At 43.4% G+C, this 66902-nt stretch overlaps 1 protein-coding gene across 2 annotated transcripts; it reads right to left on the reverse strand.

Moving 5' to 3' along the window:
* Positions 1 to 6229: 6229 nt before the first annotated feature.
* LOC121536726 (aryl hydrocarbon receptor-like) lies at positions 6230 to 50874 on the reverse strand. 2 transcript variants are annotated; one of them, XM_041844185.2, is made up of 11 exons: positions 50158 to 50874; positions 48483 to 48670; positions 24748 to 24860; positions 17050 to 17139; positions 15775 to 15910; positions 14706 to 14842; positions 14201 to 14403; positions 13743 to 13852; positions 11571 to 11712; positions 9536 to 11228; positions 6230 to 8147 (listed from the first exon to the last, which is right to left on the reverse strand). In XM_041844185.2, exons 1-11 carry the CDS (start codon positions 50196 to 50198, stop codon positions 7998 to 8000), a joined length of 3003 nt encoding a protein of 1000 aa, XP_041700119.2. In that variant the 5' UTR covers positions 50199 to 50874; the 3' UTR covers positions 6230 to 7997. The 2 variants fall into 2 exon arrangements, with proteins under 2 accessions (XP_041700119.2, XP_041700118.2); XM_041844184.2 differs by having other exon boundaries at positions 24748 to 24863.
* Between the last annotated feature and the right edge of the window lie 16028 nt (positions 50875 to 66902).

Genomic DNA, 66902 nt, shown 5'->3' on the forward strand with positions numbered 1-66902 from the left:
AGAAAGTTCAACTCAGCTTATGTTGCATAATTTTAGGACCACAAGGAGCAGCTATGAAGATAAACATAGACGATTATCTGGATAAAGAATTGGAGATTGAGAAGAGTGTGCCACATGTGACCTTGTTGGTTTCTGAAGGCTATGAGCAGAAGCAAATAGGAGAAATGATGACAAAAGCAGAGAAAGTTGTTTTTGTACTGATGAAAGAGAATTTGGGGATTTAGAGGAGTGAAGATCAGCGATTTCTTAAAAATAATGATTTTGGCTCAAGGACAAGGAGAGTCATAAACTGTACGGATGACACATCTATTTGCAGTGTGAAGATGGATTAAGACCCTATGAAAGAGGAGATGTTGCAACAAGTTCAAGAATGTTTGTTGTCTTTGGAGAAACCATGAGGGGTTGATAGTAGCGCCTCTAGACCTAATAGGTCTGATGATTTAGGAAGCTATGGGTTAGCTAATGTTGCAAGGGGGGAGGTTAGGAGAAAGATCATAAAGGAGTATGGTTTTTGGGAACCATATTTGCTTGAACAGGTTGACTATGTCATAGGCAGGTGCACAATCTGTCTGAAAAATAATGTTCGCAGGGGTGTAACTGTTATTCTTGGTTACATTCCTACACCAAGAGGTGCATAATATGTCCAACTAAGCTAAAATATGCTCAATCGTTTGCCAAGTTCTTGTGTAAAGAAGTCATAAGCAGGTGGGGACTTCCCGATCAAATATCCTCAAATTAGTGGGAAAGGAATTTGTGGATAAATCAGTGAAATGGTTTTTGAAAAAATTAGGAGAAAAGTCAGACAAAAAAAAGTTAAGAAAACTAGAGTTGAAGGAACTCTAGGAAAGTCAGCTCAGCTTCTATGTCAGTGCACAAGAGAGAGAACAGTGGTGAAGGGAAATTTAGAGTTCAGTGGAAATATAATAAAGAAGAAGTGTTGTTATCAGGACCAGAAGTAGAAGCTGTTTCATCTAGTCAAAGGAAGTATATTTTGTACAACGATATGAAGTGGAAGAGGTTTATGAGTGATTGCTCACTTATTTTGCGTAATGTTACATGGGGTTCAATCTTAGAGACGGTGGCTCAACCTCTATCAAGTATGTGTCAATCTTATGCTTTATCAGCAACAATCATTAACAGATATAATAATGTCGTTGTCGAAGCATTTGTTTAGGCCTAGGTTTAAGTGTTCTTGGTTAAATGAATTACCCTATGTGAATTTGTTAGATAGGAAGGAAAATCAGTTAACAGCGCTTCCTGAAGCATTGGAGGTGAAACCCGTGAGGGCTAAAAGCTGTTTTTGTTCAAATAAAACATATGATGGAAAGGGGATGTTTAGGGGAATATCAGATTGTGATGATTATATGATGACTTTGGGTAAGCATGAACATAAGGTTAGTAATGAGAAATATAATGTAACTTTTTATGTTTCAGTTAGTAAGAAGAGCATGACTTTGATGGTGAAAGATCAGCTTTTGCATGGCAATGTGACTATTGGGAATTTTAGAGATATTTAGGGGGTTTGTGGTGAGAAAGAATATATATATTCTTACCCTATGGATGGAAAGGATGTTGTTACATGTTGAAGTTGAAGCTTCCATATGAGGTTTTTACAATTAAAAGAGGGGAAGCACCGGACATAGATGAATCTGATTCTAGGTTTGGAAATAGGGTGAAAAGGGTAATGAAGAAATGTCATCGTCTGGAAGCCTACCATTGGAGGATAAGTCTAGGAGAGAAGTGGGGACTTAGACTTTTTCCATGGTATGGTGTAAAATTTTTGGCAGATCACATTGATAATATTACCTATACTTTGCAGGGTTTTGCAAATGAAACGATAAGAGGGTTTAACCTTCTGTCAATATTCAAAGGAGTATTGATGGATAGATGTCAATTTTGAATATCCGATTATTTTTAACATGTTTTTACATATTATTGTGATATTTAGTATTTTGTTATGAATCAAAGGGGGGAAATGGAATGTGATTCATTTTATATATCATTTTTATAGTATTGTTTATATTGATGTTTTAATTTGCATGTGTTGTTTTGCAAAAGATACTGTTTGGTCTTTTCTTTTCTTCCAGAAGCATATGGGGGAATGTGTAGAGGGGATTCAAATACTCAAACATGGACAATATGAATGGACAATATGAATGGACAATATGAATGGACTGGAGGAAGTGGAACAGGGATGGTGTGGAAATGTTCAGATTCCATCATCGACGATGCATTGAAAGTCGAAACTGCTGAGGAGATGAAGTGTAGTGGACTACATTCCAGTGTCTGCAATGATATATAGACATATTTGCATGTGTAATACATAATTTGTGTCATATTCTTTCTGTATTAATTTTTGAAGAATGATATTTGCTGTAGTTGGGTACATGTGGGGATCTCAGATGTTTTTGTTTATTTCGTGGATGCTTAGGGATATTGGGTCTAGGCAGGGACAGAGAGAATCCACAGGAGGGTCCGATGGGTCGACCAGCCTGAATGTGGACAAGTTTGATTGTATTTTGTTTGCTGAGGCTTTCATGTGTATTCAATTGTATCATAGTTTAAAATGCATTGATAAAGATTTATGAATTGATCTGGAGTACTTAAGTGGTTGCCTGGGGCAGAGGGGCCGTGAGAGAATTTTACTGTCTTGATTGATTGATGGATATTTGGGAAGAAAGCTGCCAGACAGGTTTTTCGCTCTCACACTCCATAAAGATGTGTTCATATTTCATAGAAATGTATTTACACTCCATAGAAAAATGTGTTTACTCTCCATAAATGTTGGTTTATTGCTAAAGTTACTCAATAAGAGAAATTGTTATTTGTCATAATCCTATTATTTTTGTTTTCGAGACTTAATTAGTCTCGAAGGGGGGAAATATGTAGTATCTAGACAATTTATGACTTCGCTGACATTTACAAATGGTGTCTTAGAGGATGTTGACTCAGCTTGAGGAAGCATCTGGAGAGCATTTCTATAGGGGCACTCTAAAACTGAGGAAGTCTGTTATGTGGCGTCCTGGGATTGGTCTGTGGGGGAAAACACCCATATCAGGTTACATAGGATATATATACCTTGGTTGGGACAAAGGACTGAGAGAACAACATATTAAGAGATTGGGACGGTTGTTCTCCAGATGTCTGCAGAAGTCTGTAAATTGGCGCTGAAATCTTCAATGTAATAAATAATTATAATCGAGGACAGTGTCAGCGGATTTCTTGTCATCACAGCATCTCAGCATCGTTCTCGACACTACACATGCACCTGTGGAATGGTCGTTAAGACACTAACAGCTTACAGATGGTAGGCAATTAAGGTCACAGTTATGAAAACTTAGGACACTAAAGAGGCCTTTCTACTGACTCTGAAAAACACCAAAAGAAAGATGCCCAGGGTCCCTGCTCATCTGCGTGAATGTGCCTTAGGCATGCTGCAAGGAGGCATGAGGACTGCAGATGTGGCCATGGCAATAAATTGCAATGTTCGTACTGTGAGACGCCTAAGACAGCGTTACAGGGAGACAGGATGGACAGCTGATCGTCCTCGCAGTTGTAGACCCCTTGTAACAACACCTGCACAGGATCGGTACATCTGAACATCACACCTGCGGGACAGGGACAGGATGGCAACAACAACTGCCCGAGTTATACCAGGAACGCACAATCCCTCCATCAGTGCTCAGACTGTCCGCAATAGGCTGAGAGAGGCTGGACTGAGGGCTTGTAGGCCTGTTGTAAGGCAGGTCCTCACCAGACATCACCGGCAACAACGTCGCCTATTGGCACAAACCCACCATTGCTGGACCAGACAGGACTGGCAAAAAGTGCTCTTCACTGACGAGTCGCGGTTTTGTCTCACCAGGGGTGATGGTCGGATTCGCGTTTAACGTCGAAGGAATGAGCATTACACCGAGGCCTGTACGCTGGAGCGGGATCGATTTGGAGGTGGAGGGTCTGTCATGGTCTGGGGCGGTGTGTCACAGCATCATCGGACTGAGCTTGTTGTCATTGCAGGCAATCTCAACGCTGTGCGTTACAGGGAAGACATCCTCCTTCCTCATGTGGTACCCTTCCTGCAGGCTCATCCTGACATGACCCTCCAGCATGACAATGCCACCAGCCATACTGCTAGTTCTGTGCGTGATTTCCTGCAAGACAGGAATGTCAGTGTTCTGCCATGGCCAGCGAAGAGTCCGGATCTCAATCCCATTGAGCACGTCTGGGATCTGTTGGATCGGAGGGTGAGGGCTAGGGCCATTCCCCCCAGAAATGTCTGGGAACTTGCAGGTGCCTTGGTGGAAGAGTGGGGTAACATCTCACAGCAAGAACTGGCAAATCTGGTGCAGTCCATGACGAGGAGATGCACTGCAGTACTTAATGCAGCTGGTAGCCACACCAGATACTGACCGTTACTTTTGATTTTGACCCCCCCCTTTGTTCAGGGACACATTATTCAATTTATGTTAGTAACATGTCTGTGGAACTTGTTCAGTTTATGTCTCAGTTGTTGAATCTTGTTATGTTCATACAAATATTTACACATGTTAAGTTTGCTGAAAATAAACGCAGTTGACAGTGAGAGGACGTTTCTTTTTTTGCTGAGTTTATTTCCCACTCTCCTCAACCACCCTCACCTGAAGAGCAATCAACTCTGACTATTTGGCAACTCTGTGTGGTCTGTGTCAACTGGTGAATTGGAGAGATTGAATCTGGGTGCCTTTAGTCTTCCATTACATTGGTCTTAGTCTTCCTTCATACAGAGGTCCTAGCCCTCTTTTAAACACTAGGTAGCGTAGTACGGCTACAGACTATACTGTGACATATGCTCCAGCTACATAGGGCCCAGTTTTTTTCCTGCCGGGAATCAATGGCCAATAAACATCCCACAATGACACTCTCCAGCCCAGTTGTGAGTGGGAACAGAACAGAACAGGATGTATTTGGGTGATGATTCACTCATCCCAGGCCCTCTGTCTGCAGGACAGCCAGCTAATTGGGTGGTCATTATCTCAATATATCTGGCTTCCCTTTAGCCAGCCGAGCCTGACAAAGATCACATCTCTAAATGGAGCATTATATCCATAACAATGTCCCTTGGGCACTCTTGGTCATGTTGGTTGCTTTTTGCCTTGTTATTTCAAAATAGGATGAGATGGGCCATGTCTAAATGTTTCATATCTTATAGGTCGAGAGCAGAAAGACCCTGCTCCCCTCCGCTAGTCATCATCAGATTCAAAGTGACGTCCACTCCGCCTCTCGTTGACATATGCCTAAAAGACCAGAAACATATCCCCTTTCAAATGAAAAATAAGACAAATTGAGGAAGTTTCCCTTGGCCATATGTCAGAAAGCCACAGGATGCATGGAATATAGTTATGCATAGCCAACACTGCACCCCTCTGCTCTTACTATGGGACAGTTCCTTGTCACTTTCCCTTGCATTATCTGTAGGCTATGCACTATGCAGTTGCAATAGCACAGTGGTGATGTCAGCATTTTGCTATGGGGAACACCATCCAATACTATTAAACATTTTTGGAAGAGTTCCTTAAGTTTGCTGTTCGATGATTAGCTTAAGCCTAAGAGCGAGTGAGAGTGAAATATTAATATTTTACGTGGTGAAAGTGACAGAGAGGTGGCTTCCGCCCATAGCTGTATATTGGTAATGTACACATTGTATATTTTGTGTAGAAAAGCTGTTTCTTATGAATTATGAAAGGTTAGGACATAAGTCCTATGTGGTCTCTGTTGCTTAGCCACTAACCTGGGGGAAGGAGTATGATGGAGACACAGCCTGCTGAAGTGTAACCATGGTGTAAGAACCATCACAATATTGTGACGGCTCCTCCTCCCCCTCTTCTCCTCCTCTCCCTCTACCCCTTTTCCTCTCTCAACCCACACGGCCTGTGTTCCCCTCTGGCAGCCCGCTGGTCACAAGGCATTACGGTTATCTCTGTGGGCTGAGACGAGGCTGCTCAGTCTGGGTCACTCCGCTATTAAGGCTGAAACAGCAATGACAGGAGCCTCCTCAGCTAACCCAAATGTATCTCTTCTCTTTTCAAAATCCCTGGCCAAGCCACGGGCTATAGAGGCTACTGTGCACAGAAAGATAAAACAAACATACAACAGAAAGCATCAAGCTCAAATACCGTAGTCTGCTTTTTTCACTCTGTCGGTGATGTCTAAAGCAAAACTTTGAGAAATATTAATATTATCAAAGTTTCAATGTGATTGCAGAAATCCTTTATTTCAAAGGACCAAAATAATACATTTCAAACAAGCAGTCAAAGGACATGGGTAAAAACGTATCCATTTTCTATCGTTGTAACATGCTCCTGTTAGCATGTTAATAAAGTAAATTCAATGTGACTACGTAAAAGACTGAAATTAAAGTTCTCAAAACGTTAAATTATTTGAGTTTCAGTAGTATGGCACCATTTTGTGACATGAAAGAAAGTGCAGTATATGTACAATCAAAATTGAATCAACACAAGAGTTCAAGCAGCAGTGTGTTTTAAAAATAGTGCTTAAAACAAGTGAAATGACACAGAACCTAATTACATACCTGTATTTCTCAAAACCATTGTTTGTTTTATGTACAATTATTTTCATCACATTGTTAATAGGTCACATCAATCATATTAAATATATCAAACATTTTTATATTAAAAAAAGAAAGGGGAAAGAAACCAAGTTGATTCTGAAAACATGTAACCGCTTGTATCACATTTCAACTTAAAACTCATAATAATAACAATAATAGTAATAATAACAATAATAATGACAATAATTATTGTAACAACTACAAGGAAATCTCTTTTCAGCATCTCCATGATGACATAATTCCATTTAGCATTATTTCCGTATCATTTACTATTTACATAAAACATTCAAAATAGTATCCTTCCAGAAGAGACCTTTATAATACTCACATTTGGTTTTCAGTGTTTGCAAATCTGTCAGTGAACTGTCATTAGATCATCATCTTAAGACCGGAATAGTTGCTGGCAACCTCTAGATTCTGACAAAATACTTCCACTCTCACCAAGATGTTATCCTTTAATGTACTGTATGTTAGAGGACATGAATGACAAATGATGAAGAAAACGGAATTGTTGTAAAATAAATAAATACTTCTGCTAGTTCAGTCACAGTTTACCTTAGTATTGGACAAACACTCACCCAGAGGTACAAGATGTCAATGACAACATCAAAAGGATAATTCAAGTGAAATAAATATTATTATGACAATTGTATAGAAGTGTATGTGCCTGTGAGGACATCAACCCATCACCTGAAATATAAGACCGCTTTTTTTTTAAACAAAAAGACAATTATTGTTACAGATTTTCCAACTTACATCAGTAACATCCACCTTAAATATTAAAACGTTAAATATCAGATATTCTAAACCTTTTTTTTTCTTTTTTACTTGACATCACTTATCTAATTTTCTAAGACAATTCATTACATTACCCAATAGAGTAAACTCATGAGCATTGACCTTTGCATTTGAAGGTTACATTCCTATTGTATGACAACTCGTAACACTGATGATGATGTCATGTGTCACAAATCATAAAGATGATGGTGCCATTAGCGTCTATACATGCTAGGGTAGGTAGTGTCTCCATGACTACCAATGACCATGCTGTACTTCAAACGGGATGAAAAAGATAATCATTTTTTACATGAAAAACACAGAAACAACAGTTAAAAGACTCTTATTTACTTATCTGTGTTATTTAAAAAAATTCATAAAACTCAACTTTAGCGCTCTGACAGCATATTGTAAACAAAGAACTCAAATGATAATTACGTTATTATAAAACATCAAACCCAACAAAACAAAAGTACCGAAAACATTTAGGCCTGAGTCTTGCTTTTGATCCATGTTATCAACTAGTTGTACAGTACAAGGCTGGTCCAGTGGTAGGATGGGTGCTTGTGACCCTCCTTCAGTCAGTCAGTCAGTGTCTCCTAATGGTCCCCAGTCAGAGGTAAAAGCCTGAGGCCTGGGCATCAGGGAGGCTGGATAGAGTGTCTGGGCAGGGGAGCAGGCCGTTAGAGGACACCACACCATTCCCATTGGGCAGAACACAGCCTCCTGAGTAGGTCCCGTTAAGAATGCAGCCATTTTCCATCTAAGAAAAGAGGAAGAAGACAGGGAAACAACGACGGGAAACTGCATTTCAGCTTGTGAATGGTATATGACCGTCGATGGTTGATTACCATCAGCAGATTAACACATTACATATCTAGGACTGCATTGTCAAAAGTATTGGCAATTTAATCAAGAGTTGTTGAAAGATACATTCTCAATATCAAACCATCAAAAATCATCAATCTAAAAAATAATTTTAACCTAAGCTTACCCAGTTTGTGATTCGCAGTATTCATTCTTTAAGTTATTCTTGAATGAATCATGATCATAATGATTTATCTAAACACGTTGCGGCCATGAATTGCACCTGCTGTCCTGGTGTGAACTATGGATAATCACTGTCCCTTCCGACTCCTTTGCCTCAAATCTGGGATCAAGTACTTGTCAGTTCCCTTTAAAAAGTCTCCATTAATTCAATGTCTGGTCTGAATTGCAGTTCCAGGGGGTCAGAAGGGCATTAGAGAGTGCAGCTTAGGATAACCTACAGTATGTATGTCTCTTTCATGTTGTTGCACTGGCGGATGTACTATGCCAACTAGAGTCAATAGGCCCTGTTATGACTGCTCCCAATGTATCCACTCTCTTTCCATCAGAGGGAAACAATGGGACAATCCCCTTTTAATTGAAAATGCTGACTGGATTTTTCTACAGGCGTCACTGAAAGCCTGCCACTGCCCTCTATCCCCACCCCACCCCCTCCCTCCTCTCTTCCTCCCCCTCTTTGCCTGAGCCTCTGTGTGTCTTTATTAGGTAATGGTACAGTAGCAGAGCAAATTCGTAGGTCAGGAGAAAAAAGGAAAACAAATCAGACTGGCCAGAAGGCCTTTTATCTTAGATTCATACTGTTTACCCTGAACATACACACATAACACGTGCCACAAAATGGGTGGTGGTAACTGTTCCTTGACACATTCCTACTTTCACTCCTCCTCACTCCTGTCAACAATAAGATCATGATTATTCAACAATAAACTATCCATTATATTCACTGAAGACAAAACAAACAAAGCAAAGCAACTAGGGGGATAATTCAGAACTTTGGCTCCCACTCTCCAGCTTTCATGGCCTCTGAGGCCCTCTGTTAGGGACCATTGTCCCAGCTAAAGCCTCTGTTGGATCATGCACTGGTCTTCAAATCAATATGAAAGTTGGGGAAGAGGTGTAAAAACTGATGAACCCTTATGCAAATCATCTAGTTCTTAGGCAGTGCATATTCAACTAGCAGACCCATAACCCTAACCTTAACCCTTACCTTAACCTCAGTCCTAACCTTAACCCTAAACTTAACTAATTTATATCCCTAACATCAACTCTCACCCAAAGGAATATAATTAGAAGACTATATGAACATATAATCACTGGTCTCACCTTACTGTGGTTGGGGTCGTGAGGGATGTCAGAGGTCATCATGCCGTAGGCCTCCAGTGAGGGCAGCTGTCTGTAGGACTGTCCAACCCCCAGGATCTGCTCCAGGGTAGCATTTGGCGGAGGGCACTGCGAGAGGCTGGACAGCACCTGGGTCAAGGGAGGGGGCAGCTGCTCCTGCTGCTGCTGTTGCTTGTGGTTCATCCTCTGGAAGGATGAAACGGCAGCCTCTGTCCTCTGGTCCTGCCCGTTCCCCCCATACGAGCATTCGTTGATGGTATAATCCACGCCAGGATTATCAGCCATAGTGAAATCCATACAAGCGTCTACGGTGGTGTGTGTGAGGGGGGGTATGTGGCCATTGCTGAGGCAGGGGTTGCTGTTCAGGGTGGTTTCCCCAGGGTGGCTGTAGCTGTAGTCCTGCCACTGCTGTTTACCAGCTGGGTGATGCTCTGTGTGTGTGTTTGGAATGCCATACACTCCATTGAGATTGGCGTCTGGCTGTTTGGCATGGCACAGAGGGAGCTGGCTCTGGACCATGGCCTGCTGTTGATGCTGCTGCCGGAGGTAGTGTTGGTTGGCTTGCCGCCGGTGAAGATCCCCATCCGGCTCTGACGTCTTTCCATTTAACAGAGACTGGGGGGTGTGACAGTGGTCAACTGGGACCCCTGCACTGGCTAGAATGTGCTGGGATGTCCATTGTCCATTGTTTATGGGCTGACTCTGCCCCTGTAGTCCATGCACCACGGGGTGGGGCATGTGGTTGTTATGCTGGGCCCAGTCTTGGACCACCATCCCTGGCCGCATGCTGAGGTGCTGCTGCATCTGCTGGGAGAGCTGAACTATGGGTGCCTGCCCCACCAGGGGAGACTTATGGTGAAGGTATTGAGAGAGCACATTGGTGGCAGAAGTGGGATTACTTTCAACAGGTGCCTTTGTTGTTGTCGTCATCGTTATTGGGGCAGTTGTAGCTGGGATAGTGGAGGGCACCTGGCCCCTGTCCTCTGCCGTGTCTGTCTTTGCCTCCAGGGAGTCGTGGATATAGGAGAGGATTTCGTCGTTGGTCAGCAGGTCATCCAGGGTAGGAACCCGCTCAGGGTCCATCTCCACCTGGATCATCCTCTCGTCCAGCAGCAGCAGCTCCAGGTCCTCGGCACTCAGCCCCAGGCTCTCCAGAGCCCCAAAAAGCTCCCCGTTGGAACAGGCCTCCCCGTTGCCTCCGTCCCCTTCCCCGTCCACTACACCCCCCTGACTCCCCAGGGACAGGGAGTCTAGGGTCGCCAGCAGTGGGTCGAAGCTCGACGCCGGCTCTGGAAGACCCGGACCCACTACTCCATTGGATGACTCATCCCAGCCCTGGAGCAGGGCAGTGGGGTCGGAGTCAGAGAAGCCGACTCGGTCCCCAAACAGACTGCTGTGGAAGGACAGCTTGGACTCCAGGGCCGGCTGGCAGATGTACACAGACTGATCCTGACTCATCAGCGCCCCCAAGAGGGAGCCTGGGTCCAGGCCATCCCTGGAGACCCTGTCAGTCCGTCCCTTCTTGGACTTGCTGCCGTTATTCTCAGAGCCCTGGGCACCGTTGTTGAAGCGTACAATTGGATGGTTGGACTGGTAGAGCAGGGCCTCTCCCGTCGCGAAGGTGAAGGGGAGGTGCATGGAACGTTTACGTAGGTGCTCGCCTCCTTCCTCCTCCCTAGATGGACAGAAAACAAACAACACCTGAGAGATTGTCATGGTCGGAATTCACCACTGTTACAACTGCGTGTTACTGTATTGCCACATGATTGTGTCATGCATGGAAACTGATGTGAAAATAGTCTCACTGAGATCATAAGCACACGATAATCCCTTCCTCCATCTGTGTTGTCTGGTGTTGTAGTCACATCAGAAAAACATAACTATGTCATAAATGTGGCGCTATAGCTTTTAGGACCGTGAGTATTTCCTGGCCATAAGACCTTAGGAAAAACGACTGTTCCCAGACAGTGTGTGTATTTGGGGCTGGATGTGACAGGGCCCAGGGGAGTTCACGTACACCAGAGGCCTCTGCGTGGCGATGATGTAGTCTGGTTTGCCGTTCTTGTAGACCAGCCTGGCATTGGCCTGGACCCACTTCCAGCAGTTGTCCTTGGTGAGGAGCCTGAACACGGTCAGACCGCTCTCTCCTGTCTTCATCACTGGATCCACAGGACACAGTCATTTAGAGTGAGAGGGAGGCTTACACATGGTAAGTATTACATTTTGTTAAAGCTACAGTACTCCGCAGGAGTGACAATGGGTAGAGTTCTACTTCTGTTCAACTTAATGATTCTAAATACATATCTAGCTAGCTATTGTTGCCTCATCATTGCCTTGAGATTGTGCTCTAGCAAGGAGCAGTGGTTGGTAGATTCTCTTTTTAAGAAGCGAATCTAGGAAAAATTCCAATGTGAAGCCAGAGTAGGTAGCTAGATAAGCTATATAGTCCCTGTAATAGTTCTGCCTAATTGTGGGGCTGTGTTGGTATAGCTACAGTGCCTTCAGAAAGTATTCACACCCCTTTACTTTTTCCACATTTTGTTGTGTTACAGCCTGATTTTAAAATGGATTAAATTGAGATGTTGTGTCACTGGCCTACACACAATACCCCATATTGTCAAAGTGGACGTTTTTTGAAATGTTTACAAATTACCTAAAAATGAAAAGTTGAAATGTCTTGAGTCAATAAATATTCAACAACTTTGTTATGGCAAGCCTAAATAAGTTCAGGAGTAAAGATTTGCTTAACAAGTCACCTAATAAGTTGCATGGACTCACTCTGTGTGCAATAATAATGTTTAAAATAATTGTAATGACTACCTCATCTCTGTACCCCACACATACAATTGTCTGTAAGGTCCCTCAGTCGAGCAGTGATTTTCAAACTATGATTCAACCACAAGACCAGGGAGGTTTTCCAATGCCTCGCAAGGAAGGGCACCTATTGGAAGATGGGTAAAAAAAAAAGCAGACACTGAATATCCGTTTGAGCATGGTGAAGTTATTAATTACACGTTGGATGGTGTATCAATACACCCAGTCACTACAAAGATACAGGCGCCCTTCCTAACTTAGTTGCCAGAGAGGAAGGAAACTGCTTAGGGATTTCACGATGAGGCCAATGGTGACTTTCAAACAGTTACAGAGTTTAATGGCTGTGATAGGAGAAAACTGAGAATGGATCAACAACATTGTAGTTACTCCACAATAGTAACCTAATTGACAGAGTGAAAAGAAGGAAGACTGTACAGAATAAAAATATTCCAAAACATACATCCTGTTTGCAATAAAGCACTAAAGTAAAACTGCAGAAAATTGGCAAAGGAATTAACTTTATGTTCTGAAAACAAAACGTTATGTTTGGGGCAAATCCTACACAACACATCACTGTACTACTACTCTTCATATTTTCAAGCATGGTGGTGGCTGTGTCGTGTTATGGGTATGCTTCATCAACAAGGACTAGGGAGTATTTTAGGATAAAAAGAAACAGAATAAAGCACAGGCAAAATCCTACAGGAAAACCTGGTTCAGTCTGCTTTCCAACAGACACAGGGAGACAAATTCACCTTTCAGCAGGACAATAACCCAAAACACAAGGCCAAATATACACTGGAGTTGCTTACCAAGACGACATTGAATGTTCCTGAGTGGCCAAGTTATAGTTTGACATATGTCGGCTTGGAAATCTATGGCAAGACTTACAATTTGGCTGTCTAGCAATGATAAACAACCAACTTGACAGAGCTTGAAGAATTTTAAAAAGAATAATGTGCAAATATTGTACTATCTAGGTGTGCAAAGCTCTTAGAGACCTACCCAATTAAATACATTTTATCCCACCTTGTAACACAACAAAATGTGGAAAAGGTCAAGGGGTGTGAATACTTATTGAAGGCACTGTATATGGATCATTGCTGGTACTCTGCTCATGTAGTGGATTTGTGGGCGTATCCTATCGGCTCAGCGGTTTTGCGCAATCTGCTCCGTAATCTACTGGGATTACTTGGGAAAGCTGTCCGAACTCTGTGACCACCATCTTTGACCTGGTCAGACCCAGCCTCAACGATGTTTGAGGACAGAACCAATTCAACCCAATCCAAATAAATACTCCCATGTTTGTATATTTTGAAAGCTTGAACCCCTAAGTAACCTGATGTTAGGTAGACATAATAGACGTGAGGCTTACTTCGGACATGGTTCTCAGCGCAGTACAACATATCCGCTGCATGGATAAACTGATAGCCGGAGCCTCGCACCCGAAGTTCAGCTTCAGTATACCCAAGCACAATTTTCCCCCTGCAAAACGACAAGGGATAATGTCAATAAACATTATTTCACTTCATATCATAACCAGTACTACATAACAATAGCATTATGAATATGACAAATTACAGTCTATTCAGTACTATTGTACACTAGCCAATTATTTTGGTCCCATGTGGCTCAGTTGGTAGAGCATGACACTTCCAACACCAGGGTTGTGGGTTCGATTCCCACAGGGGACCAGTACGAAAATGTATGCACTCATTACTGTAAATCGCTCTGGATAAAAGAGTCTGCTAAATGACTAAAATGTAAATGTATTTCAATGATTGCAACTGCCACAAAATCAGCATGAAAATGAGTAAGACAACGTGAGCGTACTTTGCGTCACATGCCATGGGGGTGAAGTCCAGCTTGTGTTTGGTTCTGAAGATCATGTTCTTGGTCCTGATCTCCAGGATGGAGGGGGGCTGGAGGGGCGTAGCAATGGCAAACAGGGCCAGCTGGGGGGGCACCTTGTCCCCGTTATCCTGCCGCTGGTTCTGACCGTGCAGGAACTTCAGCCTGCCCTGCAGACTCAGGGCCTGGCAGGGTGGGAGAATGCAAACATTTGTTTTAGACATGATGCATCTTTTCGTCTTCCATTGACCATGTGTTTGATTCTCTGTCCAAAGCCCATCCGACAAGATGTTTAATTGAATCTGATGTCCATGTTAATCCATCAAAATCGTATTGCAACATATTAACATTACACTATCTTAATGTGAGGTTGCCTCTGGGTGAGCCTAAAATACTGTTAAACACACACTATTTGGGGATTGAAGGCATTCGGTTGGGATGAGGGGTGTTCGGTCGGGGTGAGGGCTGGGGTGTCAATACCACCTACCAAGAAGCCAGAGGAGTTGTCCAGGAGGCAGCGGAAGCGACACACAAAGTTTCTTTCCAGAAAGGAGGAGTTCTCTGGGGGGAGCTGCTCAGGGTTGTAGGTCACAGTGGCACTGGTGCTGCTGTCCGGCTCCGCATCTGTGGGTCAGAAGAGATGACATGTTCAGATCAGGCTTTACCATCAAAATAATCTAACCACCTATTTCACTATATTTGGAAATGATCCTCAAGATTACAGTATACAGTTCAGTCATACTGTAGAAACAGAACAAATCTGTGCCACTTCTCTAAAATGGTAATACAAACAGTTGAGGTAATCACTGATTAAACTGCTTTTAATCTCATTAAATAATTCTTATTTGTATGTTCGTACAGGAATTCATCAACACAAAAAGCTAAAAATGAGTAACAACATTGTTGACTGAGTGTTGACATTAATGGTTGGGATTGGAAGAAAAGCTGATGTGAGGTGTCTGGCTAGGGTGTCTGCTGAGGGATGTGTGTCATGATGACATTTTAAACAAAGCCTTATTCAATATCTCTCAGCACATTCTAACTGCTAACTGTGCTGCTTCTGTTCTGTTCTGTGTATGGCCTCTCTTTGGAGTAATTATTGACCCGACTGTGTGTCCTGTCCTCAGTGGTCCTCTTCTCCTAGCTCTGTTGAAAATACACTTATGTAATTAGCCCCAGAGGCTAATGTAGTCTTAGCATGCCATGTGACAGCTTCCTCTCTACCAGGGGAAGGAAAACCTTGCAACACTACCCCTAGTGGAGAGGTAGTTCAGTGCAGAGGCCTGAGCCTTTCTCTAAGGTTTTAGATGTTTATGAGCATTTATTAGTTATAGATGTTTATATAATGCATAATAATAATGAATTATTATATACTTATTTAATGCATTACACATAGCTCACAAGGTGTTATAACGGCATTTGTAATGCATTATGAAGAGGGTATTCATAGGAAATTATACCAAAAGTTCTGCATTAATTTCTGTTTGAATATCCTTAAACATTGTTTCATAGATGGAGGTGGTGTTTCAGGGTCTAACATTGAGGCACGAGGTCACCTGAGGGGGTCTCTCCCAGTGGGGCCTCGGGGGCCACGATGTCAGGTGGGTTGAGGGCCCAGTGGAGGTTCCTCCTCAGCTCCTGCTGGTCCTCAGTATGAACCAACTCATACACACTCTGGTGCATAACATCAGTCTGTGGAAGGAGAGAGAGGGAGGTGGGAGTGAGAAAGGGAAGGAAGGAGGGGGGAGGTAAAGATTATGTTAGATTATATAGAGACAAACAAAATAAAGGTTTTTGGAAATATACATAATATAAAGACAGTTAAAATAAAGATTATGGAAAGCATGCACAATACAGACACAAACAAAATCTAAATTATTGAGGGCATCCTTATGCAAATTACATTATGGGAACTTCGGACACTATACTGCTAAACTGAAGGAGTGACGTTATGGGAACCTCGCTATAGTGAAAGAGTCTGGGATATACTGTATCTCCAAGAGTCTGTTGAATTCTCAGTGTCTCAGTGTGTACTGGACTTCTCCAGGGTCTGAATTTCGTACAGTAGACTGCATAATGTGTGAGAAGCTTTTAGATCCTTCTTTACTATCCCTCCATCCCCCTCCATACTCCCATCCATCTCTTCAGCTGTCGTGCTGGCTAGTGCTGCTGCCCACTGCCCACTACCACGGCTGGTGGTTTCTTTCCACTAAAGGCCATGCTATTAATAGACTGGTCTCTACCAGTTTCTCTCTGTGGACCCGCTGAGCAGAATCAGACTACACACTGAGCAGGCAGGGGCCACAGCCCAGACAACGGCCCCGACAAATCGCAGCAGACACCGCACGAAACCCCCAACCCCTAAACCCCAAACCGCAACCACAACGCCAATGAATATTATGTTCATTTAACGAGGTTTATACAGGTTAGTCTCGTTGAGATAAAATCTATTTTGCAAGACCAATTATTTCATGCCAAAGCATCTATGGGCAACTGTCTCTACAGGGAAAACCTCTACAGTTCTACAGGATAACATTGGATGTTCGTATTGCATGTAATTAATTATCAAAACTTAGATCAGATATGACCAGGTGTCGATGGAGGATTATGCGTTATCGTTTGCAAACATGCATGCCAATGCTGCACTGGGGTGACCCAGCTGTAAAATGAATGATATTATTCAGCCAAGACCACAAAGACGATAAAGCTGCCTCACCAGATGCCTGCTTGTCCATTATGAATGAGCTGAGGCACAGAACAACCTGGTCATGTTTAAGGGATATAACCTTCACTGGGCTACGGAAAGGGAGGAGGGACAATCTGTACGGTACCTGGTGGAAGCCCAGGTAATCCTGGATGGTGTGAGAGGAGTAAAAAATGGTCCCATCATTAGTGACCACCAGGATGAAGCCGTTCAGCGCCTGTAGGTCAAACATACATGAGATAAGGAAAGATTGTTAGACAACATAATGCTCACTTATTAAATTTCTGTTAGGCTTAGTCCTCCTTTCTTAGTCCTCTCATATCTCCGGGTTCTGTTTGAACATGCATCTCATACAGAATTAAGTATTTTTATATCTACTGAATTTTGCTGTGTGTTATGATTACTTAAGCAAAAATGTGACTGTAGTGGTTGTCATACAGATGTAGGATATTAATTTGATCACTCTTGTGTTGCAGAGAATATTCTAGCACTGCAGGAAATGCAGATGAGCTTTGTGATTTACATAAATTCACTGAAAATTCGCACACAAGAACATTTAGTAAACAAACTCACATACAGGCATACAATCATATCTACCTTATTAAAACAAAACAGACATTCATCCATCACCTGATTTGTTAATACACACACAAAAACCTGGGTCACACACACACACTAAAACTCGCTCACATTAACAAACTGACACACGGACAGTGCAATGGGTGCATACACAGAAAGTACACTCAGTCTTCCCAGGGGCTGAGCCATGACTAAGGTATGGTGATGTCATGTTGCTCTTTCACTAATAATCAAGTGTTTCACCCCAATTATCTGAACCAGATCCTCTGTGTGTGTAAGCACTCCAGTCCAGCGAAACATAAATATTATCATGTCAGCTTGGATGGTTTGTACACCATCTTGCAAGTACAGTAAATAGCCAGATTCCAGGGTCTAATGTCCCAGGCATTCAGCAACTACAAATTAGTGAAGTGAAATAAATGTTGCAAGCCCCAAGTGGCAGACACCATATGAAGACTGTTCCAAATACATTGAAGCAGTGATGTAGTCAAGTCACTAAACCTCCAGTCAGAGTCGGGTCCCAAGTCTCTAGTGTTCGAGTCTGAGTTCAAGTTTGAGTTCTTTGTATTGCTCTCCAATAACTTTTTAAGCAACACTTCATTACAGTGTTGCACATTTGTAAGGCTAACTAGATGGTAATTTTCAATGAAGAAAAATTGTGTGACTTGCTTCAGCTCTTTAAAATTATTTTTGTGGTAGTTGAAGAAGTTTAAAACGTTTTACTTAAGTGAAGCAATGAAATATAGTCAAAGTTAAATCTATTAAAATATCTGGTCTGATTACTTTGATAGACTACTATATCAACCTTATTACTTTGGATACACTCAGACTCCTACACTTTTACTCATAGGGAATTAGAAAAGTTGTAGGCTATCATTTGGTGAGAGAAATATGATGGTGCATCTAGTGGAAGAAGATTAGAATTGTGTTAGTGTTGAACAATTGAGGCTGGTGTAGTAGATGGAGTGACTGTTTTATAAATAGTTGATAGTTGCCTTCAGTGGGAGACTAAGTAGAAGTAAGTAGCCCAGAACTACTAGTAGCTGTACATTGCAGTAGTGATACTGAATGTTTTAGATAGATAGGTCAAGGGTTAGCTATAAGTAGTGGGGTCACTATTGTAGTTTGGTTAGTGAGTGTGGGGGTTGTTATAGTGGGTTAGTTTAGTGGGTTGGGGTGAGCTGCATGGCACAATCAGTCTTATGTGCTCCCCCACTGCTATAATTTGATTGGTAGAATATATTTTTTACATTCTTTACATTTTTTAGTCATTTAGCAGCTCTTATCCTCTGTTCACTTGTTGTTTGTAAAAGTTGAGATAACATTTTGTTGATGTGCTTACTAAAACAGCTGTATTGTTTTATTGCTAGAATATATTTCAGATTTGAATAGCAGAGAAGTAGACTAAGATTTCATTCCCTTTAAGTTTTTGTCTAGCTTGTTGTGAAAGGGGTCAAAACGGCAGTTGTTTAAAAGAAATGACAGAAAAAAATTTAGTTGATGCGTTTACTAAAACAGCTGTATCATTTGATCAGTAGAATATATTTCTGTTCTGATTTCAGATTTGAATAGCAGAGAAGTAGTCCAAGATGTCATACACTCAACTCTACGTTTTTGTTTAGCTTGTTGGGAAAGTGGTCAAAGTAGCTGGTTTGTGTCAAGTCACAATTTAGGCCATGACAACCCTTAGCGCTGACCAGATTCGAATAGCAGAGAAGTAGACAATATGTCAAACAAGTGTTGGGAAAGTGGTCCAAATTTCAGTTGTTTATAAAAAATTACAGAAAATCTAGTTGATGTGGAAGTTTTGTCTAAGTTGTTGGGAAAGTAATCAAAGTAGCTGATTTGTGTAAAAAGTTGCATTGTTTACAGTGAATATAATGTTGGAAGTCATGAGAATTTGGATAGGGCTTTAGAAAGTATAAATGTAATCAAAAAGTTGTATGGAAACACACTGGTGCGGACCAGTCTGCACGTTTTAAAGTTTGAATGGCGTTTCTCACTTAAACGGTGTAAGAGGAGTAGCGTTGTAAAGAATAACTACAATAAAAAGTCTGAAATAAGTGGTACATTATTTTCGCAAGCCACACTAAATAGATAGTACAGCTATCTAACGTTTGCTGTTGTAGCTGATATGTTCAATTATGCAAAAGAGAGTGATTTTCTGAAAAGAAAGTTACAACTGGTTGAGTCCAAGTCCGATTCGCCACTGGTCAAGTCCGAGTTGGGTAACGAGTCATAAATATTGTGACTTAAGTCTGAGTCAAGTCCGAGTCCTGGACTCGAGTACTAAAACACTGCATTGAAGTGAGTATTTAATGTCTTTGAACTCTTGCAATCAAATCAAATCAAATCAAATCAAATCAAATTGTATTGGCCACATGAACCGAATACAACAGGTGCAGACATTACAGAGAAATGCTTACTTACAGCCCTTAACCAACAGTGCATTTATTTTTAATACAAAAAGTAAAATAAAACAACAACAAAAAAGTGTTGAGAAAAAAAGAGCAGAAGTAAAATAAAATAACAGTAGGGAGGCTATATATACAGGGGGGTACCGGTGCAGAGTCAATGTGCGGGGGCACCGGCTAGTTGAGGTAGTTGAAGTAATATGTACATGTGGGTAGAGTTAAAGTGACTATGCATAAATAATTAACAGAGTAGCAGCAGTGTAAAAAGATGGGGTGGGGGTGGGGGTGGGGGGCAGTGCAAATAGTCTGGGTAGCCATGATTAGCTGTTCAGGAGTCTGATGGCTTGAGGGTAGAAGCTGTTGAGAAGTATTTTGGACCTAGACTTGGCACTCCGGTAAAACTTGCCATGCGGTAGCAGAGAAAACAGTCTATGACTAGGGTGGCTGGAGTCTTTTACAATTTTGAGGGCCTTCCTCTGACACCGCCTGGTATAGAGGTCCTGGATGGCAGGAAGCTTGGTCCCAGTGATATACTGGGCCGTACGCACTACCCTCTGTAGTGCCTTGCGGTCGGAGGCCAACCAGTTGCCATACCAGGCGGTGATGCAACCAGTCAGGATGCTCTCGATGGTGCTCTCGATGACCCATGCCAAATCTTTTCAGTCTCCTGAGGGGGAATAGGCTTTGTCGTGCCCTCTTCACGACTGTCTTGGTGTGTTTGGACCATGATAGTTCGTTGGTGATGTGAACACCAAGGAACTTGAAGCTCTCAACCTGTTCCACTACAGCCCCGTCGATGAGAATGGGGGCGTGCTCAGTCCTTTTTTCCTGTAGTCCACAATCATCTCCTTTGTCTTGGTCACGTTGAGGGAGAGGTTGTTATCCTGGCACCACACGGCCAGGTCTCTGACCTCCTCCCTATAGGCTGTCTCATCGTTGTCGGTGATCAGGCCTACCACTGTTGTGTCGTCCGCAAACTTAATGATGGTGTTGGAGTCGTGCCTAGCCATGCAGTCATGGGTGAACAGGGAGTTCAGGAGGGGACTGAGCACGCACCCCTGAGGGGCCCCTGTGTTGAGGATCAGTGTGGCAGATGTGTTGTTACCTACCCTTACCACCTGGGGGCGGCCCGTCAGGAAGTCCAGGATCCAGTTGCAGAGGGAGGTGTTTAGTCCCAGGATCCTTATCTTATTGATGAGCTTTGAGGGCACTATGGTGTTGAATGCTGAGCTGTAGTCAATGAATAGCATTCTCACGTAGGTGTTCCTCTTGTCCAGGTGGGAAAGGGCAGTGTGGAGTGCAATAGAGATTGCATCATCTGTGGATCTGTTGGGGCGGTATGCAAATTGGAGTGGGTCTAGGGTTTCTGGGATAATGGTGTTGATGTGAGCAATGACCAGCCTTTCAAAGCACTTCATGGCTACAGACGTCAGTGCTACGGGTCGGTAGTCATTTATCAAATCAAATCAAATCACATTTTATTGGTCACATGCGCCGAATACAACAGGTGCAGACATTACAGTGAAATGCTTACTAACAGCCCTTAACCAACAGTGCATTTATTTTAACAAAAAAAGTAAAAATAAAACAACAACAAAAAAAGTGTTGAGAAAAAAAGAGCAGAAGTAAAATAAAATAACAGTAGGGAGGCTATATATACAGGGGGGTACCGGTGCAGAGTCAATGTGCGGGGGCACCGGCTAGTCGAGATAGTTGAAGTAATATGTACATGTGGGTAGAGTTAAAGTGACTATGCATAAATAATTAACAGAGTAGCAGCAGCGTAAAAAGGATGGGGTGGGGGGGCAGTGCAAATAGTCTGGGTAGCCATGATTAGCTGTTCAGGAGTCTTATGGCTTGGGGGTAAAAGCTGTTGAGAAGTCTTTTGGACCTAGACTTGGCACTCTGGTACCGCTTGCCGTGCGGTAGCAGGGAGAACAGTCTATGACTAGGGTGGCTGGAGTCTTTGACAATTTTGAGGGCCTTCCTCTGACACCGCCTGGTATAGAGGTCCTGGATGGCAGGAAGCTTGGCCCCAGTGATGTACTGGGCCGTACGCACTACCCTCTGTAGTGCCTTGCGGTCGGAGGCCAAGCAGTTGCCATACCAGGCGGTGATGCAACCAGTCAGTATGCTCTCGATGGTGCAGCTGTAGAATTTTTCTGAGGATCTGAGGACCCATGCCAAATCTTTTCAGTCTCCTGAGGGGGAATAGGCTTTGTCGTGCCCTCTTCACGACTGTCTTGGTGTGTTTGGACCATGATAGTTCGTTGGTGATGTGGACACCAAGGAACTTGAAGCTCTCAACCTGTTCCACTACAGCCCCGTCGATGAGAATGGGGGCGTGCTCAGTCCTCTTTTTTTTCCTGTAGTCCACAATCATCTCCTTTGTCTTGGTCATGTTGAGGGAGAGGTTGTTGTCCTGGCACCACACGGCCAGGTCTCTGACCTCCTCCCTATAGGCTGTCTCATCGTTGTCGGTGATCAGGCCTACCACTGTTGTGTCGTCTGCAAACTTAATGATGGTGTTGGAGTCGTGCCTGGCCATGCAGTCATGGGTGAACAGAGAGTACAGGAGGAGACTGAGCACGCACCCCTGAGGGGCCCCCGTGTTGAGGATCAGTGTGGCAGATGTGTTGTTACCTACCCTTACCACCTGGGGGCGGCCCGTCAGGAAGTCCAGGATCCAGTTGCAGAGGGAGGTGTTTAGTCCCAGGATCCTTAGCTTAGTGATGAGCTTAGAGGGCACTATGGTGTTGAATGCTGAGCTGTAGTCAATGAATAGCATTCAGCATTAGGCAGGTTATCTTAGTGTCCTTGGGCACGGGGACTATGGTGGTCTGCTTGAAACATGTTGGTATTACAGACTCAGTCAGGGACATGTTGAAAATGTCAGTGAAGACACTTGCCAGTTGGTCAGCACAAGCTTAGAGTACACGTCCTGGTAATCCGTCTGGCCCTGCGGCCTTGTGAATGTTGACCTGCTTAAAAGTCTTACTCACATCAGCTACGGAGAGCGTGATTACATAGTCATCCAGAACAGCTGGTGCTCTCATGCTTGCTTCAGTGTTGCTTGCCTCGAAGCGAGCATAGAAGTGGTTTAGCTCGTTTGGAAGTCTTGTGTCACTGGGCAGCTCGCGGCTGTGCTTCCCTTTGTAGTCTGTAATAGTTTTCAAGCCCTGCCACATCTGACGAGCGTCAGAGCCGGTGTAGTACGATTCAATCTTAGTCCTGTATTGACTCTTTGCCAGAGAACCACAATGTGTGCAAGCTAGATTGTAGACCTCCTGGTTGAGCAGAACAGAGATCACATCTCCAATGGGACTCCATTTGTGCATGCTTGTACCGTATCAACACTTACAATATCTGTCGGCATTCTGCAGAACTACTTTCCCTCATGACGGTAGTGTTAGGCTTCTGTGGGACTGCTTTGAGTATAAGAGGTTGAAAACAGGCTGTCCTCAGTCTGTCTATTTTCAACAATGACAGTGAAGGGTGAAAACTAAATTAATCTGCTTTGCCTCTCTTTTCCTCCTCCTCTCCTGCTGTAAATAATGAATGACCTCACAGCTCCTCTATAATTCACTACCAAGTGTCTGACATTGAACTACAGAGAAGAAAATGAGGAGAGAGAAAATCAGACTTGGTCAGAAATAGCCCTCTTCACCTCTGCCCTTCTCCACTTCTTCCCCTAACCTCGCCTTTTCTCCCTGTCTTCCAGTCTTTTAAAATGTCCCATGGCTGTTATCTCAATTTGAATAAAAGATTCCATCCTCACTAATTCCTCCTCCCCAGAATGAGCTTTCATGCTTCATTGCTAACACATTGGAGAGATGTAGGTTTATCATAATAATGAAACTTCGTTCATAGGGCTATGCTCTGGAATTCCACTGTGCTGCACATAGAGGGGAACTGGACTGGAAAATCAATGACTCTGGTGTATCCAAAAGAGATTTGGCAGCCACTCTCCACTCAATAACACATACAGAGAAACAAAATTAAAATAGCTCCCTAGAGATGGAATAGTAAACTAGACAAAATGACAATGAATACTAGAATTACAAATTGGGGTGTAGCGTATTAGAGTATTCTGGAGCCTTGGGAATTAATAAGCAGAGGTACATCTCCGTCATTTAGCAGACACTCTTATCCAGAGCGACTAGGGTTAAATGCCTTGCTCAAGGGCACATCGACAGATTTTCACCTAGTAGGCTCGGGGATTCGAGCCAGCGACCTTTCGGTTACTGGCCCAACACTCTAACTGCCTAGGCTACCTGCCCTGTTACATGTTGTATTAAAGACAAAGTGCTGGCTAATGAGTTATGAGGTTTATCCAACATTCCATCACTGGATATTAAGCCTTGTAGTTCCCAAAAGAGGAGACAGTCAGATCTTTTCTTATTTTTTAGAAGATTCCACATTTTGATGTTTATTATTCTTGAAAAGGAGATATTTTCTTGAGTGCTTTGGTGCCTATCTTGCAAAAATATCCAAAGGGACATGTTTAGCCACAAGGTTAGGCGACTCAGCTGACTCCAAGTTGCACTCACACATTTCATATGGGAACCTCAGACAGACAGAGACAGGAGCAGACATATTGACTGATAAGCTATCCCTGAGCCCATGTCTCTGTCTCCCTGCCCAAACTGATTTTCTGCTATAAGAAAAAACATGAAAGCGTTTCAGACACACTCACACACACACACACACACACACACACACACACACACACACACACACACACACACACACAACACACACACACACACACAGCGATTCAGCTGGCAGTGCAGTCAGCTGAAGTTAGGCCATGACAAGCCCTTAGCGCTGACCTGCAGCAAGAGTTCGCCTTCAGGCAGCCAACTGTCCGCCAATCCCGTGGCTTTGCCGTTGTCATCGCTATCACCATTGGCCAGCTCTCTCTTGCAAGTACAGTTCTTCAGGGCTACTGCAGAGAGAGTGAAAGGGAGAGAGAGGGAGAGAGAGAGAGGGAGTGAGAGAGAGGGAGAGCGTCAGGCGTTAGTCCTGTAATAATGTTTACAATGCACTGCTGTGAATGTCAGAATGCTTTATGTTTAGTACACTAACCACACCGTATGCACGACAGGATCCCAGCTCATAAAAATTTAATCAAATAGCATCTTAAAAATTACTATCCAAATCCAGACCTTTTATCTTTGTCTAACCTGGTTACATCATAATGGCTTGGGAACCAACACATCAGCACATTCATGGTCGAAAAAAAGAATGGGAGGTCATCGTACTCAGCATTCTAAACAGACTGTTTCACAAGACAGTATGCTTTGAGAGTTCTCACCTATTTTTCACCTATATTTTTGTGGTGTTTCACCTTAAGACTCATAGTGTATGGTGTTACAAAAATATTAAATCACTGGTCTGTTGTAAAAGTAGTCTTTCAGTAGCAACACACAGCAATAGTCTTTGGAAAATTCTGTCGTCCAACAGCGTAGAGTGAAATGAAATGAAATGCAAATTGAGACATCTTCGACACGCAATGATATTCAACAAACACCTCATTTATTGTAGCCTACTTTCTATGGAAGAATTAAGAGAAAACAGCATTGCTGGAGAAGCAGAGCGAGAGAGAGAGACACATTAATGCTGCATCAGAGTGAAATGAGGTGACAACTCCTTCTGGCGTCACTATATTTGCACTTCTCTTTCTCTGCTCGCTGAGCTCTATCCCCCTCTCCCCTCCTCCCTCTCCCATGCTCCTTCTTTCTACTTCCCCTTACCCACCCTTCCTCGGTTCATCCAAGGATAGTCTCTGAAAATTCATCTCATTCCACTAGAGGGAGTCCTCTTGTCACCTCGGAACAGATTGTAGAGAATGATGCAATAATAGACTCAGACTTTATTTTCATTTCAACGATTTGATGCCTATGATGTACTAAGTGTCCCACTTATTGCAGAACCGTTGACCTATATCTTTAATTTGACAACTGTTTCTGGTGTTATCCCTAATATCTGGAAAGTGGCACATGTCCTCCCCCTACATAAAGGAGGAGATCCTTCTGACTTAGATAACTACTGTAAAATCTCCAAATTATCTTGCCTTTCCAACGTTTTAGAATCCCTGGCCAACTGTCAGCTAATAACTTTTTTTAACTTCTCACTCTATTCTTAATGTGCACCAATACGGTTTCTTAATGTGCACCAACATGGCACCGTTTCAGCTGCTACACTTGTTTTAGATTATATGTTAAATTACTTAGATCATAAAAATCATTGTGCTGCCTTGTTTATTATATACCTTCCCAATGCATTTGACACTGTTGACCACCACACTCTCATTCAAATGTTGACTGAAATAGGCCTGGATCAGGCTTCTTGCAAGTGGTTTGATAATGATATGTCAGACAGGACACAATGTGTGATTTCTGATGGTGTTAAGTCTAGGTTCCTGGATATTATGAAAGGTGTACCAAAGGGGTCAATATTGGGACGTGTTCTCTTTGCTATTTATATAAATAATAATGGCCTAACTGTTAAAACATGTAATATTCATCTGTATGCAGACAATACTGTTATGTATGCCATTGTTCCAACTGTAGACCAGGCGAAAATTGGTGCGGGGACTTGCTTCCATTCAGCCACAAGAGCATTAGTGAGGTCGGGCACTGATGTTGGGCGATTAGGCCTGGCTCGCAGTCGGCGTTCCAATTCATCCCAAAGGTGTTCGACAGGGTTGAGGTCAGGGCTCTGTGCAGGCCCGTCAAGTTCTTCCACACCGATCTCGACAAACCCTTTCTGTATGGACCTCGCTTTGTGCACGGGGGCATTGTCATGCTGAAACAGGAAAGGGCCTTCCCCAAACTGTTGCCACAAAGTTGGAAGCGCAGAATTGTCTAGAATGTCATTGTATGCTGTAGCGTTAAGATTTCCCATCACTGGAACAAAAGGGCCTAGCCCGAACCATGAAAAACATCCCCAGACCATTATACCTCCTCCACCAAACTTTACAGTTGGCACTATGCATTGGGGCAGGTAGCATTCTCCTGGCATCCGCCAAACCCAGATTCGTCCGTCTGACTGCCAGATGGTAAAGCGTGATTCATCACTCCAGAGAACGTGTTTCCACTGCTCCAGAGTCCAATGGTGGCGAGCTTTACACCACTCCAGCCGACGCTTGGCATTGCGCATGGTGATCTTAGGTTTGTGTGCTGCTGCTCGGCCATGAAAACCCATTTCATGAAGCTCCCGACGAACAGTTCTTGTGCTGACGTTGCTTCCAGAGGCAGTTTGGAACTCGGTAGTGAGTGTTGCAACTGAGGAGAGACGATTTTTCAGCACTCAGTGGTCCCGTTCTGTGAGCTTGTGTGGCCTACCACTTTACGGCTGAGCCGTTGTTGCTCCTAGACGTTTCCACTTCACAATAACAGCACTTACAGTTGATCGGGGCAGCTCTAGCAGGGCAGAAATTTGACAAACTGACTTATTGGAAAGGTGGGCTCCTATGACGGTGCCATGTTGAAAGTCACTAAGCTCTTCAGTAAGGCCATTCTATTGCCAATGTTTGTCTATGGAGATTGCATGGCGGTGTGCTCGATTTTATACACCTGTCAGCAACGGGTGAGGCTTCAATAGCCGAATCCAATCATTTGAAGGGGTGTCCACATACTTTTGTAAATATAGTGTTATATATATATATCACATGAGGTTGGTGGCACCTTAATTGGGGAGGACGGGCTCATGGTAATAATGTCTGTGTTTGATGCCATTCCATTTGCTTTGTTCCAGCCATTATTATGAGCCGTTCTCCCCTCAGCAGCCTCCACTGATAATATATATATATATATATATATATATATATATATATATATATATATATATTTATATCACAGGAGGCTGCTGAGGGGAGAATATCTAGTAATAATGGCCGGAACAGAGCAAATGGAATGGCATCAAACACAAACATTATTACCATGAGCCCGTCCTCCCCAATTAAGGTGCCACCCTCCTATATATATCATCACACAAAATACATTTACAAGATTAGCCACCTCTTCTAACTACTTGGCTCCGTCTACCCCTCTGTTAAAGAAACTCAGGATATTGTCTATCTACAATATGAATATACTCCTATTATGCAACTTCATCTACAAATACACATATCTCCCAGAAAGCCTACCTAAACCCTTCAATGGATTCTTCCAAGTTAATTCCCAAATCCATGCATACAACACAAGACACAGCGATAACCTTCACCCTCCCCATTGCAACACCTCACATAATCACACATTTTTTTCTTGTGTACTGTGTATATCATGTAAACCTTTTAATTAATGTGCTTGTTTAACAGATTTAACCAACTTTTTTTTATATTTGTATATTGTTTTTTTGGGGTGTGGTTTCTATATATGCCCTTTTGGGCTTCCACCTGCACACCGTTTTGGCCTTTTATCTGTACTGTTTTTCACTTGTTTTCTTTGGTGAAAATAAATTACGTTTACTGCTAAGCTTAACACTATAATCACTTATACAATGCAATGTACTGCAATACAATGCCATATTCTAACCCAACAATCTCCACAGAAACGATACAGCACTGTAATAGTTCCAAACAAAAACCATGGCTTTTCAACATCGGTGAGTTGTCTATTCAATCAATCCATTGAGTCAGTCTCTCATTGATTCATTAACCGAACCCAACAAACGGAGAAGAGATGATGGGCGAATTGAAGAAAAGTTTGGAACCCTGATGATGTCATGGGAATGGGACCAGCGGTTGGCCGTATTCATCTCTGACCTCTATCACAACACTGTGCTGTGACCCGAGACAACCCTTGACTCCTAAGGCGATGTCTTGACATGATTGTGTGAATGGGGTCTGGGTCAGCCCTTTTGTTTTCTGTGAAGGGTCACCAGAAAAAAGAGTAGGAGATGATTGGAGGGGTGGGGCCGACACCTGATGACATACGGACCTTTGTATGGGTGTTTGACAGGGCTTGGACCTCTCACACGGAGCTTTGGTGGAGGCCGTTAAGTGGAGACCCTGACCTAATTCCCACACCATTCTTTGTATCACGGGTTTGACATATCATATCATCTTATGGACATCAGACATATCATATGGACTGTGAATGTGTGTGAGTTGAAAATGTCCATGCCCTAGATCTTGTTGTGTTACTGTACCAACTCAAACGAGCATCCATTGTCCACCGTCACATCAACGATACGAACGTGCTTGCAGAAAGTAGAAATCATTACCTTCCGTAATAGGTAACCATACACTGCTGTTCAAAAGTTTGGGGTCACTTAGAAATGTCCTTGTTTTCTAAAGAAAAGCAATTTTTTCACTTAGTGTGATGTCCTTTGGCTTGAGAGGCGTTTTGTCAGCCGGTCTGCTGCAGTAAGCTTTGTTGTTATTGATGCCATTGTAGTAGGTCACTGCGCTTTGTGGTGCTGCTCCATCACATACAACTCCAAACTGATTACTGAAGCCCTACTGTGTTGCCTGGGCTTTGTTTTCACTGATGAACTCATAAATTATACATCAACTCAATATATTTGACATTGGTCTCTCGTTAGCGGTGCTGGGCTTCTCACTTTGGCCAGAGTACGATCCATCAAAAGGACAGCCTTTATTTTTGATAGTTGTTATTCTTTGTTTTTCCCCTGAACTCGCTCAACTAATCCATTACTATGCAATCACAACATTACCATGTACTGTAATTACAGAGTTACTACACAACAATAAGAGCAACTTAATGTAAAGTCTTAACCAGGTGTAAGGTAGTGTGTACACTTATTACTATGAAATTATTAACGGGCACCAGTCCAGTTATTGGACAAAATGGCCTTCTAAGAAGACCTGACTTATGATTTATTTTAGTAATAACTCTATAATAACACTACAATTAGAATAATAGTAATACATTTATTAATCTGAAGGTATGAATTCTTTGAGAATCAATTGGAATTCTTTCCCAGAATAACAAGAACAGCACAAGTTCTTTATACAATCAACATTTAATAACACTAATCAAAATATTTACAAACATAATGAGAAGCATCATGAAACGGTAGGAAATAGAATGAAAGGCAAGAAGTAAAGACCTCGAGATCCTGAACGATAAAGGATGTTGTACTCAGTCTATGATCAAAGTCTGTTGTGTTTTCTTGATGGTTCAGGCCTCATGGAGGAGAACAAAGGAAGAAGATGGCTGTGTGTCCTTTCTGGTTGAGTTGGGTGGTTCCTCCTTCAGGTTGCTCCTTTGGTCCGGAGTTGGTGTCCTTATGCTTGTTGCTCTTCTCTGTTGGCTCCTTGCTTGAGTTGCAGAGTTGTGCTCTAATTGTCTTCTCCTTCTTTCCTTGAAGAAGATTAGTTTAAATGTACCATTCAGGCTGCACTAGCTCTTTAAAGAATAAGTCTCCTTCTGAGATTGTTTAGTGCATGGGCTCTTCCATCCCAAATGCTTTACTGTATTACTGGTACTAATCTCTAAAAGGTACTTTCCCTAACTTATCAGTTCACCAGTTCTTGCCATTAAAGGTGAAGGTCCAGGCCCTGTGGTCGGCCTACTGAACAGGTTCTTCTCCCTCCTTGAGAGAGGTCCAGCTTGAGAGGTCACATGGTATCGCTTGGTACCGCTTGTAGTCCTGTGAGGTCACATGGTATCACACCTAGGTTTGAAGAGCCACTTTTATGACTCTTTGTCTTGGAGAGAGAGAGAGAGCTTGGAGGAACTCAGTAGACCATAACAGTTCAGCATTATAGACAAACAGTAAAAGGATGTTCAATATTGTTCAACATATGACATTAAAACACTGTCACTAAATAGGGAAATCCAAATGTTCACACAACACAACTTTTTTTTCAACATTCCTCATCCAAAAAGTGGGCCATCACCACTCCGCCTGCCTGGCTAAATGTCCAGAGGAGGACAAAGACCATCTATGGTTATCAGGGTTCATTGGGCATGGGTGTACATAATAAAAAATGTACATGGCCATGGCCATCTCATATATATGGCATAAAAGTGCTCCAGCAATCCATGAGGGCATTTCTACACTGGGCTAAGTTGAATTAATCAGCTCGGTTTTGCCAAATACGCCTAACTTAGCATAATGGACCTAGAGAGCCACCAGCCAACAAGCAATAAAAACATCAAAAAACATGTGGGGTGAGCAGGAAGGGAAAAATGTGGATCTATACTGTTGAGGTACCTGGGACTGAGAATGGAGCTCCAACTATGGGCATCCAGACACCCTACCCCATCCCATCTCTGGGCTCATGACCCAGAAGCCATATTGGAAGCGATCATCATGGGGGAGGGTGTCATGGAGGCATCACATCGCATTGTGTTTAGTGACTCTTTCTGTGGAGGAGAGCTCAAAACCCGATCCAGCTATGTTGTTTGGGATTTGTCCGACAGAGAGGCTTACTTGCGGCAAAACTGTAGGAACCCATTTCAAAACACTGACAATATTTATCAAATGTTTGACGATTTTCTATTTGTCCCATCATGCTATTTACAAGTGGATTACAGGGATGTTCTAAGGCTCTTTGCATCCCTTCAGTTTGCAGTGCCAATCCCTTCCCTAAATGTGACACTGGCATCTGGCCATAGCATTAAAAAAGCCACTTGATACACTGATGTGGATGATAGACATTAGACAGACACAAAAACAAAACAATGACATAAAAACATAATTAGTAAACAAGCAGGCCGACATCCAGCCACTGAATGAAATGTTACCAAATATGGCATTTTGTTCAACATGAAGGGCTTTTTTCAGTCTAATTATATTTGGAGTACTGCACTCATTGATAAACCTGTTCCATTCAAAAACCCGACTGCAGTTTACACCTTTAGATTGAGACGCTGGACAACGGAGCTGACTCCTATGTTTGCGTCACCACTGAGGTTCTCCATTGTAACGTCATGCAGGATAACAAGTGCAGGACCCTGAATCATGAAATGGTGCTATATTTGGATAGCATTAGTGAAAAGCATTAAAGCCAATGGGGGGTGGGACCATAATGACACAGACCCCTTTTAGAAATGTGATATACAAGAGCCATTGCTGTGTGTATTGGTAATGGGGGAAACTGACACACCCAGATGGGACACATGATTGAGTAAGAACTGGGGAAGCGGAGGCCAAGGTTAACGTTTACTTTGGATCGCTGCCCTAATCAAACCACCCCCGCTAAAACCAACCAGGCTCTCTCTGTGAGTGCGCATGTCTGTGCTTCTGTATTGCTGTGTTTAGTACAACAGAGCCAGAGAAAGAGAGGGACATAGAACAAGAGAATGTGTGTGTCAGCACGCAGTGGTAACTGCCAAAATAAAGGAAACACTTGAGTAAATGAGGGATACAAAAAGTATATAGAAAGCAAGTGCTTCCACACAGTTGTGGTTCTTGAGTTAAATAAGCATTTCAAACATCCCATCATGCTTAGGGTCATTACGTTTACATTTTAGTAATTTAGCAGAAGCTCTTATCGAGAGCGACTTACAGTTAATGCATTCATCTTAAGATAGCTAGGTGGAACAACCACATATCACAGGCATAGAAAGTACATTTTTCCTCAATAACGTAGCTATCAGTAGAGTCAGAGCTAGAAGGGGGGGTGAGGAGGAGGAGGATTATTTAAGATACTGTTTGAAGAGGTAGGGTTTCAGATGTTTTCGGAAGATGGGCATGGATTCTGCTGTCCTAGCTTCAGGGGGAAGCTGGTTCCACCATTGGGGTGCCAGGACAGAGAAGCGCTTGGACTGGGCTAAGCGGAAGCTGCTCTCCCGTAGGGGTGGGAGAGCCAAGAGACCCGAGGTGGCAGAACGGCGTGCTTGGGTTGGGGTATAGGGTTTGAGCATAGCCTGAAGGTAGGGAGGGGCAGTTCCTCTTGCTGTTCCTAGGTAAGCACCATGGTCTTGTTGTGGATGCGTGCTTCGACTGGAAGCCAGTGGAGTGTGCGGAGGAGCGGGGTGACATGTGCTACCAATAGGTGCCCTTCTTTGCGAGGCATTGGAAAACCTCCCTGGTCTTTGTGGTTGAATCTGTGTTTTAAATTCACTGCTCGACTGAGGGAGGTTGCAGATAATTGTGTGGGGTACAGCGATGAGGTAGTCATTCAAATATCATGTTAAACACTATTATTGCAGTGAGTCCATGCAAATTACTATGTGACTTGTTAAGCACATTTTTACTACTGAACTTATTTAGGCAATCCATAACAAAGAGACATTTCAACTTTTCATTTTCTATTCATTTCTAAAAAATAAAAAATATGGGGTGGTGTGACAAAAGTAAAGGCATGTGAAAACTCTCTGAAGGCACTGTACATTTGCGTGCACATACATATGTCTGTGTGTTAATTATTCTAGCACTCTGTGAATGGCCTCTTTTTCTAACTAGCAGGGAGTAAATATAGAACATTTCAACTCCCTCGGCCTCGACACACTGCAGTGTACAAACACACCATGCACACAGCCCCGCACCCACTGACATACACATGGATGCATGCTACACACACACAAGTTAACAAGAACATGCGGTGGTTAATGCAGGCGGCAAGCACAAAACCCTGCACTGCCTATTTGTCTCTGAGTTCTGATCACATGTTCACATATTCAGAGGTTGGGGCTGGAGGGGCGGTCATTACTGATTGCCCATGCCTTCCCTTCGGTGCCCTGCATTCCACAATGCACCAGGCCACATGAAAGACTGGGGGATGGGGGTTGGCTTAGCTCGGGAAGAGGGGAAAGAGGGGGATGAGGGGGTGACCCACTGGAACCCGGAGAGAGAGAACTGCCTTTTTCTCATCTGAGTGCAGAGGACTGACGGAAAGAGAGGGGGAGGGGAGGTATGGGGGTCCTTGAAAAAGCCTCTGCGACCCGACCCGAACCGAACAACGCCACTGAGTATTATGACAGGTCACAAGACTTTTACAACAGCCATGCAGCTTATGTAACAAATCTGCATCCAAATGCTACTACGACGTATTGAACTCACTGGCCACTTTAAGAAATGGAACACTAGTCACTTTAATAATGTTTACATATCTTGCATTACTCATCTCATATGTATATACCGTATTTTATAATATTCTACTGTATCTTAGTCCATGCCACTCTGTCATTGATTGTCCATATATGTATATATTCGTAAATTCCATTCCTTACTTAGATTTGTGTGTATTGGGTAATTGTTGTGAAATTGTTAGATATTACTTGTTAGATATCACTGCACTGTCGGAGCTAGAAGCACAAGCATTTCGCTACACCCGCAATAACATCTGCTAAACACGTGTATGTGACAAATTCAATTCGATTTGATTTGATTTGATTTGACCTGTGACTATTTCCAGCTTGTTTACAGGATTTGGATGCATGCCATGTCACAGTGGCAGTATATATATAATATTAATTACATGAAAGGTTGTTTACACAATTATGATTTGTCATTTTACACTGAGTGTACAAAACATTAGGAACACCTGCTCTTTCCATGACATAGACTGACCAGGTGAATCCAGGTGAAAGCTATGATGCCATATTGATGTCACCTGTTAAATCCACTTCAATCTGTATAGATGAAGGGGAGGAGGCAGGTTAAAGAAGGATTTCTAAGCCTTGAGACAATTGAGACATGGATTGTGTATGTGTGCCATTCAGAGGGTGAATGGGCAAGACAAAATATTTAAGTGCCTTTGAACGGGGTATGGTAGTAGGTGCCAGGCGCACCGGTTTGAGTGTGAGAACTGCAACGCTGCTGGGTTTTTCATGCTCAACAGTTTCTCGTGTGTATCAGGAATGGTCCACCACTCAAAGGACATCCAGCTAACTTGACACAAATGTGGGAAGCATTGAAGTCAACATGGGCCAGCATCCCTGTGGAATGCTTTCTACACCTTGTAGAGTCCACGCCCCGACGAATCGAGGCTGTTCTGAGGGCAAAAGGGGGTGCAACTCAATATTAGGAAGGTGTTCCTAATGTTTTGTACACTCAGTGTATAATGGCATTATGTTGACACATTTCAGTGCAGATGTAACCAACAGTAACACGTGAAGCAAAAGCAAAGCACTGAATAAATTAATTTGATTTGATTAATGTATATTTAACCCCATGTCATGTTTCACACAAGCGCATCTCCACATTTACTTTCAACATCAGCATACAATCATAGAATTAGAATTAGTCTAACTATTCATTTTAATCGTATGCATACAACACAGCTATACCGTTGTCATGGGGAGGATATTGCACTATATTTTTTATTTTCTATATCTATGTCCTGATCAATGGAGAGTTGCATAACACGTGTGTCCTAGGTCTACATGTCCATGTTCATGTGTATTGCTGCCTGTGTCTATTTATATACTAAAGCCATTCTAAGCTTGCCTTTACATTGGATATAATCAGTGGTGTAAAGTACTTAAGTAAAAATACTTTCAAGTACTACTTAAGTCGTTTTTTGGGGTATCTGTACTTTACTATTTATATTTTTTACCACTTTTACTTTTACTTCACTACATTCCTAAAGAAAATTATGTACTTTTTACCCCATGAATTTTCCCTGACACCCAAAAGTACTTCTTACATTTTGAATGCTTAGCAGGACAGCAAAATGGTCCAATTCATGCACTTTGTATCAAATTGTATTTGTCACATGCGCCGAATAAAACAGGTTACATTGAAATGCTTACTTACAACCCCTTAACCAACAATGCAGTTTCAAGAAAAATAAGTGTTAAGTAAAAAATAGATAAGCAAAAAATATAAAAAAATTAAATAATTAAAGAGCAGCAGTAAAATAACAGTAGTGAGGCTATATACAGGGGGTACCGGTACAGAGTCAATGTGCGGGGCCACAGGTTATTCGGGGTAATTTAGGTAATATGTACATGTGGGTAGAGGTAAAGTGACTATGCATAGATAATAAACAGGGGGAATAGGCTTTGTCGTGCCCTCTTCACGACTGTCTTGGTGTGTTTGGACCATGATAGTTGTTGGTGATGTGGACACCAAGGAACTTGAAGCTCTTAACCTGTTCCACTACAGCCCCATCGATGAGAATAGGGGCGTGCTCGGTCCTCCTTTTCCTGTAGTCCACAATCATCTCCTTTGTCTTGGTCACATTGAGGGAGAGGTTGTTATCCAGGCACCACATGGCCAGGTCTCTGATATCCTCCCTATAGGCTGTCTCATCGTTGTCAGTTATCAGGCCTACCACTGTTGTGTCGTCTGCAAACTTAATGATGGTGCTGGAGTCGTGCCTGGCCATAAAGTCATGGGTGAACAGGGAGTACAGGAGGAGACTGCGCACGCACCCCTGAGGGGCCCCCGTGTTGAGGATCAGCGTGGCAGTTGTGTTGTTACCGGTGTTTAGTCCCAGGGTCCTTAGCTTAGTGATGAGCTTTGAAGGCACTATGGTGTTGAACGCTGAGCTGTAGTCAATGAATAGCATTCTCACATAGGTGTTCCTTTTGTCCATGTGGGAAAGGGCAGTGTGGCGTGCCATAGAGATTGCATCATCTGTGGATCTGTTGGGGCGGTATGCTAATTGGAGTGGGTCTAGGGTTTCTGGGATAATGGTGTTGATGTGAGCCATGACCAGCCTTTCAAAGCACTTCATGGCTACAGACGTGAGTGCTACGGGTCTGTAGTCATTTAGGCAGGTTACCTTAGTGTTCTTGGGCACAGGGACTATGGTGGTCTGCTTGAAACATGTTGGTATTACAGACTCAGTCAGGGACAGGTTGAAAATCTCAGTGAAGTCACTTACAAGTTGGTCAGTGCATGCTCGTAGTAAATAAATAAATTGGTCATTTAGCAGACGCTCTTATCCAGAGCAATTAGGGTTAAGTGCCTTGCTCAAGGGCACATCGACAGGTTTTTCACCTAGTCGGCTCGGGGATTAGAACCAGCGATCTTTCGGTTACTGGTACAACGCTCTTAACCACTAAGCTACCTGCCGCCCCAGTACACGTCCTGGTAGTACACGTCCTGGTAATCCGTCTGGCCCTGCAGCCTTGTGAATGTTGACCTGTTTATAGGTCTTACTCACATCGGCTACTGGGAGCGTGATCACATAGTAATCCGGAACAGCTGGTGCTCTCATGCATGCTTCAGTGTTGCTTGCCCCGAATCGAGCATAGAAGTAATTTAGCTCATCTGGTAGGCTCGTGTCACTGGGCAGCTCGCAGCTGTGCTTCACTTTGTGTGCCCGCGGGCAACCGCAGGGTGTATGTGACGCGTCTAGTGCAGTAGTGCCTAGGTAGAGGTAAGTTGCATGCCCGCTTATCACGTGCTTGCATACTCTCGCTTACAGCTCGCTTCCGCCGGCTAGCCCTTGTGGTGAATTGGGCAGCAGTTCCCTCAAGAACAACAAGACTCCTGGCGCTGACAGAATCCCGGCAGAGCTACTTAAGAAGGGAGGTTACTTCTGCACCAGAATGCTCCACCAGTACATCGCAGAGGTTTGGGACTGGGAGATCGTCCCCCAACAGTGGCGGGATGCAAACATCTATAAGAACAAGGGTGACAAGTCCATCTGAGGCAACAGCCGGGGGATATCCCTCCTGGCTGTTGCCGGCAAGGTCCTGGCCAAGGTGATGCTACACAAGCTGGTGAACAACGTCACAGAGGAACTGCTGCCGGAGTCACAATGTGGCTTCAGAAAGAAGAGTACGGTCGACATGATATTCACGGCACGGCAACTTCAGGAGAAGTGCCGTGAACAACATCAGGACCTTTTCATGGCCTTAGTCAACCTCTCCAAGGCCTTCGACCATGTGAGCAGAGAACAACTATGGGGCATTCTACTCAAATTTGGCTGTCCACACAAATTTGTCAACATTCTTTGCCAGTTCCATGATGGGATGATGGCTTGGGTGGCCATAGGAGGGCAGGAGTCAGTGCCCTTTGGAGTAAGCATCGGTGTGAGGCAGGGGTGTGTGCTGGCACCTGTACTCTTTAACATCTTCCTCCTATGTGTCACCCAGCTTCTCCACAAGAAGCTTGAGGACAGCAGCGGGGTTGCGGTGGACTTCAGGCTGGATGGAAACCTATTCAATATCAGAAGGCTCCAAGCAACACCAAGGTTTTGATGGAGCGGGTTCTTGAGCTGCAGTATGCTGATGACTGTGCTCTTGTGGCCCACACTCCGGAAGACCTTCAGTCCGTCCTTGTAGCGGCTGTGAGGGTCTATAGTAGGATGGGACTGTCTATCAATACCACCAAGACAGAGGTGGTCTGCCAATGGAGATCCAGCCCTCCACCCACCATGCCTGTCTTCACCATTGAACACAAATCACTGGCAATAGTCACGTCCTTCAAATACCTGGGCAGCATCCTCTCGGAGGACTGCAGCATCGACTTTGAAATTCAAAATAGGATCAAGCATCAGCTGCCTTCAGGAAACTCAGACGTAGGGTCTTCCAAAACAGGGATCTCCACCTCCACACCAAAGTTGCTGTCTATCAAGCTGTCTGCATCACCACACTTCTTTACAGCAGTGAAGCCTGGGTCACTTACAGCCACCACAACAAGCAGCTAGAGTGATTCCACATAGGATGCCTGAAGCGCATCCTGGGAATCACCTGGTGCGAACACGTGCCCATTACAGAAATACTTGCTAAGACCAACTGCAAGAGTATGAAGGCCATTAAAGTCCCTGGCCACTAGGAGCGCCGCCTCTTGATGAGTGTTTTCCTGTTTGCTTATGGCCAGCTCATTGAGTGCGGTCTTAGTGCCAGCATCGGCTTGTGGTAGTAAATAGACAGCTACGAAACATATAGATGAAAACTCTCTTGGTAAATAGTGTGGTCTACAGCTTATCATGAGATACTCTACCTCAGGAGAGCAAAACCTCGAGACTTCCTTAATAATAGATTTCGTGCACCAGCTGTTGTTTACAAATATACACAGGCTGCCACCACTTGTCTTACCGGAGGCGGCTGTTCTATCTTGCCGATGCAGCGTAAACCCCGCCAGCTGTATGTTATCCATGTCGTCGTTCAGCCACTACTCAGTGAAACATACGTTATTACAGTTTTTAATGTCCTGTTATAGGATATTTGTGATCGTAGCTCGTCTATTTTGTTATTCAATGATTGTACGTTGGCTAATAGGACTGATGGTAGAGGCAGATTACCCAATCGCCGTCGGATCCTTACAAGGCACCCCAACCTATGTCCCCGATATCTCCATCTCTTTCTCCTGCGAATGACAGGGATTTGGGCCTTTTCGGGTGTCTGAAGTAAATCCTTCGCGTCCGACTCATTAAAGAAAAAAATCTTCGTCCAGTACGAGATGAGTAATCGCTGTCCCGATATCCAGAAGCTCTTTTCGGTCATAAGAGACGGTGGCAGAAACATTATGTACAAAATAAGTTACAAATAACGCAAAAAAACACACACAATAGCACAATTGGTTAGGAGCCGGTAAAACGGCAGCCATCTCCTCCGGCGCCATCCCTGGTTATCTCTACTGCCTCTGATCTGGCAGACTCACGAAACACAAATGCTTCATTTGTAAATTTGTCTGAGTGTTGGAGTGTGCCCCTGGCTATCCGTACATTTTTTTATTATAATAATTATGCTGTCTGGTTTGCTTAATATAAGCAATTTGAAATGATTTATACTTTTAGTTTTGATACTTAAGTATATTTTTGCAATTACATTTACTTTTGATACTTAAGTATATTTAAAACCAAATACTTTTAGACTTTTACTCAAGTAGTATTTTACTACTTTTTTTTATTTGACTTTCACTTTTACATTAGTCATTTTCTATTAAGGTATCTTTACTTTTACTCAAGTATGACAATTGGTTACTTTTCCACCACTGGATATAATGGTTCACCTACATGGAAACTTGTGAATAATACATTTTACATTCTCTCACCCATACTCTGAGTCGGAATTCATGTCATAAGAAGGAATTCCCCTCAACCAAGCCCACAAATTGGGGAAAACAAACTTTTTCCCCTATTACCCCCTTTGTAAAAGAGCTAACTTCGTTGTCAATTTTTTGTTATACAGAAATAACAAAACATGCCGAAAAGCTGCTGTGCTGTTCAATGTAACCTGGTCAAAAATCCCAACATACGGTTCGCAATGCTCCCATGTAGGGAAATAGACCCTGCAAGAAGAGCCCTGTGGCTTCAGGCTATTCGGTGTGGAAGTGTGGGAAATTGTGGGTACCCGGTGTCCAAGTAGGCTACACGTAGCTATGTGTGTGGAAAACATTTAATCACAGGTAAGACATTTAACTTGTGTACTATAGTCTGTTTGTAACGCCACTCACTACTTGTAGCATTATAGTCTGTTTGTTTGTGTTATTGGTCTTGGCTAGCTTAATATTCTGGTTGGTAGCTAGCTAGCACTCACATGGATAACATTAGTGCCATCATGAATAGGGTATGAGGGCAGCCCTACAATATTCCGTTTTCTAAGTAGTGAGAATGCTTGGGAACAGGCAATGTTGAAAAGTAATCTTTAGACATGTTGTACTTTTCTTAAATGTAGTTTTGTAATTGACTAAAAAAAGCAGACAACAAGAAAATTGCGTTTGAAAAAGTCACGTTTTTCCTGTGAGCTAATGGGGTAACCAAGGTAACCACAGGTTGTATTCCCCACAGGCGGGCAGGGCCGCAACGTTCTATTTAATACCGACTGGGGCTATTCCATTTACAGTTTTCTTCTTATGGCTTCCCTCTCTATCTATGCTGAATGTAAACTGCTGTATTTTGGCTACAAAAAGAGGGAGAACTGAACATAACAGAAATAAATGACTGTCTAACTTTACTTTTCAAGCATCCTTTTCCTTTGTGATCCACTAAGCAACAGACCTGGACAGGATTCAAATCTAAACTACTCATGCTAAGAGGTATTTAACATATCTTTCATTCACACTACTACACTGAACAAAAATATAAACACAACATGTAAAGTGTTGGTCCCATGTTTCATGAGCTGAAATAAAAAATCCCAGAAATGTTCCATATGCACAAAAAGCTTATTTCTCTCAAATTGTGTGTACAAATTTGATTACATCCGTGTTAGTGAGCATTTCTCCTTTGCCAAGATAATCTATCCACCTGATAGGTGTGGCATGTCAAGAAGCTGATTAAACTGCATGATCATTACACAGGTGCACCTTGTGCTGGGGACAATAAAAGGCTACTTTAAAATGTGCAATTTTGTTACACAACACAATGCCACAGATGTCTCAAGTTTAGAGGGAGTGTGCAATTTGCATGCTGACTGCAGGAATGTCCACAAGAGCTGTTGAATTGAATGTTCATTTCTCTACCATAAGCTGCATCCAACGTCGTTTTAGAGAATTTGGCAGTATGTCCAACCGGCCTTACAACCGCAACCCACGTGTAACCACACCAGCACAGGACCTCCACATCCAGCTTCTTCACTGGTGGGATCGTCATGTGAAATCCATAGATTAGGGCCTAATGAATTTATTTCAATTGACTGATTTCCTTATATGAACTGTAACTCAGTAAAATCTTTGAAATTGTTGCATGTTGCGTTTATATTTTTGTTCAGTATATGTTGAACCAAAGGCTAATGATGCTTCACAAGCAGGGTTGGGGAGTAACTGATTTCATGTAATCAGTTACATGTAATCTGATTAAATATTTTGTGAAACTGTAATCAGTTACGTTACCAGCTAAAATATTGTAATCACATTATAGATACTTTTGAAAAACTAGATGATTACTTCTTGGATTACATTTAAATTCAGAAATGATATGTTTGCGAAAACATACACTATGACACCTTCCTGGTTTCTCAATGACATTCAACTCAGCATTGAAAAAAACCACATGTTTATGTTTCTTCCACCTGAGCGAGTCTGACCACAAGTCCTAGACCATTATGATGACACACCAAATGCATTTGATGGATAATTTTTGTCTTCTTCTAATGCCTCTTGGGGGAAACGAATACAAAGGTAATCAGATTACGTTACTGAGTTTGGGTATTCCAAAAGTTCAGTTTTTGCTCAAGTAACTAGTACTGTAATGGATTACATTTAGAAAGTAACCTACCCAACCCTTGACAAGTGTTTTATTTATAGAACTGAGATGACATTAGGGAGTAAGGCCTTTAACATCAATGAAAACATTTTCCTATGGTGACAACAGCAATGAGCTCAATAAGATACGTTATACCAGGGTGTTCTCGGAATCAGACGCTCTGCAATAACCTCTGGGTAGAGCCACTACTTAGTTAGCTTCACAACAAAAAGCACGAATCCATTGAAGGGGACTGGGTCATTAGCTACCTAAGGACAAAAAAGTTCTGCAACAGAAAGCAAAGGAACTGAGGGAAGGAAGAAAAGAAAGGGCAATCCTGCCTCCTGGTTTAGTTGCTAGTAAAGGCAGCTCTTCCAGGAATCCCATGAGTGTTCTTATTGGCTTAGTTAAGTTATCTGAGGGCCTGCCTGGCCACTTTCCACATCGCAGGAGAAACGCGTGGTGACATTGTGGCCCCTTTCACCCCTTCGTCTTTACAACAGAACAACTCACGATAGAAGGGCCATTCCTCGCTCCCAGGGGGCCCCTAGGTGACTTTGTTGGAACAACGGAATGAAAGAAAAGATGGTGGTTACAAATTTAGGGCAAGTGTATTTTCATTGTGTTGTCCTTATTTGAAATAGTGTCATACAAAACGTTGATGTCTGTTTCTAAAGCTGGAGGTTGATCCACTTGGGTTTGTGTCATTCAGCCTTGTATTTCAACCTTCTAATTGTACCTTCTAAATTAAGGGTTTTCACATTTACACTGCCCAAAATGTTATGAATGCATTGGATTTGTGTACTCATTTGTGTTCATCATCTGACTGCCAGGCTGGATGAAGTGCTGCACCATGCTACAGTACAGCGAGCCAGAGAGAAACACAACTGGAGCTTGGCTTGTCTGTGGTTGTTAGTGTGGGGACCTCCATCACAGCGGGAGTGGCCCATTAACAGAGGAAACACTGGCAACATTAGAGTCCAGAGCCAGAGCTCCGAGAGGGCTTCTTTCAGACAAGCTATACAGCTTTACACACAGTTCTAATTGCTGCATTCTTAGAGCAGCAGCGGGAAGCCATAGTGTGTGTGAGTCTACGGTATGTGTGCCTGTTAATGTATGTCAGAATGACTTCCTCCCCTATTACACGTATAGGGAGGCTTGGGACGGGAATTGCAGTTGACATGCTGATTCATGTGCACAAACACACACACAAACACGGGTGGGGGGGATTGCGCAATAGCAGACTAATAAGCATATCATTGATTCTCCAAGGTGAATTATCCATGAAAAATAAAAGTTACAAAGCCACCAGCAAAACTAAGACAGTATTACAGTAAAGTGTTTATGCTACATTAAATATCTAGCATAATATATTACCATCAACAGCAGTTGAATGACACATTATACAGAAACACATTCTAAATGGACACGTTGATATTCAAACAAAATCCTGATTACCTGAGGCCACCATGGTGTGTCACATGGACCCGGAGTCACAGAGATGACACCCAAATGGCACCCTATTCCGTATATAGTGCACAACTTTTGACCAGGGTCCAATCTATAGGGAATAGGGTGCCATTTGGGACGCAGACACCGCCTAGCTGCCTCCCATCTGAGACCAGGATGTTATAACCTCCCATGTTTCCCTGTGATGAGATTGCACCTGCCCCTGCCCCTGGTGGCTGTATTGTGTTGAGGGGTACGGGTAATCTGGGTACGGGTAATCCTGGGAGTGAATTGCTGTTTGCTCTACATGTAACCAGTTAAGCACAGGGGGCAAGGCCTCTCTGGGTTGCCACCTGCCTGGTCCGGTCGCAGGATAGAAGGAATCTACTTAGGGCTTGGACACACCGGTAGTGTTTGCTGGCCGAGAGTACTTAGCATCTCTGAACAGAGTGCTGGCTGTAATTTGCAAACCGAGCACAAACTGATTCTACATGTAGAATCGTGTGAAAATGTCGGCAGTCAGACGTACACTAGCGGGTCGTCCCTAAAACACACTACCTCGAATGAACGGCAGATCAACGGCAGATCAACGGCATATCAACATTTGGTGCGGTATGTGTGGTCCCTTAAGCACCCAGAACATAAAATGTTTAATTTGGAACAGAACATAGAGTCCTGTCTTTATCGGAGGCATTAGCATGGACCAAACCAAATGCTGCCTAATGTACCATCAAATATTTACACATCCAGTCCATCAAAAATGCAAACAGCTGTGAGAGAAGCTGTGGCCTAGCCTATACGGGAGAAATGCCTATGCGTACTGGACACAGAATAATTTGGTATTTACTGGTGGTGCTTTAGGTTTCAGGCACTCCTGCTCTTATCCCTTATAGGCCAAATGCAGCCATTTTATATCAATATCAAATAATTTCTGGGTAACAATTAAGTACAATACTGTAATAGAGTTCCATTAAAATGGACAAAAATAGCTTTTTAGCAATAAACTATTTCTCAAGCAAGAATACTGCTAGGACTGTCTTGGAATGGTCTGAGTGGGGAGGGGAAAACTGAAAACAAGCTGTTGGCAGAGAGGTTTGGAACTCTCGTTATTATTGGTCTATTAACCAATTTACTGCATGGTGATGTCACCATGGAAAGTCGAAACTCCCGCCCATGCAAACCTGCTGATTAGAAGGTCCTGCTGGTTTTAAAAAATCACACTTTTACATTGTTAGTTTCATCAGCTGTTGTACAATATGATACAAAACACAGGAAAAACTGAATTTTGACAGCACTGGGCCTTTAAGGCTGGCAGAGGAGGGATGCAAGAAGGCCTGAAGACAAGGGAGAGAGGAGGCAGCTGGGATGGATAATACTGTCAGACAGATTATACGGGCTCTGCTAGGCTTTGTTCAACTTGTACAATACATTTAATTACACACACAGCAACAACACTGGACTATGGTACAACACACACATCCTGCTGCCGAGATAAACAAACAGGTATAAAACAAAAAATACAGAACATGGTGTCCCTACCATAGCACAATGCTAGTTCACTCTGGTTGTTATTAAACCAATACTACACAGCATTAACTGCAGGTAGACTTCATTCATTAACAGCAATTAGTTGGGTAATGATGGTGGTGGCTACATGGACTACTAGCCACCATACAGATGCGTGGACGGTAATGAAGAGCTAACCCAACTCTCCATAAACTACCCACCCTAATCCCAGCACACAGAGCAGCATTTGGTCTGTTTACATACAACAAATTATGGTGGGACACACAGACACATAGCGAGAGGCTATGGGCCTGCAGGCAGGCAGGTAAGCAGGCAGGCAAGGGCCATGATGGGCTGATGTTGTTGATAAGGCTGCAGGTTAAGGTTCACTCTCTCGTCATGTACTTCCTGAACACTGGCAATTAATCACTGACAAGTAAAAGAGGGCTTGTCAGCACACTTTAGCCTGTGACGCTGAAATACAATATCAACAATATATTTTGACAGGCTGAAGACGTGTTAGACACCTAACACAATAATCAATTAACACATATTGCACCTATCATGAGGTTTCATATTCAAGCAAAGTCAAGCAACTTCAGAGATGAATCAACCCCTCGATGACCTGAGAAATTACTAGATTTATCAAGGTTAAAATACTTTTCATTTGGCTTTTTCAACTTATTAAAGCGATAGATGATTTAATCCCATAACTAAGGTCTGGTCTGGATTCTCCCCCCACCCCTTCGGGCAGCATTTCCAAAACTCGGTCCTCGGGACCCCACGGGGTGCACATTTTTGGTTTTTGCCCTAGCACTACACAGCTGATTCAAATGATCAAAGCTTGATGATTAGTTGATTATTTTAATCAGCTGTCTAGTGCTGGGGCAAAAAAACAAAATGTTACCCCCTTTGGGGTCCTGAGGACCAAGTTTGGGAAACCCTGCCTTAGGGCATCTCCAACCCTCTCCGCAAAGTATTTGTACGTGTGCACTTAAGGCATCCCCCTCCCTTCACACCGGAAAAACGACACATTTGCAATATCTCCCCCCAACACACTGGTATCACGAGCCTCGGATCCCGTCCATCTCACCCCAAACAGCCATTTCAAAAAGCTACACTCTTAAACAAACATTGCTCTTCCTCCATTTCATAAATTCTTTAAACCCTGAGGTTTCTCTCAATTATTAATGCGTCGAGTGCATCCAACGCCCGCATTGCAGCATTCTCTTTTAAAGATCACTTCCTAAAATAACAAAGTCTTTCCCTAACAACATAGGAGAGAAAAAATACAAATCCGTCCTCCTTGCATGCAATTATTTTGTTCCCTCACACACACTTCTCGGTTTTTAATGGAGCCCCTGCTTTCTCTTCCATCCTTAACTCCAAATACAGGCAGAGTCACGGGCCTCTATGAAATATTGAGGCCCCTTCTTCTTCTCCAGGATGAAATAATGTGCTGGCTGCTGCACTAGCTGGGGCTCTTTCCTTCCACATAACAGCTGATATGTGCTATGAAGGCATCGGGAAACACAGGCCACATGAGAGACCCAGGAGCTCTATTGTTTTGACATCTTGATAACAGTTCTAGGGATGGGAGCATGAATAAGGAGGTTTAGAAAACCACAGTGGCTCCACACAGTCCTTCCCACGATGATGCGCAGCAATTACGGCTCTGTTCAACTACTTAGTGTACAGGCAAGACAGCACAGGGATGCTGAAACAGGCTCAGGCTAACTGCTCTGACAGCTCTCTGCTCTGATGCTGTTTAAGTAGAGCATATTTTTAGGATAGGCTTTAGCTACATACTATACAGTGAGAGAAAAAAGTATTTGATCCCCTGCTGATTTTGTACATTTGCCCACTGACAAAGAAATTATCAGTCTATAATTTTAATGCTAGGTTTATTTGAACAGTGAGAGACAGAATAACAACAAAAAAATCCAGAAAAACGCATGTCAAAAATGTTATAAATTGATTTGCATTTTAATGAGGGAAATAAGTATTTGACCCCCTCTCAATCAGAAAGATTTCTGGCTCCCAGGTGTCTTTTATACAGGTAACGAGCTGAGATTAGGAGCACACTCTTAAAGGGAGTGCTCCTAATCTCAGCTTGTTACCTGTATAAAAGACACCTGTCCACAGAAGCAATCAATCAATCAGATTCCAAACTCTCCATCATGGCCAAGACCAAAGAGCTCTCCAAGGATTTCAGGGACAAGATTGTAGTCCTACAAAAGGCTGGAATGGGCTACAAGACCATCGCCAAGCAGCTTGGTGAGAAGGTGACAACAGTTGGTGCGATTATTCGCAAATGGAAGAAACACAAAAGACCTGTCAATCTCCCTCGGCCTGGGAGATTGACAAGATCTCACCACGTGGAGTTGCAATGATCATGAGAACGGTGAGGAATCAGCCCAGAACTACACGGGAGGATCTTGTCAATGATCTCAAGGCAGCTGGGACCATAGTCACCAAGAAAACAATTGGTAACACACTACGCCGTGAAGGACTGAAATCCTGCAGCGCCCGCAAGGTCCCCCTGCTCAAGAAAGCACATATACAGGCCCATCTGAAGTTTGCCAATGAACATCTGAATGATTCAGAGGTGAAAGTGTTGTGGTCAGATGAGACAAAAATCGAGCTCTTTGGCATTAACTCAACTCGCCGTGTTTGAAGGAGGAGGAATGCTGCCTATGACCCCAAGACCACCATCCCCACCGTCAAACATGGAGGTGGACATATTATGCTTTGGGGGTGTTTTTCTGCTAAGGGGACAGGACAACTTCACCGCATCAAAGGGACAATGGACGGGGCCATGTACCGTCAAATCTTGGGTGAGAACCTCCTTCCCTTGAAAATGGGTCATGGATGGGTATTCCAGCATGACAATGACCCAAAACACATGGCCAAGGCAACAAAGGAGGGCTCAAGAAGAGGCACATTAAGGTCCTGGAGTGGCCTAGCCAGTCTCCAGACCTTAATCCCATAGAAAATCTGTGGCGGGAGCTGAAGGTTCGAGTTGCCAAACGTCAGCCTAGAAACCTTAATGACTTGGAAAAGATCTGCAAAGAGGAATGGAACAAAATCCCTCCTGAGATGTGTGCAAACCTGGTGGCCAACTACAAGAAACGTCTGACCTCTGTGATTGCCAACAAGGGTTTTGCCACCAAGTACTAAGTCATGTTTTGCAGAGGGGTCAAATACTTATTTCCCTCATTAAAATGCAAATCAATTTATAACATTTTTGACATGCATTTTTCTGTATTTTTGTTGTTGTTATTCTGTCTCTCACTGTTCAAATAAACCTACCATTAAAATTACAGACTGATCATGTCTTTGTCAGTGGGCAAACATATAAAATCAGCAGGGGATCAAATACTTTTTTCCCTCACTGTAGTAGCCCTGTGCAATGCTAACACGCCCTTGTGCTGTACAAAGTGAGGGATCAGTGGCCCCCTGTCTGCATCCAATGAGCATCTTTATGTCTACACAGAAAGCACTACATGTCAGGAAGCACTCGATTGAGGACCTCAAACTAAGGGCCCTATTCAATCAATAGTTCCAGAGCAATAAGGGGGTTCTTTGTGGACTACTTCTTACCAGTGAAGAAGTTCTTGGCCCGGAGGTAGCTGACACTAAGGCGGAGGATGGAGAGTTTGTCCAGGCTGGTGGTGACCTCCTCTGGGAAGGGTAGGAGGCTGGCCAGCCTCTCCAGCTCTCCATTTAGACGGTCCCGGTGGCGCTTGGAGGGGTTTGACTTGGCCCCTTCTGATGGGGGCTGTTTCACCCTGAGAGAGAGAAGGAACCATTCATTTAAACGTAACATTTTTACTGAAAATTGTAGGGCGGTCTTATGATAGATTATAATTATTTGTATTAATTATTAGGGCAATATTAACAATTATTACCACTATCAATATTATTACAAATGATCATTTTGTAGAAATAAATGAATAATTTAAATAATGTTTAAAAAAAATAATAATTAACATTACAATTATCAAAACATAAAAAGGAAAATACAAAACATATGAATTTCCTTGTGTGAATGACACAATCTTTTTTATTGTTAATATGCTTTGAGTTATCATGTGTAGTACTCCTTCAACAACCAACTCATGCTATAACAAATCATTTCAATAAATGCCCCCAGAGCACTGAATGCACTGCAGGCAATGTGCCATGAACATCAACACATTCTCCAGTCACAAGAAACAATGTTGGTTCAACAAAGATGTATGTATGTAAACAGATGATAGGCCTATATTCATGTTAGGCCAATTGTCCATATTAAATTACTAAATTACTAAATAGGCCTATTTCAAAATAATAATACAGAGGCTATAAATGGAAATGTAATAATAGTAATAATAATTATATAATTATTGCACTACAAAAAAGCCATTTGTTGTATGAATTTGCACAGTGCATTTTGGCACATGAATGGTTCTAATTCAGTGAGGAATTTCAGCAGGTGCTAGGTGCAATTTCTCTTAAATATCTGAAAGGGCTTGCCTTATGCACCTGTACCTCCATCACAATCATTGGACATTGTCCCATTCGTTTCTATCAAACATTTTTACCCAGAGCCAACGAAAGGTAGTGTTGACATAAAATCGCGCAGGATATTTGCAGCTGTGGTAGAATTGCATCATTAAAGTGGAAGTAAAAACGTTATTCCAAAATGCAATGCTTACAGTTATAGACTTTGGTTTACATAAAACATAAAAAAAATTATGCTATGAAGTTACAAGTAAATGTAGACTACACGTGATAACAAAATAACAAATGCACCAACAATAATTTATGAAGGCAAGTGCAAGTGAAACGTTCGAGAGCAAGCTACTTTAAGCTTACTGGGAAATAGAATTAAATATCGAATTACGATCACATTCGATATCCACAAAATGTTGTACTATTGATTTATGGTAGCCTATATATTCTGTAACAAATGAATACTCGTATAGTAAAATAAACTGTTATACAACGTGAGTGCCTGTTCGAGGCCTTTCTGACACTGTCCTGTAGGGCGCACTAGAAGTAGTTTATTTATCCTGTCGTGCGCCATCGATTTATCAATTTAACTCAGGTGAAAATATGCTATTTAAGTTTAAACAATAGATGACAGATTGACATCTATTTCGAGCTGTCATGGGATGGCCTTCTTACAACTGAAGCTAAAAGGGGATAGCTGGTATGGGTGCAGGGCTTTGAACATTACGTTATTTCTGTTTGCAAAAATACCTTTCAATTCATAGAAATACAATGTACTTACGCTCTCTGGACTGGTTTTCTCCTTTTACGTCCAGCATACATGATGTGGCTGTATTGCAAGACCGATGAATCTCCCAAAATAATATTGGCGTACAGTTGCCTTCGACCTACATACAGCCCACAAGAAATGTTGTTAAACTAATCCTTCAGATGAAGAACGTAAACACATTAGCGAGAGGCCAACCACATCTAAAGGAAAAACAACAAATAGTGCTACTTTTAGTTTATATTTTCACATTCAACTGCGCGCTGATCCAGAGATGGGAGAATAATTATAATTTCTATAAATGCATGGTGATGCATGGCATCGTTGCGCGCTCAGACTTCCCTCCAGACTGCCTCCGTTAAAAATGATACAATTAATTAAAGTTTCTATGCTGTTTATAATCCATCAACAAGATTAATTGGTCTACAAAACAATGCTTCAAACCAATATACAACCCAAGTAATTATTCTCCTCGTATAGCGGAATGGTGATCTAGATCTGCAGTGCCAGTGCGCTTAGAAAGGCTCAATCCCCTTCCATGCACCTTCCATGCACCTTTCCAATGCTTTTCCAGGCTATTTTTTCATATTTTACACTGATAATAATAGAACAACGTTGTTAGGATTATTATTTTATATATTGTATATTAATCATATGCTAAACTTCCGCTATTCTCAATTATCGAGTTAGGTTCGGTCACGCGCATCACTCTGCTAGGATCCGGGGCACAGATTTGGGCGGACACGCGCAATCGGCATTAGGCAAGCAAGAGAGGTCTGCGGGTGCATCATGAGAAAATCTCCTGGAAACACAAGCAACCACGTCAATGTTTGCGCGTTCCTGAGCCGCCCGTTTCGTCCAATCAGAGTGGAGATGAAAGAGTCGCGGTTAATGTTGAGCCTAAGTGGCCTTTGCTGTATGTGGGTCAGAGGTCAGACTTTTAAATAATGAAACCATGCAATTCTAAATAGTTTATCATAGCCATGGTGTTGAGATGCAATACATTTAAAAAAAAGATTTTTGACCACAGTCCTACACTTTTGTGCCATAGCCTACATTTGATTCATAAAAATGTATACAGACCTGCTGATATGTTACAAAATAAAAAAAATAGGCCTAACTCTTTGCATATAGATTCAAACTTTTTTCATTTTTAATTATGGACGTGCTGGTAATAATATGCCTGGAATTTGATCTATCTAGAACTAGGCCTAATAAAACATATTACTGCTAGAAAGCAGTTGAGCCTCTCACAACCTTAACAAAATGTACACAGGCACGCTCAAGTGAATGTTTTCACACAACAGACACAATAAAACTATGAAAATGCATACATGGAGTCATGTGACTGGCGATCCTGATGCTGAGACAGCAGGGCCTATATATCCTGTGCTACGTGAAGATGAGAGAGACACATATAGGATTATGTATGTTGAGCAGAGCCTTTTGTTTCTCAATACAACACATAGTTAGTGGCTGGTAGCTCACCACACATATCATTGAGCCTGCACCACAAATATGTTGTTTATGATTTTTTCATGGCTTTTGGGGAATTGTACATTCTGTGTAGTGTACCAAAATGAAGCAGTGTACATAATATGCTAAAAGTGATGAAAATAGTACAAAATGGGTAAGGTTTGGGACATTTTGTTTGTTGTTGGAAACCACTTAAACTATAAAAAATAAATATGAACCACAACCAACCTGCAATTCTCACTAGCATTTCAAAATGTCAACTGTCAGTCCCACCCACTGCTCAGAGCAGACAAAACCAAATATGATGACTGAATACATTGTTCATCTTCCCTGCTTTGACTTTTCTTGTATTCATTGTGTGGGGACCAGGCAGTTTTGTTTAGTTGTATGTCGGTTAATTTGTTTGTTTGCTCTGAAACACAAAACACCAAGCCAAATGGATAGCAGAAATCCCATGGGCCTTGATGAGTGTTTCTGCCAGGCCAGCCAGAGTGAGGTTGTGTGTTTGTTTAGACACAACCAGTCCCAGGAGCCATCACCTCCTTTCCCCTCCTCTCCTCCTCTCCTCACCACCACAGCTGTGAATGTGTTTTCCATGCTCACTCAGATCCCAGCAGGACCAGAGAAAAAAATAAAAGCTGTGTCTCTCTTTTTTGTGCAAACCGCAGAGGGCTTTTTGGCTAAGTGACTACATTTGGTAGTGAATAGAATACTCAATGTGTTATTGTGTCTGAGGGAGGTGTCAAATTTGTGATTTCCTGTCTACTCTGCACCTTATTCCAAAGCTGTGAATGGTTCATAATGGTCAAAATATTGCACTGTGGTAACCATCATGCAGTGTTGGGGAACCTACTCTAAAAATATAGTTTAACAAGCTACCAATTACTTCACACTGGAAGAAGTTAAGCTACACTAAAGACAAACATAGTTCACTTAAATAAAGTTACTTTGAAAAAGTAGTTTACTACATCCAAACTACTTTTTGAAAAATTATCATATGTAAATCCGAAATGTCATAGACTACAAATTGCAAAAATAGATCACTTTGGGGTTATATACAGTGAGGGAAAAAAGTATTTGATCCCCTGCTGATTTTGTATGTTTGCCCACTGACAAAGACATGATCAGTCTATAATGTTAATGGTAGGTTTATTTGAACAGTGAGAGACAGAATAACAACAACAAAATCCAGAAAAACACTTGTCAAAAATGTTATAAATTGTTTTGCATTTTAATGAGGGAAATAAGTATTTGACCCTCTGCAAAACATGACTTAGTACTTGGTGGAAAAACCCTTGTTGGCAATCACAGAGGTCAGACGTTTCTTGTAGTTGTAGGGATTTTGTCCCACTCCTCTTTGCAGATCTTCTCCAAGTCATTAAGGTTTCGAGGCTGACGTTTGGCAACTCGAACCTTCAGCCCCCTCCACAGATTTTCTATGGGATTAAGGTCTGGAGACTGGCTAGGCCACTCCAGGACCTTAATGTGCTTCTTCTTGAGCCACTCCTTTGTTGCCTTGGCCGTGTGTTTTGGGTCATTGTCATGCTGGAATACCCATCCATGGCCCATTTTCAATGCCCTGGCTGAGGGAAGGAGATTCTCACCCAAGATTTGACGGTACATGGCCCTGTCCATCGTCCCTTTGATGCAGTGAAGTTGTCCTGTCCCCTTAGCAGAAAAACAATGTTTCCACCTCCATGTTTGACGGTGGGGATGGTGTTCTTGGGGTCATAGGCAGCATTGCTCCTCCTCCAAACACGGCGAGTTGAGTTGATGCCAAAGAGCTCGATTTTGGTCTCATCTGACCACAACACTTTCACCCAGTTCTCCTATGAATCATTCAGATGTTCATTGGCAAACTTCAGACGGGCCTGTATATGTGCTTTCTTGAGCAGGGGGATCTTGCGGGCGCTGCAGGATTTCAGTCCTTCACGGCGTAGTGTGTTACCAATTGTTTTCTTGGTGACTATGGTCCCAGCTGCCTTGAGTGTAACGATCCCGGCAGTCTGAGTCGGGTCCTGTCTGGTGACTAGTTTTTCTGTTCGTGATCTCCAGTTTCCCGAGGGTTCGGGAACGCTCCGGGGAGCTCTCTTGATTTCCGCACCTGCATCCCATCAGCAATCTGCACACCTGGTCCTGATCATCACCCTTCTTAGGCTCTGGCCTAACATCCAGTCCCTGCCGGATCGTTAGCCATGAACAGTAGGTTTACCAGAGTATCAGTCTTTGAGCCTAGCGTTAGTTTTGTTGTTTTTGCACCGTTTGGTTTGTTGCTTACTTACCCCCGTTTTGTTCCATCTGCAGTCACCCGTCCGGAACCTTCATCCAACCTCTGCCTGGTGGTCGGCGGCTGCCGACCCAGGATGGGATCAACCTCTGCACCCCCAACAACTAATCAACGCCGCCCGCTCTGTTCCCCGGATTATTCAGCATCACTCTTGAATTTGTAATAAACACTCACCTTCGTTTCAACTTACCTTGTCCTGGTCTGCTTCTGGGTTCTGGCTTAGCAACTCGTGACAGAACGATCCGGCCAGTAATGAACCCAGCGGACCTGGACTCTGTTCGCCATGCCATTACCCATCAGGAGAAGATGTTGGGCCATCATAGCACGGTACTACAGGAGATCGCGTTGTCAGTTCGGAACCTTTCTACCGGTCTGACGGAGGTCCAGAACCAACGCAAGGTTCCGGTGGAGGATCCACTACCGGTTTCACCCATCTCGCCTGCCGCTTCTGGAGCTGTGTCCTTCCGTGAGCCCAAGGTTCCGACGCCGGATAGATATGAGGGGGAGCTGGGAAGATGCCGTTCCTTCCTTATGCAGTGTGGATTAGTGTTCGATCTACAGCCCTACTCTTATGCCACAGACAAGGCTAGGATAGCCTTTGTGATTGCGTTGCTGCGTGGTCGAGCGCTGGAGTGGGCTTCAGCCGTTTGGGAACGACAAGACCCCTGCATGGCTTCATACCAGGGGTTCACGGCCGAGATGAGGAAGCTCTTCGACCATTCCGTCCGAGGGAGGGACGCAGCTAGGCGCCTGTTTTCGCTTCACCAAGGAACTCGCAGCGTGGCCGACTTCGTGATCGAGTTCAAGACGTTGGCTGTGGAGAGTGGGTGGAACGAGGAGTCTCTGCAAGCGGCCTTTTACCAGGGTCTGTCGGAGCAGCTCAAGGATGAGTTGATCTCCTATCCGGAGCCTAGTGACCTGGACAGCTTGGTAGCCTTGTCTATTCGGGTGGATAATCGAGTCCGAGAGCGAAGGAGGGAGAAGCAATGGGGTCCGTCCAATCGATCAGCTTCTCAGTTCCCAGTCGGGTCGGGTGGTGGACCAGAACACGTCGATCATTCTCCACCACAAAGGATTAGTGGAGAGGTCCTCTCTCCCGATTCTGAACCCATGCAAGTGGGGCGGCACGGGTTAACCAAGGAGGAGCGTCAACATAGACGTAAGACCAACTGCTGCCTCTACTGTGGTAGCTCGGGACATTACATCTCCACTTGTTCCCGGCGGTCGTCAAACTGCCCGGCTCGCTAAAGTTGGGAGGACTTTTAGCGAGCCAGTTTCAACCTCTCAGTACCTCTGTCAGACCCCGTTTCCCGGCTACCCTTGTGAACAGGAATCAGAGCTTAGCGATTAACGCTTTATCGATTCAGGTGCCGATGGAAGCTTTCTTGATGCCGAGTTGGTGGAACAGCTGGGGCTTTCCAAGGAGCAATTGCCGGAAGCCATTGAAGCGACCACTCTGAACGGCAGTAGTCTGGCACGTATCACGATGAGGACTGAACCGGTTAAGATGCGGTTGTCGGGAATCATTCTGAGATGATTTCATTCTTCATTCTGCCGTCTTCCCATGTTCCTCTGGTCCTTGGATACCCCTGGCTGAAGGAACACAATCCCACGTTCGATTGGGTGACGGGCAAGGTAACGAGTTGGAGCCTTGATTGTCATGCTAACTGTCTCAAGACTGCCTGCCCCCATTCGGTTCCCAGTCAGGTGATTGAGGCTAAACCCCCAGATTTGTCCCTGGTTCCCGAGACATATCACGATTTGGGGAAAGTTTTCAGTAAGCAGAAGGCTCTGTCACTCCCTCCCCACCGACCATATGATTGTGCCATCAACCTGTTCCCTGGAGCTGTCTACCCCAAGGGAAGGTTATACAGTATCTCCCGACCTGAACGTGAGGCTTTGGAGACCTACATCAAGGAGTCCCTAGCTGCTGGTCTCGTTCGTCCCTCGTCATCACCCCTGGGGGGCAGGATTCTTCTTTGTGGGTAAGAAGGATGGCTCTCTTCGACCGTGTATTGATTATCGGGGGTTGAATGACATCACGGTCAAGAACAAGTATCCCCTGCCCTTGATGAGTTCTGCCTTCGACTCCTTACAGGGTGCTACGGTGTTCACCAAGCTAGACCTACGCAATGCGTATCACATGGTCCGGATCAGAGAGGGGGACGAGTGGTTGACGGGTTTCAATACACCGATGGGTCACTCGAGTATCAGGTGATGCCGTTTGGACTGACCAATGCCCCAGCGGTATTCCAGAGTATGGTGAACGACGTCCTGAGAGATATGATCGGTCTCTTTGTGTTTGTTTACCTGGATGACATTCTGATCTTCTCGAAGGAACCTTCCGACCACGTCCAGCATGTCCGGCAGGTTCTGCAGCGATTGTTGGAGAATCGCCTGTTCGTGAAGGCCGAGAAGTGCGAGTTTCACGCCCACACGACATCCTTTCTCGGGTACATCATCTCCAGGGGAGAGATTAGGATGGACCAGGAGAAGGTTAGAGCGGTTCTGGAATGGGCCCAGCCCGGTACGAGATTGCAGCTCCAGAGATTTTTGGGGTTTGCGAATTTCTACCGCAGATTCATCCGGGATTACAGCCGTGTGGCCGCTCCGTTAACTGCCTTGACTTCCAGTATCAGGACCTTCAAGTGGAATCCGGAGGCGGATCGAGCGTTTCTGGATTTGAAGAGGCGATTCACCAACGCACCGATTCTCTCTCAACCGGACACGGCCCGTCAGTTCGTCGTTGAAGTGGACGCGTCTGATGTGGGAGTTGGCGCCATCCTGTCGCAGCGATGCTCCACGGACAGTAAACTCCATCCCTGCGCCTACTACTCTCGTCGCCTTTCGCCTGCGGAGAGGAATTACGATGTGGGTAACCGGGAGCTTCTCGCGGTGAAACTTGCCTTGGAGGAGTGGCGCCACTGGTTGGAGGGGGCGGAGCAACCGTTTATTGTCTGGACTGACCACAAGAATCTTGCTTACGTGCAATCGGCTAAACGTCTCAACTCCCGTCCAGGCCAGGTGGGCGTTGTTTTCGGACGATTCAAGTTTTCCCTGACGTTCCGACCTGGATCTAAGAACGGCAAGGCGGACGCCTTGTCCCGGATGTTCTCCAAGACGGAGGAGAGTGGGTCCAAGACCGAGACAATTCTCCCCCGGAACTGCGTCGTGGGAGCAGTTATGTGGAAGATTGAGGAGGAGGTGCTGGCGGCCCTTCGGACTCAGCCCGGGCCCGGTAACGGCCCACCCGGTCGGTTGTTTGTGCCTGAGTCGGGTTCGTCCTGCTGTCCTCAAATGGTCCCACGCCAGCAAGATGGCTTGTCACCCTGGCGTGGCTCGGACAATGGCGTTTCTTCGCAGACGTTTTTGGTGGCCTGCCATGGCCGAGGATACTCGGGGTTTTGTTGCTGCCTGTCCAGTGTGTGCGCAGAATAAGAGTACCAATCGGCCCAGCTCTGGACTACTTCACCCCCTTCCTATTCCCCGGCGACCATGGTCGCATCTGGCCCTGGACTTCGTCACTGGGTTGCCCGCTTCTGAGGGGAACACGGTCGTTCTGACTATCGTGGACAGATTCAGCAAGTTCGCCCACTTTGTGCCAATTGCCAAGCTTCCCTCTGCCTCGGAGACGTCCGAGATCCTGGTTAGGGAGGTTTTCAGGGTCCACGGTTTGCCCAGTGATATCGTTTCCGACCGTGGCCCTCAGTTTACCTCTGCTGTCTGGAAGTCCTTCTGTTTGGCCATTGGAGCTACAGTCAGTCTCACATCTGGTTTTCACCCCCAATCCAATGGTCAGGCGGAGAGAGCCAACCAGAAGATGGAATCCACGCTACGCTGTCTGGTCTCTTCCAACCCCACCTCCTGGGTCTCTCAGTTGCCTTGGGTTGAGTATGCCCACAATACTCTCCCTACATCTGCCACTGGGATGTCTCCCTTCCAGTGCCTGTATGGCTACCAACCTCCCCCTGTTCCCTTCTCAGGAGAAGGAGCTCTCAGTGCCTTCTGTTCAGGCCCATATTCGTCGTTGCCACCGGACCTGGCATCGGGCCAGAAAGGCACTCCTTAGAGTTTCGGACCGGTATCAGCTCCAGGCGAATCGTCGCCGGATCCCCGCTCCCACCTATACCATCGGAGATAGGGTTTGGTTGGCCACACGGGATCTTCCGTTACGGACTGAGTCTAGGAAGTTGTTACCGAAGTTCATTGGTCCGTTTGTGGTGGAGAAGGTGATCAATCCAGTGGCAGTTCGACTCAAACTACCGAGGACGCTCAGAGTCCATCCCACCTTTCATGTCTCCTGCCTCAAGCCTGTCTTCCTCAGTCCTCTGTTGCCTCCTCCGCCTCCTCCTCCTCCTCCTCGGATGATCGGAGGTGGTCCTGCCTACACGGTGCGTCGCATCATGGATTCCAGACGGCGGGGCCGGGGTTTCCAGTATCTCGTGGACTGGGAGGGGTATGGTCCTGAAGAGAGGAGTTGGATTCCGCGGCGACAGGTCCTAGATGCTGACCTCATCAGTGACTTCTACCGCCTCCATCCTGGCGCTCCGGGAGTCCGCCCGGTGGCGTTCGGTCGGAGGGGGGGTACTGTAACGATCCCGGCAGTCTGAGTCGGGTCCTGTCTGGTGACTAGTTTTTCTGTTCGTGATCTCCAGTTTCCCGAGGGTTCGGGAACGCTCCGGGGAGCTCTCTTGATTTCCGCACCTGCATCCCATCAGCAATCTGCACACCTGGTCCTGATCATCACCCTTCTTAGGCTCTGGCCTAACATCCAGTCCCTGCCGGATCGTTAGCCATGAACAGTAGGTTTACCAGAGTATCAGTCTTTGAGCCTAGCGTTAGTTTTGTTGTTTTTGCACCGTTTGGTTTGTTGCTTACTTACCCCCGTTTTGTTCCATCTGCAGTCACCCGTCCGGAACCTTCATCCAACCTCTGCCTGGTGGTCGGCGGCTGCCGACCCAGGATGGGATCAACCTCTGCACCCCCAACAACTAATCAACGCCGCCCGCTCTGTTCCCCGGATTATTCAGCATCACTCTTGAATTTGTAATAAACACTCACCTTCGTTTCAACTTACCTTGTCCTGGTCTGCTTCTGGGTTCTGGCTTAGCAACTCGTGACATTGAGATAATTTACAAGATCCTCCCGTGTAATTCTGGGCTGATTCCTCATCGTTCTCATGATCATTGCAACTCCACGAGGTGAGATCTTGCATGGAGCCCCATGCCGAGGGAGATTGACAGTTATTTTGTGTTTCTTCCATTTGCGAATAATCACACCAACTGTTGTCACCTTCTCACCAAGCTGCTTGGCAATGGTCTTGTAGCCTATTCCAGCCTTGTGTAGGTCTACAATCTTGTCCCTGACATCCTTGGAGAGCTCTTTGGTCTTGGCCATGGTGGAGAGTTTGGAATCTGATTGATTGATTGCTTCTGTGGACAGGTGTCTTTTATACAGGTAACAAACTGAGATTAGGAGCACTCCCTTTAAGAGTGTGCTCCTAATCTCAGCTCGTTACCTGTATAAAAGACACCTGGGAGCCAGAAATCTTTCTGATTGAGAGGGGGTCAAATACTTATTTCCCTCATTAAAATGCAAATCAATTTATAACATTTTTGACATGCGTTTTTCTGGATTTTTTTGTTGTTATTCTGTCTCTCACTGTTTAAAATAAACCTACCATTAAAATTATAGACTGATCATTTCTTTGACAGTGGGCAAACGTACAAAATCAGCAGGGAATCAAATACTTTTTTACCTCACTGTAGCTTATTAAACACAAAAACTATGTTTCAAGTGAGAATTAGGCAGGTCTGACCCCCAAAATGAAAGGAAATGATTGCCTCCTTCACACCTATTTTATTTTATTTTTGCAAATAAAGTAGTGTGTAGTTCCAGCAGTTAGCTAGACTGTTACGTGGCAAAAAAGTAATTAACTACTGAAAACACTACTTAGATTTGAATTTAGTTAAGCTTCCACCAAGCTACTGCAAAATGATAGTCACCGGCTTTGTACCGATATATTTATAGATTACCTATGATGTATATATAGAGTATGTCTAGTGATCTGGTAAATCTGGTGAGTATAAATGTCCTAATAATTACATTTATGTGGACTATATTTTAGCTACCCAAGGGAAATGAACTTCCAACCTTCTGGTTGCATGCTAGCCACAGTCCCAAGAGACTTTACTCACTTGGAAGTGATTGTAATGCACTTTCTAGGCTTGGATTATTACACTGTAATACATTCATAAGCAATGTATAACACCGTCATGAGCACTGCATTATAAACATTCATGAAGATCTTATGAATTGTATATAATGCTTGCAAATGTGTTACATAGCCCTTACATATGTCTTACATATGGCCTTATAAAAGTGTTATACAATCTCTGTCTGAATGAGTGAACACCCAAAGTAAGCAGAACAAATGGGATTTCCAATGTATATAATAATTATGCCATTTAGCAGACACTTTTATCCAAAGCGACTTACAGTCATGCTTGCATGCATTTTACATATGGGTGGCCCCGGGAATCAAACCCACGCGTTAGAAGTGCCATGCTCTACTAACTAAGCTACAAAGGACCACTTGCATTGTCAAAACCCACTGGAAGTCGAGTAGAAAACTATTTCAAATAGTTGTTTCTCCTTTTAAATTGAGTGACTCTTCTCCATTGCACAAGTGGTTCTCCAATGCACAAGCTGTATTTTATTTAGAAAAAATAACTTTAGCTGTTAGATTTGACTATATTAACTCTGTTCTCCATTTAAGTGATAATGCACGCGAAGACCGTCTAAACACCAGCTTTGAGGGCATTATCACTTTTATACAACCGGTTACCAACATATTAAAATATTGATTGACATATTTTAATAAAAAACGTTATTTTGATTAATTTATTCATACTATGTCATCCTTCCACAAGATATAGTCCCGACACAAATCTAGGGTTGCTACCCAAGCCGGCTGGTCGTTCATTTGATCAGTTCGGTCGCTAGAGACACGACCCAGTCGTTCAGTCTTTTTGTTTTTTATCTATTAACGCGACCAGTCATTCCTTCTAAATGTTCCATTGCCATACTGGCTGGCAACGTTCTTATCCCTTGCTTGCTAGCTAGCCAACTACGGCTAACTTACAGTTAAAAAGTGCAGCCAGAATAACAGCAAAGTAGCTGCATTTGCATTTGTTTAAGCTATTTTCTAGAGACATTTATTTGGATACATCCATAACAATGAGCTAATGATGCGCAATTTTGCCTGGCATAGAAAATGTGTCAGGACACTGTTGTTCAGAGGAGCTAGCCATCAACACAGCAAACACAATCACTTCAAACTGAAGCTGGAAAGCCGGCAAACTAGCTGCACTTCGTTTCTTTTGACCTTTTTTCATTTGAAATGTCTTTGTATATATCCATAAAAATGATGCCAGCTGATTCATGATTTCGACTGGTTGAGAAACGCCGCCTGCCTGTCTGTCTCGTCCCGACTCTCGACACGTTAATTACTATGGGACAGCTGGAGATCGAATTTGAATATTGAAACAATGTTGCAAATGTCGGAGAGACAGACAGCAAGGTTGTAAAATAAATTGCTTGTCTGGGCTGATGAGACAGTGGATTGCGCAGTCAGATGGAACAGAGTAAATAGTCATTTTAATGTCATAGATTTAGCCAATGGTAACTTGTGGAATAGACACTGGCTGGAATACGGCTTTAACCAAATCAGCATTCAGGATTAGACCCACCCGTTGTATAAATGCACATAATTTCAACCTTATGACTGTTTCTATAATAAAGACAATCCATCAATCAATCAAATGTATTTATAAAGCCCTTTTTACATCAGCAGATGTCACAAAGTGCTATACAGAAACCCAGCCTAAAACCCCAAACAGCAAGCAATGCAGATGTAGAAGCACAGTGACTAGGAAAATCTCCCTAGAAAGGCAGGAACCTAGGAAGAGACCTAGAGAGGAACCAGGCTCAGTAGATAAAGTCTAGAGAGGAAAACACTTCAGTCTAGCCACCTGCAGTTCTTTTTCCCAAGTCTTGTACAAAACACATGTTCTGTAACCATAGATTATCCCATATTCATAAGCGGAGACATGCAACATCTCCTGAGTGGTGCAGTGGTCTAAGGCACTGCATCGCAGTGCTAACTGTGCCACTAGAGATCCTGGTTCGAATCCAGGCTCTGTCGCAGCCGGCCGTGACCGGGAGACTCATGGGCGGCGCACAATTGGCCCAGCGTCGTCCAGGGTAGGGGAGGGAATGGCCGGCAGGGATGTAGCTCAGTTGATAGAGCATGGCGTTTGCAACGCCAGGGTTGTGGTTTCGATTCCCACAGGGGGCCAGTATAAAAAATTAATAATATATGTATTCACTAACTGTAAGTCGCTCTGGATAAGAGCGTCTGCTAAATGACTAAAATGTAAATGTCTGTATCAGCAGGAGAGCATTTTGTTTAAGATATTAAGCCATTGAAAACCTTTAAACGTTCAGATGTGAAATCACGTCTCACGTTTTCCTAAACTCAATGATAACCACAGGGAATGCAGCCGCAGTAGAAAAATGATCACTTTCAAAACCATAACTCTTTTTTCTTTCTTGTACAGTCTCCAAAGCTAGCAAAAGCCACTGTAAAGAAAATAGAAAAAAGAGAGAACTCCTGGCAAACATAAAATAGCTTGCGTGCGAATATAATATTATGTACAGCTGATTGTAAGATTGGATTTCTCTGTTTTCCTTTGCCTTAATCCTTTTACTTAAGTAGAGCACTTGAGTTTTCTTTAGCGGCAGCTCGAGTTTCCTTCAAACATTCCCTTTGCTCTGCTGGAGCAAATTAAACTTAGATAATCAAATGTGGGTCATTTATTTCTGTAGTTCTTGGGATACTTTGGTGAAAATACTATAACACATGTAAGCCTGTGCATGTGTGATTGTTAACATACACAAACCCTGTACTGTCTGTTAAATAAATAAATGAGAAAATAAATGAGAAGACAAATGAGAAGAAAACGCACAGTGAAATACCTTAAACCCAGAAACACTACTTCTAATGTCCTATAGTGACTCAGGGGGGTCTGTTTGTGAACAATGCCCTCTCTCTCTCTCTCTCTCTCTCTCTCTCTCTCTCTCTCTCTCTCTCTCTCGCTGTGATTAATGACTAAGTAATAGTCAGAGTCTGCGCCAGGACTTTTATGTGAGTTGTGCCTGCGGGCTGGGCCGGGCGGCATGGCCCTGGTAGGGTATAATAGACATTGCTGTGTGCCAACCTGTGGCGGCAGGGGCATGGAAACCTCATCAAACCCAGCCCTCTGTCTCCCTGGTCTCTGCCTCAGCACAACAGCCCTGATCCCATCATTATAAAACCATACCAAGACTAATTTACTGATTGAGGATAGAAGTGGTTTCGTGGCAAGTTCAACTCATGCAGATCCAGAAAGAGGGATTTTGGACGGGCAGGGTGGGGTTGAGAGGTGATAATGATGTCACAATGCAGACCCAGTGAGAATGGTACAAAGAGGTATCATTAATTGGCAGAGATACAGTGCTTGTCTTTGAGTGATTGAAGCCAGGTTCTTTCATGTCTGTTTATGGTTGTAACAGATATTATCTCATTTAATTTGTTTTAATGTTAATGGTAACATTTGTTTAGATTTTTTTTTTAAATTCAGGAACACCTTGGGTTACAGTTGATTTATCATCTGTGTATTTAAAGTGTTGGTGGTCTGTCTGTTTGTCACAGCATTTAGGTTAGGGAATCTGTTGGGCACCACAATCTTTGTGGTTGTACTATCTAGCGGCAGATAGCCTAGTGGGCCAGTAACTGGAAGGTCATTGGTTCAAATCCCCAAGCCGGCTAGGTGGAAAATCTGCAGTTCTGCCCTTGAGCAAGGCAGTTAACCCCCAACAACTGCTCCCCGGGCATTGATGACGTCAATTAAGGCAGCCCCCCGCACATCTCTGATTCATAGGGGTTAGGTTACATTTCGGTTGAATGCATTTAATTGAGCAACTGACTAGGTATCCCCTTCCCCTAGTGGAAATCCTAAACATGAGTCATGAGTCATAAGAGTCTTCTCATTGCAGTGTTTACATAGGCCAGTGAGAGGATTGTTTTCAGTCAACAGTGAAGAGATGCATCCTCCAGTGGCCAACAGGAGTACTTCACTTTAACAATGACCAAGTAACACAGTAGTAAGTTATTAGTAATATTTTTTATATTAAAATGAATTTTACAATTAAGAAACAAATGGTAACAAATAAGTTGGCAATTATCAATACATTGCATATACTATACTTGGCTAAATACAAGTGAACTACACTAAATTATATATTTATGTGGAAATAAAGGCTTACAAAGAGAATACATGTCTAACAGATGTTGTAAAGCCACTAGACATAATAACAAAACATAACAAACATACAACAAACAAATGCAAATACGTATATATTCATAATATATTGCCGCTGAACTCTGCAACTGCCTGATGTTGAAGACTGTTGAAGAGTGCGCTTAAAGAATAGCTACAGTTGAAGTCGGAAGTTTACATACACTTAGGTTGGGGTCATTAAAACTTGTTTTTCAACCACTCCACAAATTTCTTGTTAACAAACTATAGTTTTGGCAAGTTGGTTACGACATCTACTTTGTGCATGACACAAGTAATTTTTCCAATTGTTGACAGACAGACTATTTCACTTATAATTCACTGTATCACAATTCCAGTGGGTCAGAAGTTTACATACACTAAGTTGACTGTGCCTTTAAACAGCTTGGAAAATTCCAGAAGATTATGTCATGGCTTTAGAAGCTTCTGATTGGCTAATTGACATAATTTGAGTCAATTGGAGGTGTACCTGTGGATGTATTTCAAGGCCTACCTTCACTCAGTGCCTCTTTGCTTGACATTATGGGAAAATCAAAAGAAATCAGCCAAGACCACAGAAAAGAAATTGTAATAGTAATAGTCTGGTTCATCCTTGGGAGTAATTTCCAAACACCTGAAGGTACCACCTTCATCTGTACAAACAATAGTACGCAAGTATAAACACCATGGGACCACGCAGCCGTCATACCGCTGAGGAAGAAGACGCATTCTGTCTCCTAGAGATGAACGTACTTTGGTGCGAAAAGTGCAAATAAATCCCAGAACAACAGCAAAGAACCTTGTGAAGATGCTGGAGGAAACAGGTACAAATGTATCTATATCCACAGTAAAACGAGTCCTATATCGACATAACCTGAAAGGCCGCTCAGCAAGGAAGAAGCCACTGCTCCAAAACCACCATAAAAAAGCCAGACTACGGTTTGCAACTGCACATGGGGACAAAGATCGTACTTTTTGGAGAAATGTCCTCTGGTCTGATGAAACAAAAATAGAACTGTTTGGCCATAATGACCATCGTTATGTTTGGACGAAAAAGGGGGTGGCTTGCAAGCCGAAGAACACCATCCCAACCGTGAAGCACGAGGGTGGCAGCATCATGCTGTGGGGGTGCTTTGCTGCAGGAGGGACTGGTGCACTTCACAAAATAGATGGCATCATGAGGAAGGAAAATGATGTGGATATATTGAAGCAACATCTCAAGACATCAGTCAGAAAGTTAAAGCTTGGTCGCAAATGGGTCTTCCAAATGGACAATGACCTCAAGCATACTTCCAAAGTTGTGGCAAAATGGCTTAAGGACAACAAAGTCAAGGTATTGGAGTGGCCATCACAAAGCCATGACCTCAATCCTATAAAACATTTGTGGGCAGAACTGAAAAAGCGTGTGCAAGCAAGGAGGCCTACAAACCTGACTCAGTTACACCAGCTCTATCAGGAGGAATGGGTCAAAATCCACCCGAAACGTTTGACCCAAGTTAAACAATTTAAAGGCAATGCTACCAAATACTAGTTGAGTGTATGTAAACTTCTGACGCACTGGGAATGTGATGAAATAAATAAAAGCTGAAATAAATCATTCTCTCTACTATTATTCTGACATTTCACATTCTTAAAATAAAGTGGTGATCCTAACTGACCTAAGACAGGGAATTTCTACTAGGATTAAATGTCAGGCATTGTGAAAAACTGAGTTTAAATGTATTTGGCTAAGGTATATGTAAACTTCCGACTTCAACTGTATATGGCTTGGGGCTAATATACAGTATACTGTATAGTATACCCTTCCCTTTCTTTTATATCAGCTTTAATACGAGAAACATTATCAACATTTCAAGGCAGGCACTTCGAAAGCTTGACACGCATTATATTGTATATCAGCTGGTTAAAGCAACAAGCATAAGAACAATTGCTAAATATAATTTAAAAGCCAAAGCTAAATATGAATATACCCAATACATAGAATAGCTCCCTTTACTATGTGTAATTTTCCCCTCTAGTTGGCCGGGTTTAGTTTCCTCCATATTCCTCTCACCTGTCTTGCCCTTTCATATGAGCAGAATGAGGAAGTAGGTCAAGGGAAATGAAAGGTGGGTGGCCATATTGATTTAGTCTCAGAGGGAGACAAGAGATGAGTGATGACGGGAGACTTCAGTGTCAGGGGACATTTACAATGGGAGGATCTGCCATGTTTCTGTCCATCATCGACTGACATGGAGTTCCATTTGTTGAATATGCCGAGTCATCATGGCAGCCTCGTGGGAAGTTCTACTTCTAGTTCCATGTCTAAAGTAACTGTGGTTACTATACTAGTCCTTATACGACTTCTACGTCTCCTGCGTCTCCTATAGATGCAGTATTAGGGCCCGCATTCCTCCACAGTTTGTATTATGACCACAAGACGTTAGCGTATGGCTTTGTGAAGTTTAGATAATACCAAAATAAAACAAAAGCAAAGAAAAACAAAAAAGGGGTTGACTACTATTGATATAACATTATCAACATACTAAATCAGAGTATTGTCAAATTGTAATGACATTTGGATACCAATAGCATTACAATGGGTATCATCTGAAAGCACATGCCTTGCATGGTTAGTT

This window comes from Coregonus clupeaformis, chromosome 23, assembly GCF_020615455.1.
Source record: "Coregonus clupeaformis isolate EN_2021a chromosome 23, ASM2061545v1, whole genome shotgun sequence".
Lineage (NCBI taxonomy): Eukaryota > Metazoa > Chordata > Actinopteri > Salmoniformes > Salmonidae > Coregonus > Coregonus clupeaformis.

Coding starts and splice junctions, on each gene's coding strand:
- LOC121536726 (XM_041844184.2), bottom strand. CDS start 50,198: ATGTATGCTGGACGTAAAAGGAGAAAACCAGTCCAGAGAGC. Junction 14,843..15,774: donor ACTGGGAGAGACCCCCTCAG/GTGACCTCGTGC, acceptor TCTGACCCACAG/ATGCGGAGCCGGACAGCAGC. Junction 8,148..9,535: donor ACGACCCCAACCACAGTAAG/GTGAGACCAGTG, acceptor CTCTTTTCTTAG/ATGGAAAATGGCTGCATTCT.